The sequence below is a fragment of the Athene noctua genome, chromosome Z, assembly GCF_965140245.1.
Source record: "Athene noctua chromosome Z, bAthNoc1.hap1.1, whole genome shotgun sequence".
Taxonomy (NCBI): Eukaryota; Metazoa; Chordata; class Aves; order Strigiformes; family Strigidae; genus Athene; species Athene noctua.
Window position 1 is genome coordinate 82,881,353 of NC_134077.1, and position 71,754 is coordinate 82,953,106.

Here is a 71,754-nt window from a genome sequence, read left to right on the forward strand (position 1 = left end):
ACAAGGTCAGAATCAAACGGGAAATCATGAAGGACTGCAGCCATTGTCAGTCACCTACCAGGCAAAGAGATGAATGCACTCATGAACGCCACACGCTCCGGCCGGCCCAGCCCCGGGGACTGTCCCCAGCTTTTCCCAGGGGACAAAGGAAGCCCTCCCCACCACCCTGGCTGCGCACAAAAGCCTCGCACACCTCCGCCCACCCCACCCCAAGCACCTGCAAGATGCATCTCCCACTCTCCCGGCCAGCACCAGAGGCGCTGACGCTGCAGACCGCCACACCGGCAGGACAAAAAGCAGCTGCCCCGTGGCCCTGCACCCATGGCCACCACTCGGCCAATGGCCAGCATGCGGCCCACGGCCACCTGGGGCGCCAGGAGCCTCTCGAAGGAGGACCATCACCAAATCCAGGGCAAGCCAGGAAGGGGGAAAAAGCCAAAGCGGAAATGGCTGAGACAAACCCAGCTCTCGGAGCCTCTTCCCACGTCTCTTCCCCTCCTTTCCCTATTATTCCGGTCTCTGAGGTCACTCCCATTTGTCAATAGCTTTCTGGTACTGAGGTGCCTGAACCTGGAAGTGTTGATACAAATACAGCCTCACGAGTGCTGGAGAGGTGTGTGGACACTTCCTTCTATCCTGCCAGCTATGCACTTCACAGCTTCGCCCACGATGTCGTTAGTGTTGCTTCCTGAAGAGCGAGACAGGAAAACATCTGACTGTGGTCGAGCTCAAGGGTTCTCACCCCACGCTTGAGAAAATCCTGTGATCGAACTTAGGGGATAATTTCAGTCACTTTTCTACTTGAGACATGTCCTAGTGCTTCACCCAAGAAGGCCGTACAAAATGGACGGCATCTTCCGTTCCAGAACCACAGCTTCTTGACTGCTCCAAAAAGCACAGCTGTAGCTGTCTTGTCATGGCCAAGTGACTCACTATCAGACAGTGTGAAAAGACAGTAGCAAGGAGGAGGCAACTGTATACTTTTCAGAATAGTTAATGCACGTGGGAAAGAAAACTTCATTCCATCTGTGCCCCATCTGTCTCACTCTATGGAGCATCTTGAGGTTTTGGCCATCTCGGGCTCTGTCTGCCTGCAGGCTGTGGGCAGGCAAGCTGTTAAAATCCCAGGCAACAAGAGGAAGAAAGTGGTTGACTGAAGAAACTCCTTCGGTGTTTTGTGCTCCCTAAACCAATTTTTTTTCCTCAGGTCATGTCTGAGCTGTGGCCTGTCCTTCCACACTCAATCCTCCTAAAAAAAAAAAAAAAAAATAGTATGCCGGTCTCATACAGCAAGCATCTTCTACAATTTATGTTTATTTCCACGTGCCAAGAGAAGACAGAATGAATGACAGGCTCACTCACTGTCAGCTTTTCATGTGGTATTTCACAGTTAACATACACATCAAGCTTCTGTACACATAGCTGCTTGACATAAATGCCCAGAGGTTTATTTTTCAGCCTGCCTAATCCTCTTTCCGATCTTTTGGATTAGTGATATGCAGCACAGAATTCAGTACTTAAGGTTTTAAGTTGTCAAGAAACTGTGTTACTAAGTTGACGTCTGCCGAGAAAGGCAGCCCAGGTAACATTCTGAATGACTACTCTTAGAATCATGTATATAAACTAATAGCAACAGCAGCAACAACAGGAAAGCATGCAAGCTTGGAGGGGAAAAGTGAGCCTCGAATAAAGGATACTGCCAAGATTTAGCAATGACCTTGAAGATTCAATGCTGTAGGAGAACTGCATGACCAGAGCATGTAACGCCCTGCAACACCCTGTCCTTCTGCCAGACACTAAAGGAAGGAAAAGTCATCTCAGAAGACCCTGCTAATGGCTCTCCAGCCTTTTACACAGTCAATGCAATACAAAAATGTAGAAAATAGGGGAGCCTCTGCATAATTACTCATTCATAGGCATTCTGAGTTTGCTGCTCTGCGGCTAACCCTGGCGTCAATCTCAGAATGCTTTCTGGAGTATATATCTATAAGGATGCATACCTGTTTGCAATATCCCCAGTATAAATAGCTGGGCTATTCGTGACTCAGCTCAAGTCAAAACTTGACCCAACTGATCAGGAGCCTTCGGTGCTCACCATGTCTGCAGATCATCCTCTGACGTGGCTGTAACAGAAGACTGCCTCTCCTCCCAGATGGAGCAAGAAATCACCAGGGAAACAAAAGCCACAGGAGGAGTGCTCAAACACTTACACAGCAGCCAGAGCGCATCTGCTTGGGCAAGTTCCCTACCTCAGGGCAGGTACAGACACATCCATGGGCAGAACCCCCTGGTCAGGCAAGCTCCCTCCTGCAAGCCGCTCCTGGCATCAGGATGCTGTGGAGGGATTTGAGCCATTCACACCCCCCAGTGCCTCTGCTTCAACCAGCTGCCCTAAACTGAAGCAGACCCATTCTATGGGGAGTCACCCATACTCTCTTTTCTGCACTCATTTATAACCGTGCGGTCTACAGCTTTCAGTTCCTGTTGAAAAAGGAAAAGGAGATTCTGATTCTCAAGTCTCTTGACAGAATACGGTTTCCAGGTTTAAAAAGGGCTCGAGTGTATATAGCAGGATTTGGGGTTAGAAATCTTAACTCTGCATTCCTGACACACTCTGGTGAGCTGCCACAGCAGTGAGAAATGGGGCACCTTGTAACACAGCTGGCTAACGCCCTGCTGCTCTCCATCCGTGAAGCCCATTGCCACAGTGCAGGATAAGCACAGGCTCACCTCCCTGTTTCTGAAAGGACTTCCAAAGCCACCTGGGTCCAGAAACCAGGAACTTCTCTCTGCCACATCCCCCTCCTGTGATCTGAGAGCTGTTTGTAGGCACACTCACTGGTGTGGGCACCACATACCTGGAGACCGAGTCTGACTCTGGTCCTGAGCCGAGCAAAGGGGCCGCTACGTGGAGATAAAAGAAAGAAAAGGCCACAGCTTGGGTGCAAAGTCGAGGAAAGAGGGGAGAGGTGCTCGTTCGGGAACTCCAGAGGATAAGGGACATCTTCTTTTGTTGAAATTATGCATTGCATCTAATGGCAGATGCTGTTATTTATCTACAAGGTTCTAGCGAGGTGATATTAAGAAATCCCCATCAAGAGGTTTCCACCATGCAAAGAAAATGAGGGATTTTACCACAAAAATAAGAATCATACACTTGGTTCCTTTCTTCTAGGACACCTCTCTAGCAGAGGCTGGCAGCACCCTGTGTGCTGTGCTCACCCAGCAGCACTAACCTGTCCTTTCCTGGCAAACTCTGTTCATACCCCGGCTGCAAACAGTCCTGCGGGCAACAACAAGAGCAATGCATTTCAGCATCATTTGCTGCTCGGTGAAACAAAAGAAGCTGCTGAAGGAAAACAAACAAACTCACATGCATGTTTCTTCCACATTGCTACTGACTGTTTCCACATGGCAAGTCTAAGCAGCTCTGATTTGGCTGCCAGGAGATGTATTTGGACAGCCAAAAAAGTTACTCCAACCTTTTGGATGCTGCCCCCACAGTTTGAGTGCAAGAACATTTTATCCATCTAAACATTACTGGCATACGCAAAGGAGGTTGGTGTTGCTTCAGTCAGTATTTGTCCTTCTCCAGACCATCCCAAGATGGGGGTTTCTGTTGGTTTGCAGTACAGTACTTGCTACATTTGGAGGGCAGATGTGTCAAGCTAAGCACTTCAGACCCTTGCCCAAACCAGAACCGAGCAAGGTCGGGAGACTGGTGGACATCGCAGGAGTACAACATAATCCTACTGGTGGTCCTGCCAGAATGACTGATTACTAATACTTTCAAAAACCCCACAAACAACTGTTTATTTCAAGCCCTGAGAGATGGTAACTCACTGCTTCTGTTATTTCTGTGGCAACAAGATTTGGGGGAAGCATTTTCGATGAACAGGACAACTTTTGAGTCAGCAATACGCTGCAGGCAAAAAAGTATATGTGAGCATTTAGAGGAATCACTTGGGGGCTTTTTGTTTTAAAGTGCCAAGCTTAACATCCAGCAGGACGTTTCCTGCTCTGCTCTAACAAGAAATGGGGAAGATGACTCCAGACTGCTGCATCACAACAGCTGACTCAACTCTGCTGCACACGGAGCCTGACTGCTGTCACTCACATTGATCAGACTTCCAAAAGTGCAGGAGCCAGAAACTCGAGTAAATAAAACGACCATTCCACCCCAGGACCCACATTTAAATATACACATGCCCAGAATGCTCCTACACAATACACAGTGAAGACTGTCATCCACATACGGGAACGGTTTAGATGGACTACTGATGGCACCCTTCTATTATAACATTTTTCCAAATTAATGTCATAATACAGCTGTGGACATACAGGTGTAATCTACAACAAGATAGAAGCTATTGCTTCTCCTTCCCTCTTTATTTCTGTTGAAAACAAAAGGAAACTGCTTTTAACGTGGACTTAGCCTTTCGGAACACAAACACTTGCCAACTCCTCTGGACGGTGTTTTCCACTTCCTTTGGAGCTCAGCTGTCTAGAATTGGAAGTTATGCTTTCTTTGTTAAAAGAGCACTTTGTAAATAATTGATAAAACCAATAATGTCTGAATTGTTTTCCCTTGGCTCCTTACAGCCAAGAGAATCATACACAAATAATACATCTGTAGGCTTAAGTACAAGTCTCCGGTCAGAACATGGCAAATCCTCACGCTCCCCACCCCCCCACCCCCACCCCCACCCCCAATCCATATGTGTGCTCACAAATATGAAAGGAAACATTTTTGGACAACCCTACACAGCTCAAGCGATGCGTACTACGTTACTATGCCACAAAATTCACTTGTTTGGTACACAAATGCTCCCGAGCTTGCCGGGTAGACTCAATGTTCTCGGAGCAGATTACCTTGCTTTACCTTCACCGGAAGCCTAATAAGTGCCTATTTTTTAGGGTCTGAAGTGAAAGTTGGCCCTCAGTCTGTGACCTTGGCAACAGATGCTCATCTAACACTCCAGAGACATCAGGCTCAAAGCACCGACCCCACTGAACTGATGAGGGAAATTCCTGCCGGTTTCAATGCAGCCTGAACCTCACCCAACACAAGCCCTGCAGCTCAGGGCTGTCACACGGGCTCTGGCAGAGGAGCAACACTGATTGCCTCCAGCTCTTCCGTTTTGCTGGAGATTAGCACTAGGACCAAAGGGGCAACAAGAGCAACTGTGCAGCCTTTCTTCGGCCCCCCAAGTTCACAGCACTAACATGCTGGATTGTGCCAGCCAGCTTCACGCACGGGAGCTGAGGAGCCAGCAGCTGCTGGCTGCTGTCGCTGTTATGACAACCTCCAGCAGAAGGGAGATGAGCTACAGGCACCAACACCTTCTACCACGGCTGCTGAATCCAACACACTCCTCAGAGCGACAGAATGCATACCCTCCAGGTGGAAGAGAAGGCGGCAGCCACTCAGCCACTGAAACACAAAGACAAATGCTTGAAGGCTGTATATGCTTGGATCTGCCAAAACCAAAAGGGCCAGGATCAGAGAGAAGAAAGAAGCTGTAAGATCAATTTCTTTTTCTTCAGGAACCCCCAGTCTGCACAAAACACCACCTTCCCGCTTCTGTTCAGCCCTACCGAAATAAAAGCATGCTAATGCACTTCAGTGAACCTCCAGTGCCCTTCTGAGGCTTCTGGAAAAAAAAACCAAACATATTGCTAAGTCATGGATGACACACTTTGCTTTAGTCTGAAAGTCTACAAATAACTGGACGCAGACATCATAAAACTACCACCGAATCTGACACAACTGGCAGATGTCACACAAAACGGTCTCAGACGAGGAAGGGGCAGGGATCATCAGGGAAATTGGTTTTGCATGGACAGGAGTTACCTCCTGATACACACTACACAAACTTTCTCTAGACAGACTGGAGTTAAGACCGTTATAAATGATCGCATCCAAATTTAGTCATAAACAAAATTTCCAATTTATTAAATAAATAAATAAAGATAAGCAAAACCAGCGCTGCACAGACCGGGAGCCCCTGCTCTACCTGGCCCGCACCGACTGGTTTCCCTCCTCAGTATTTATCCTCTCTCTTCTCGTACATAGTTATAACCTTTAATACATATTCATAGGATTGCCGGGAAAAGGGTGGGTTTATGGAGATCTTTCTCGCGCATGCCCTCTTTGACTGCTGGGGTCTTTTCTGCCCCTCTCTGGTGGTCGTGGGATGAAGTAAACACTCTTCCTCGGCCTGCCCTTTTGGTGACCCCGAACTTCGCGCATGCGTCTTACAAACAACTTCTTTTTGGGCCCGGATAACCGTAAACAACACTTAACAGAACCAGTTGGACCGGCCCGTTAGAACACGGAGTCAGGATGGCTTTACAAATACCAAAGAGAGCTATTTACACATTGTGTCACCCTGCCCCCTCAAACCTGCAGTTATACAAAAACAGTTCAGTCAAAAAATACATATAAAAAGAGCAATATTTTAAACTTGTTTTACGCTGTGCAAAACCATATGCTGAGGTAGGTGAAAATGGACTAAAAAGTCCTAACATTATTTTATAACAACACGAATCATGTAAACTTGTTTCACAAGACCGTGGGTGCTAGGTGATCTCTAACTGTATTTCCTTTACCATCAAAAATTTTCCATGCAACTATAACTTTATTTCCAGTTCCTTCAAGGCACTTTCTTCTGAAGTTTTTGACAACTTTAAAACCATACTTCAAATAGAGTCAATAAAATGAGATTAAATCAGAAGATTTTAGTCTGTTGTGGTGACACACACCTTCAGGATCAAAGAACTCCCACTAGCACTAATGTAGAAAACCAAAGCAGTGCCAAACACCTGATTTACCTCTCATCTTGCACTAGCAATGCCTACATTTTCAGAAGTCTTTCTTCAACTCCATTTCCCTACACCAAAGCAGGATGCTAACTTACAGACAGTTTCACTCGGAACACAAATAACGAAGCGATTAAGAAGGGTGAGTGCAGAAGCCCACAGTACATGTATAAGGAGCAAGAGACTGCTGGGCTCTGCAGATGACAGTTTTGTACCATCCAGAATTTGCACACGCAAGTGTCCGAGAAAAAACTGTCTTCAGCTGGGGACACAGAAACAAAGGAGTTTTATGGCTCCAAGCAAGTAAACTTCACGCCTGCTCATAGAGGCAAAGGGAGGCACATTCCCAGGTGCATTCCAGGATAATCGTACAAAATTCTGCTGTTACAAGGAACTCCTCTGTCACAGGGCCACAGCCTGTCAAACGGCACAACTGTGGTCAGCCTTCAAGGCTACACCTACAGGGCTCAACAAAACAGGGCCACAGACAGGTTTCTGGCCCCGAGGCTAAGGGGCACAGGCTGCCCTGCCCGAGCTCCCGTGGGGCCCAGTGGCCCCCAGACGCACCCATGAAGGGATCCAACCCTGGGCCAGTGAATGACCACCAGTGAGAACAGCCCCTTGTGTGCCACCACCCGCCCCATCCAGACACTCGCACAGGCCAGCAGCACACCAGGGATTGGCTTGGAAGAACGGGTGAGCAGCATCCAAGCTCATTCCTTTAGCAGCACAGGTACAGTCTGAGAGGACCTGGGGACTTTGCCTGAGAAAGTGCAAAACCCTGAATGCTGAATTAGATACCACACACTGACGCTACTGTGGTGTAGAGGTCACATGGCAAAAAAAACCCACCCTCCAGACGGGACAGATAGCTTGGCCCATGCAAAACGTGAATCTGCCGCAGCCTTGCTTCTCCTCAAAGTATTTGAAACGGCCCAAAAGGGATATCAGAAACCAAAATCTGGAGGATTATATGCAGAGCACAGCAGAACAACATATGCTGACGCATGCAGTTGTATGTAGGAGTCAGGAAAAACCTAGGGGGGAAGCAAACTGAAGGAGGATTCAGATTTATGTTGCATTCGCGACAGTATAAGTGGTCTGTTGCAGCTCCATGCCGTTCACACTTACAGTTAATAATAACTAGCAAGTCCCCTCCAAGACCCACTGCAATAAGATGAGCGCTTAATAATAGCCCAGAACAATAATCTTTAATCATGCTTCATGTTGTAAAAATCCCAGTGTCAGGCTTTCATGTAATTGTTTTGCAGAGAAATCACTCTATAACTGTGGAGTTATAAAGTGGGTATGTCTATTCAGCGCCGGGCGCATGGGGGATCGCTCCACCACAAGCATGCGCGCCGTTTGCAGCTCCCGTCCGGCCTATATGTTACAGAATAGTGCATGTTCATAGAACGCCTGTACGTATACACAGTCTACCCCCGCCTCCCCTCGCTTCTCATGGTGATCAGGTCTCCTCCCCTTGCGCCTGCGTATTGAGCTCCTTTGGCCTTGTTCGGTGGTCGCAGATTTACGGGCGGGGTCGCATAGATGAAGCATCTCCTCTTCCTCGCTGATGCACTTTTCACCCTGTTGCTCTGCGCAGCCTCAGTTGTTTCCCTGGGCCCTGGCCAAACCACCAGGCCAGTTTGTGCTAGAATCTAGGATGATTTGTTGCTGGAACATACAACTTCAAGGACTATAAGAAACTTCTCTTTGGGCTGGGAGATAGTTGCCTAGCAACGTTATCAGCACCTGGTATGTCTTTTTCGAACAGTCCCATACGCCTCCCCTTGGTTTTGCGCAGGCCTTGCACCATCAGTCTAGGATTGTTTAGACTCCCCGTCTCAGTAATTACACCCTTGATAAGCTAATGGGAGTCACAGGTGTTAACAGCAACAAAAGCAGGTGGCAAGGGCAAGCAGACCAGAAAGAGCTCTACTTTTTTAGACTGGAGAGGCAGTTTAGAGGCAGAAACACAAATCATGAGAAGATGCAGACAGGGAAGCATGCCTGTAACCTTCCTTGTACAGTTTTACAAATTCCACCTGAACACTTTAAGGAAACCTGGGATTCCAATGCAGAAAAAAAACCTTCACCCCCAGCCTGTCACCCCCTAAAACTCACTCCCAAGGGGCAAAGCCCACGCAGGTACAGGCCACGGCGCTGGTGCACGGTCTGAGGGCAGCCAGTCTCGTCGCCCTCCCCCTCCCCAGCAGCCAAAAGAGAGATTCCCCTGAGCCCCTGACAAGAGGCCCAACACAAGAACCACTGCAGCAAGTCAGCCCCAAGGCCCCTTCAGCTCAGCACACCCCCTGCAGCAGTGGCAAAGCCTCCCAAAACGGGTAAACCCAGCAGAGCGGCACAGCTGCCGTTTTCTCAGAAGAGCTTCCCAACATCCAATGTGCTCTTCTTGCCTGCCAGAAACTAACCTGAAAACAGATCCCAGACCTGAAAGAAAACAGGATGGGCTGCCTTATTTACTCAGGAAGGAGACTTTTGCTTACAAAAATGCAGAGGTGCAAACATTTCTTTTGTATTTCCACCAGACACACACAGGCTACGGACCTGCTGGCCCTCCAAGACCTCAGACAAAATAAAGCTAGAATTTCCTGTCACAGGAACCCAATGTACATTAGTTTGGAGCTGCTGAAACTTGGACAGCAATACATGGCGCATCCCCAGCCAGGTCTGTTTGTGATCCTCGGGCCCCGAGGGGAAGTATTTTGAGTATCAACAACCCGTGAATGGAACTGCTGCACAGAAAAGGAGGGAAGTGCTATTTGCACATTTACTAGAGTGAAATACTCTGGTGTTTGTTGTTTTGGACAGCCAACTGGAAAAAAAAGATATACAACTGTCACAGCTACATTGGCAGGGATTTTGTTACTCCTTTCCTCTCTGTTTTTAAATTCTAGAAATAAATTCAAACATTTAATTAGACTCTGATGCCTCCAAACTTTGCCAATGGAGGGATGGAGCCTTGTGGTATTTGTGGCTTTTTAGAATGCACCAAGCAGTTAAACACAGATCCCAGGAAAAAAGGTAAATAAATCACCAAATATAAAATAAAGCACCCGCCACCTTTCCAGCTCGACATAAATTCCACACCGTCTTACACTGACAATAGTCACGGGGAGTGTTCTGGGTGGCTTCTGCAAGCTTGAACTCACCACCAAGAAAAAACGTTGTCTTTTATTTTACAAATGAGGCATTGGAATTACTGCTCATCAGCAATCCATAACATCCCCCACTGTCTATTGCTGCTATCTCCCCTATTAGCAAGAACCTCAAGAGCATTTCCAGTGCAGGCCAGGGGCACCGAGTCATCTATATCCAGATCTGCTGTAATCTCCCAGATTCCATAAAGGGTCACAGCCCCTGCTAGACGGAGCACCCGAATCAAACATGGGAGAACTGATTTCTGTGCCCCTCTGCCACAAACCTTGGCCAAGCTGCCTCAGTCCTGAGGCCCAGCACATGCGCATCTGCTGCTGCCCAGCTGCAGATGGCAGCTCCTTCAGGCCCAGTACTTCATGCCCTTTCAGCTGGGTGCTCTGCTTTCATCTCCTCCTCCATCAAACAGGCATCGTGACTTTTGCTTTCCCTGGAAAGTCTTCCGAGAGCTAGCTTGTGCCTGAAATGCAGATCTATTATTTTATATGGACTACAGAAAAAGGCATTTCCTCCCTTGAAACGCTACTCTGGGACCAAGGCGAGGGCCCAGCTGCAGCCCAGGACTGCCTGACAGGCTGCTCAGCCTGCTGTGCCGGGTCGCACGACCTGGTGTACGGCAACGCAAGCGATCCTTGCCCCCCACCCCAGCCTGTTTCCAAAAACTGTATCCCAAGAATTGGAGACAAGGAAAAAGATGCCCTGAACACGGAAAGAGCATCCTCAACTGCTGCTGGGCCTTGGGAACACTCTCCTCTGGACTATCTGGCCATCCCCAGGGAGGGCACGTCTGTGCCGCGTGGCCCGAGCCAGGCAGCCCCTGTGGTGTGAGACCGAGCACTGTGCTGGCTCTGCCAGCCTGCACCCCGACGGGTGCACCTGTAGTTGGGGAACACTGAAGGAAGGAACACTCTTTGTTGCAACACAGGTCCCAGGGTAATCAGTCCAGCCCAAATAATTAGCCAAGCACACTTGGTCCTGGAGTTCCTACTGCATACAGAGCCAGCTTAAGCCTCTCGAGGCTCGGAAGGCAGACTCCCCTTCGACAGCATTATCCCCAGGCTCCAACCTATCCAAGGAAGGTGACGCCAAAACTTTCAGTAGGTTTCATAATTCAGCTATTTTCAGATCTTTGTGCTAAACTAGAGATCTGCATTTTCCTAAATATGATTTCAAAAAAAGAACAAAGCACCTCTCTCCCCCTCCAAAAACAAACCCAAACCCAAACCAAAACCAAAAACCTTCTGCAATCCCACTGACACATCAGGGCTGATCTAAAGTGCTCTGCCCCAGCTCTAGAAGCAGGCTGAAAGATTGCTTACCAGTCCAGGCACAGCAAGAGCTGGCTGCTCCTCAAGGGACGGGGTTCTCAGGGCCAGCAGGGCCTGTCCAACCTCCCCAGTAAGGCAGCGGGGCAGCCCCAGAGCTGGCTACAAGTCCAGACCACCAGGCAAGCCCATGGTGGCAGCACAGGTCCGATACCGAGCCAGGAAACTCAATCAGGATCACGGCCAGTGATTGTAGCCAAGGTCAGACACAGTCCCACGGTAGCCAGGCAAGCCCACACTTGACAAGAGCCCATAAAAAGCCAACGTGCTGGGGCCTGTGGCCAGGAAGTCCAGTGCTCCCACAGCACTGCTCAGAGCGGGAGGGAGAGTCCCAGGCTGAGCTTAAACAGAGCTGCTGGGCTGCGGGCAGGGTGAGGGGGGACCCCGGTGATGTCTCCCTGAAATTTTCTACTCTGCTCATTCTGCTGAAACAAGAACTTGTAAATTGAACAATGACAGGGACAGTTACTGATTTAGGAATGTTGTGGTCAAAAGAAGCAACCTGGAGATAAGGGTGTGAGTTGCTCCAACTTTGCATAACTGATGCATGGCTTGCTAAGGACTGTACCCCTGAAAAGGAGCAAACGGGAACATCCTGACCCACAGGGGCTAGAGGCTGGATGATTGTCTGACAAGCCTGAACTCAGCGAAGAAGGGGGTGGCGGAGAGACCCTGACCACTGACTCCATTAAGACCAAGGAGGAGGACCCTGACCCCCCCCTTTTTGAGTTTGCACAAAAGAACGAGAAGACGCTGTCACTTTAAATCGAGGCGAGGCATGTTGTTAAGCCGTGCGGGACAAAGTGATAATAAACTACCCAATGGTCATGACAGTAAAGGTGTATGCCTGAAGTTTGAAGTGTTGAAATCCCCTGCAGTCCTTTGGTGTGGGGTGCTGACTCTGTGGAATTACCACCTAGCACCTTTCTATGCCAGACATGGAATAAATAAATAACCTCTGCTCTGTGCCTCCTGCGTACTGGCTAAACAACCCCACCTGAGGGACAACACCAGGAGAAGCTGATCAGGGTAATGAAGGCTGTCACTGCCCTCAGGGCTTTGGCACTGAAGGTTCCCCACAGAGGAGAAGGCGGCTTTTAAAAGGTGGAGTATTCCCCTGTAACGATGAGGCAGGCAACTCTACATAACAGGCACTGGATACTGTAAATAGAACTAAAAATCTAACGTATAACATGGAATCACCCTCGTACTAATCCCGAGGCCCTCGCTTGCACAGACAGTTCAAACTCCTTTCCAAATCCTGCAGACGTGTGAGAAGGACCCATATTCCCCCCACTTCACCATCAGTGACGCTCCCAAAGAAAGGACGGGCAGGGCAGCGTCCAAGTAAAGCTTAAGCAGGGAGTGTTTCTTCGCTGAGCTTTCCGAAGTATCTGGGAGAAATTTGCCTGTCAGTTTTGGGGACTCAGAAAATGCGGGATACCTTTAAAGCACAGATTAAACTTTGCTCAGAAAAGTACAACAAGAAGACCAGTTGCATTCGTTTTACAACACGTTCCTGCTCGCCCAGTACTGTATCTCCTTTATCCACTTGGAGCGAAGTCGATCTTTGCACTAAGCACAGGTGATTTCATAGAGAAGCATAAACTGACACACCTTTACGATCTGAAAATTTTACAGAAGTTCTAGTAATGTACCCAAAACTGAGGTGTTTCAGTGTCTGGGCTAGGCTCCCTCTCTTCAGTAAACACGTATCTTAATTCCAACACAGGACAAAACCCATCTATAAATTTCCTCTTGTCAAAACGAAACTGTTCCAATTCTACTGTTGGCTCCTATTTAAGACATTAAACCGTGCAAGTAAGAAGTAACTGTAACCAATCCCTCCCACCCTGCTACAAACCATGACCCCAGACGGTCCTTGGAGCAGACCACACCAGACCCTGTTTCATTCCAGCCACATCACTCTAGCACAAGCCCTGCAAAGCCATTTAAAATGCCATCAACAGGTTTATCAGCCATAAAAGCAGAATCCAAGAGCTCTTAAACCAGTCTGACAACTGACAAGGTCATGCTTCCATCACTGAGGACAGCACCATAACTAAAAACAAAAGAGTCTGTATTGTTCTTAAACCTGAGAGGCTGCAAGAAAGCAGGGAAGTTATGAGCATGGCTTCTGTAACATCACTATCGGTACGATTTCCCGCCTCCTGGTACGATGATCAAATACCATTTGGATTTCAGATGAGAAGTCATGTGATGGTTTTAAGCCCTGCCGGGACCGGAGACCACGTTGCCGTTGTCCCTCCTCCACCCTCAGCCGGTCAGGCTGGAAGTGAGGCACAAACCCGGGGTTAAAGTAAGAAGAAAGTTAATACAACAGTGTAATAAGCAATCTGAACAACAACAGTAGCAATGATAGCAACAATACACAGCAATAACAGTGAACAAGACAAAAGACATACAGAGAAATACCGCAGTGGTTACAGACAGCTCGCTCGCGATGCTCCCTGCCACCAAAGCCACAAAGGAAAAAGTTCCCGCGCTCCCGCGCCCGGACCTGACGTCAGCGTGGTATGACTAACCCGCCTGGAGATCCCTTCCCCCTCTGCTGGGGAAACTTAACCCTAACCAGGACAAGTCATCACCACACTACATTAGGTAGAGTATAAAATCTTATCATCAGATTCTCAACTGGTTTAAGGCAGTGGATTCTGCTGAAGTCAAGGGAACCAAACACACCACATGAAACAAATCTTTCAGTGTGCCTCAGACCTGAAAAAATAGCTAGAAAAATGTTCACAATCTTTAATACAAATTCTCAGCATTTCCCACAATCTCTCCACATTGAGCAACAGTAGGACCCTCACATCTACTTTCCATATATTTCTTACTTAACATTAGTTTTTAATTTAAAAAGGGGCAACTGATTAGTAAGATTTTCATAGCTATTCACAAAAATTAATAAGCAAATACATTGGTTCCCAGATGTAAATTACTTGTCTAATTTAAAGACTATCAAAGACTATTTGAAGACTCTCAAAGCGCTATAAAACGCAATCGACACCTTTACCTACTACTGTAGGAAACAGCAGACAAGCTTCAGGAGATGAGCGAGGGTGCAGAGGATAGGCTAGGGTAGACAAATAAAAAAACCTCATGAGTTCTACAGAAAAATGAGTAGCAGCCCACAGCATTGGCAGACAACAGACTTTATTCCCACTTCCTTCTCCCATTCTTTTTTCCTATTCTTTTTTTATGTAAAGGAAATAGTTTTCCATTGTGAAACACACTGTCAGAGATTTAGTGGAGGCCAGAAGTTTACGTGAGTTCAAGAGAGGATCAGCCAAATTGTAAGACATGTGCCAACAATACCACTAGAGAAAGGATCTGCATCATGTTGAAATGCAAACAGCTGTTTTGATAACGACACCTATTATTGACTAAATTTGTCTATTACCCTGTTGTAGAGTTACTCACATTGAGAAGAGTCAGTGCCGTGCAAGAAACACAACTTGCAACACTTTGTGCTTTGAGAGAACCATGGCCCCTGAGCTTACAGCCATGAAGTCTCACAGCTGACATGTTTCAGCTGAGCACCGACGAGTTCTGAGGTGGACTGCTGACCGGAGTCAATGCTCACAGCTGATGTAGGAGCATATGAGAAGCTTTACTTACTTGCCTTTAACTGATGCTCCAATACTAGTTTGATTACCCTTCATACAAAATCCTCCTTCAAATGCAGGTTTTGTTCTTTTCAGATTGAACACATGAGCAGAAGTCAAACCTGCACAACCACTGAACTCGGCACAAATTTTTCAATACACTTTAGCAGCATCAGAAATTGTCAAGTGTCTTTTAGAAAGCAAATGCTTTATTCTTTGAAACTTCTTTGGTTTGCAAATATTAGTAATGCTGCACCACAGACTCTCACTTAGTCACTCCTGTTCTTCCTGAGACTGTTATGCAACTTAGTATTTCAAAAAGTACCATCGTATCTGTGTATTTGAGCCAGGTTTTCCCCTTTGTAAAGTCTGACCATAGGCAAAAGCTGCAAGTACTACAAAACCAGGCCGCCTTGCTTGTTCTGGCCAAAGAGAATGAGATTAAGCGCTATTAAAAAATAAGACTATTGCCTACTTTTAAGTATCCATGAAGTTATGAACATGAACGGTATGATGGATTGCAGGCATCAATACCTGAACACAGACATGCAAAATGTCCATCAATTGAATTCCAGACTCTATGATTTAATTGCTGGGCAACTCCCCAAGGAAAAAACGTCTATTAAAAGCCAACAGTAAGCCAGAAATCTCTTTTCATTTCACATGGCAAAAATATACAGTGAATCCTGAAAAAAGGAATAGATATTAGACAGGGAAAGCCCGTACAACTCTAGGCCAGGCAACAAAACGTTGTAGTGCTGTGATTACTTTTAAAACTTATTTCATCAGAATAGTTAGACAAACACGGAAACATTTGCAACAGCAACACCTGGGTCAGTTTAAAATCTTGCTAACGCTGAAGTACAAGTCAGGAAAAAATAAGCATGTGGGGAGGGCACTCTATACACGTACATACACTCCACAATGCCAAACAGCACTCCTAAGGGTGTCTGCCAGTAAATTGAAATAGGAGCAGAAAGGAACCATGTCCATACTAAGGCAGCAAGCAATGTAGTAAACTAAAGATCACTGCAACCAGTGCCATGTTAAAAGAAAAGAAAAAACAACATAAAAACCCAACCCAAAAACCTGAAAGCAACCATCACTGTGCATGTCATAAGCATGAAGTGATTTTAACCTGACGACTACCCTGCTCTAATCTTTAAGCATCGTTAACTTTTCCACATTTTTAAAGCCTAAGGTGATTATTTTCAATGACCTACTTGTAGTGGCAGCCTAGGTGGCATTCTGGAGAACAGCACAGCGTCCACAGCTTCTACAGGACAGCGCAGGATGATTAAGCATTCCACTTCTAGGGGAAGAAAAACAAAAAACCACACCAGCACTCGTTTACTCAACTGAAAAGCTTATTACCTGCACGTCCAAAGCAACGGGCTACAGGAATACCGAATGCAAAGCAAACCAGAGCCATCTGGAATACGTTGTATTCTCAGCTGAAAGTTGAAAATCTTTCCTTTTATATTATAAACAGCGTTCGGATGCAGAGAAACGGTTTTTAGAGTGACGTCTGCAGAGCTCTGAGTCATGAATTAAAATGCCTTCCTAAAAGATAAGTCTTAGCCCTTCCTCTGGAGGGAGTGAAAAAAAAAAAAAACACCAAAAAACACCAGACAAGCCACCCAGAGAAGGAGGAAGTCAGGCAACACCAAGGGTTTTTTCCCAGCGAGAACACAATCCTGAGAGAACAAGATGCTTTTGCTGTCAGAATAGAAATCCAAACAGAAACAATTCACCTTTCCCTTTGAAAAGTTGCTTTGGAGTCAAGATCTACTTGTTTTCTCTCCCAAGCATGAAACCCCTCTTCAGTTTAAGACTGTCTGCAAAATACTGAGTGAAGTAGAAATTAGGTGCACACACTGGAACATGTACAGAATCTTACTCAAAAAAACCCCCAACACAATCGTACCACACTGGCTAGAAATCCTTTCAGTGTTCTGATGAAAAGGTGACTTGTACCTAGCAATTAAAGTGTTTGCGGCCAAAACCAACAAATGATGTTCCAATCAAATGTAAGTTTAATAATAAAATTTTCTTTTTAATTGATGTCTTAAAAAAAGCTGGAGAAGGAAACAGGGACAGAAATGAAAACCCATTCAGGGAGTCAATGGATAGACTGTCACCACGCAGTCTAAACGTGCCAGCTGCCGATCATCTATTCAGAACAAGCGAGTCAATAGCGGCACGCTCCCTGGCAGAGGGGAGGCCGTCCCTCTCCCCTTTAATAGGCTCAAGCAAGAAGCTCTCACAGTGTTTTGGGCTAAGACCCAGCTAGCAGAAGGCAGCTTTTCTGTCAGACAAAGCAAGGCAAAACCAGGATCTAGTACAGCAACCTCCTGTTAATCCTGACCCCCTTCTTCAAATCTCCTTTCTTCGTCTGGTGACGGGAAGGCAAAGCATGTCCTGTCCCTGTGAGCCCGCGCTGTCCCCTGCCTGTCCCTGTGGGAACAGCAGGCACCTGTGATTCCTCTCCAAAGCCATTTACACCGAGATCGGCTGAGCAGTGTATTGTGGAAGCATAAGCTGCAGCGGACATGATTTGGAATCAAGTTATTTTTTGCCCATCATGACAAAATAAAACCAGCAATTCCTGGCTTTACAGAAGTTGACCCAAAGAGTCGCTCCCAGCACCTCTCAGGTTTTTCTGTCACAGAGAACTGATGCAGCCAAAAGAGTGTCGACTCTAAGAGGACAATGCCGCACTCCACAGGCAGCACGGGCAGGCAGGCACGGGCAGCGCACGATGGCCGTGCCCGCAGCACCACTTGGTGGTGAAAGCGAGCGGAGTCACTGCTGACGCCAAGGACGAGTTTAACACCAGCCTTTTCTTCAGGCTGGCTTTTTGGCATTTTACCCTCTGAACATGAGTAGGTCTGGTCTGCCGGACCTCGCTTGCCAAATACCCTTAGAGTGCCTTTACCGTGAGAAAGCGTATCGGCCAGGCAGCTGAAGTCCAAGGGAGATGAACCTCAAGGCCAGCAGAACCAAAGGCTGCTGAGTACCAAACAGAAGCTTTCAGATTCTCCAGCGCTCTACCCCCTGGTTTCTGGAGACACAGCCTGAAGCAGTGTTTAAACAACCGGTCCAGCTTAGTACCTGCCTCTACTCCAAAGAACAGCAATCTCTGGGCTCACGACCTGTAGGTTATACAGACCTGGGCCATCAACAAAGGCAACAGATGGAGAAAAACTGAACACTGACAGCAGCTGAAACACAACTATTACTTTCCCATCAACCAGTTACAAAACTAACTTGTGCCCTTGCGTAACAGAACGCAGGAATTAACAAAAACAGAGCCTTTTATTCCCAACAGACTAGTGTGTCTTTACAAGAAAGTCACAACGATTCCAACTGACAAAGTCAGCGTTATCATTACCAATGCACCTTTCCCCAAGAGGAAATCCTTGTCTTTTACCACATGTCAATGGCAAGAGTGTGCAAACAAAACAAAGAAACCAACAACCCACACCCAAACCCACCCACACCCACACCCCAAGAGCTCTACTTACATTATAAATATAAATATATATATATATTATACATATATATATATGAGACACATCTTCATAGATGACAACTGCATCAATTTATACTTCAGGTCCTTCTCCTCCTGGAACCAGCTGAAAAGAATAAGACAGTTTTGTGTTAGTGCCATAGACTTCAGTTTTACAAACCCACATGTGACAGTTCTCGCTTTACAACTTTGTAGCAGATGGAGACTTTGTGGTAGATCACAAAAGTGGTTTTTAGATTCAGTATTATCTTCCTCTCCCAACAGAGGAAGTCAGTTACCGTCAGAGAAGCGCAGGCCAAAAAGAATATCACAAAGAATGTTTAGCAAAACACAAAGGAGTTCCTAGGTAACACACATCCTGGTTTTTGTCCTTGCTATTCACCTCAAGGAGATGAGTCTGCCTAGAAACATTACAGCTCGTTTTTAGAAAGACAAAGAACACGCTCCCTTTCAGGAACAATTTCTCCAACTGCCAGTTCTTCCCCAGACTGTCGCTACACTGGGAAGTTGGTCTCCTCTTTCCAACTTCTACTGCTAAGCAGAGCCCAAAAACTAAGAGCGAGCCTGAACCCCTCTACAGGCAGCAGGGAGTAAGTCAGCATAGCATTTCCCTGTGAAGAAAGTACAGAACTGAACAACAGAAAAGGAAATACAAAAGGCAAAACAACAATAAAGGAAAAAAGAGGAGGCTAAACATTCCTTTTACTGATATATGCTTAATAATTAGCTGAGCACTTCTAAAGACAAAGAGCGCTGCTGCTTTTGGCACCAAAGTAAGGAAAAGTCTAAAGCACAGTCCTCCTGATGTGGGAAGACGTGTCCCCAAAAGAGACCCAAGATCTAATGCAGAAACGCCTCTACGCCTTGCTGAAAATTTGCACACTAAGAATCACCAGCTTCTGCTTCAAGAGAACACACCAGCAGCTTCACTGCACGCTAGTCATTTCAGCCCATACGAGAAGTCAGAACAGGCACTATCCTTTTAGGATGCAGCACAGCCATTTCTAAGCCTTTTTTCGGCTTTGGTTAAGTCAAGACGGCATGTGCTCAGACATACGGCGAGGAGGTGTGAGGCAGCTAAGACAGCAACATGGAAATGATTCCTCCTTCACACAGAGACAGCTCTGACTCAAGTCAGTCCTCCTCTTCTCTTCCCACAAAATGCGGAATGCCCTTCTGTGGGAAGGACAGACTTTGCAGCCATCCATGCAGACAAGCAAAGAACTACCGTGGGTCTGCTTTTGCGGTCTTCAGGAAGTTGCAGAAGGCAGCTTAGAGATGCATAATCACAGCATTTCATGACTCTTTCAGTACTGACCTACAGACATCAGCACACAACAAACGACAAGTCACGGTGCTTCTGATGTGGTATAATCCAACAGACCTCCACATTTCTCTCCCGAGCATGTAAAGGTACAGCTCTCCGGGCACCTCCCGCTATCACAACTGCCAAATGACTCGACGAGCTTCTAAGCATCCAAACCGCTGCAAGCACATTTATACGCACAATAATGGATGAAATGCAGATGTACTCCACCTCTATACTTACGCACGCAAGCACTCACGAGTTAAAAGCCACTCTATGAGCTGGCCTACAGAGCGGGAAACAAAGGCAGGGATTCCCTTGCGCATCAGAAAACAGAAAAACACTCACCAAAAGAAAATTAGGGCCATGCGCTTCTTGTTTTATTTTCTTTACACTGTAACACGTCCCAAGTAAGGCAACAACATCACGTGTCCAGCATCATTCATACGCACATGTGCCCTGGAAGCTACTTGAAAGTACCTTATGTAATGGAAGCGTCTGGAAAGCGCAGCTTGAGCGACCTGAACTCAGTTACTGATCCGCCGCAGCACCCGCTCCCCGCAGCCGCCGCACCGCGCCGCCGCTGCCGGGCCGCTCACGGCCGGGGACGGGCCGGCGCCAGCCCGCGCCCTGCGCCCGCCTTCGCTCCGCGCCCAAAGCGGCCCGGAGACGCCTCCCCGGGCCGGGCACCGGGACGCCCCGGCGCCTCTCGGCTGCCGCGGGCAGGCACCGCGCCGGGGACGGGCCCGGGCGCGGCTCCCGAGCAGCGGGAGGCCCCACGGCCTCAGGCACACGCGCGACCGACGGGCCGCGAGGGCCGCGCCGCCCCTCGGCCCCGGGCACTCGAGGGCTCCTCCCTCGCCGGCCGGGAACGCCGGACACGGCGGCCCGACGCGGCTGCGAAGCCGGGATCGCGCTCCCCCCCCGCGCGGACACCGGGAGAGCGCGGGAGCGTCGCGGCGGCGCCGCTTACCGCGGGGCAGGAGCGCAGAGCGGCTGGGGGCGGCGGCGCCGCCATGACGGATCCAGACCTGAGCAGTCGCTGACCGCCTCCCGCAGAGGGGAAGGGCCGCCCCGCAGCCCCGACGGGCGGATGGCAGAGCTGTCGCTCCTCCGCCCGGCCCGGCCCGGCCCCGCTCCGCTGCCGCCCTCGCCCCGGGCTCTGCCCCCGTTTGCCCACAGGTGCCGGGACCGCGCCGGAGTCGCGACACCCGCGTCTCCTGTGGGTCGCGCCTCTTGCTGCGCCCAGGTGCAGCCCGAGAGGGAAAAGCCTTTTCTCCCTCCCTCCGTCCGGCCGCGCCGCCTGGGGCTGCCGCCGGGACAGCCGGTACCGAACAGCCCGGCGACCGCGGGGTGTCTGCCCGCCCTTCCAAGAAGACTTTAGGTGTGCCGTGGGAGGCGGAGGGTGGAGAAGGTGGGACTGGGGGAAGGGGCCGGGGGGCTGCGGCCCAGCAGAAGAACTGCGGGAACAGCGTCACAGTCCTTGGAACCCCCAACAGCCGGGCTTCCCCCGGAGGGAGCTCTGACTGGAGCGGGCTGCAGCCTCGGGAATACAGAAAGAACGGGAGGAGGGAGGTCAGGAGGCAGACACGGAGATTTCCAGTTTTGCGTCCCGCGCAGATGATCTTCAGGCAAATCCTTGTCTCCGTTTCCAGCGAAAAGTATGCTGTGTCGAGCATGAAGCGAAAGATGGGGTGCGGAAGCAGGGACTGCGGAACTGGAGGCGGGATCAAAGGAATAAGGGAACTTGGTGCAGAATTCAGAAAGAACTGACCCGTGAAACTGAAGCCCTCCCTCAGAGCAAGACCTTTCGACTTCTACTACTGAAGTGGCGGATTTGGTACAGAGCTACAGAAAGCATTTCCTGAAGGACTGGCGGCAAGGAACAGCAAACACTGCCCGTCATCATCTGTAGTTGCTCCTACGTCTGTCCGTTTATGTAAACCACACAATCTTTACTTGGCAGGAGCTTCTATATGCTTCTCGGGCTCTATGGGACAGAAGTGAATTGAGTCCTGTGGAGGAGAGTTTTTCTTGCCTGGAGCAAATTCTGGAATTGCATTCACCGTGACCCCACAAAAAGCCCTGCTAACCATCATTATTTCTTTGCTTCTGAGCCTTTTATGACTTGCAAGCCATAGAAGAGGGAACAGAGGGAACCGACCTGAGCGTCAGAGAAATTCTTCAGCTCAGTCATGAAAGCATTTGCGCAGAAATCGATGCTAGCCAAGCCTGGCACAGGGCAGGAACAACTTGCGGGCGAGAGAGTTACGGGCACAAGGCTGGTTGCTGAGGAGGCAGATGCGCCCTTTGCTACTGCACTGCCTGGCCCGGCACAAGAATCCCCGTCCTCTCTTGATGCTACGAGGTTTTGAGGCTCTTACATCTGAGTGACGTCAGGCCCTGCGTCGCCACCAGTCAGGCCGTACATAATCTCACTTCACCTGGGGCAAGGCCCAGCTTTTCTGCACTCGGTGTCCTGAGCAGTTCTGGAGATCACCTCTGAGCTTGTGCAGCGAGTGACCGTTGTCTTGCCTATCCTCTCAAGGGCTTGACTGTCTTCCAGACTGCCCCTGGCGTAAACATAGGCACTTCCAACTGTGCTGTGGAAAAGTAAAAATAGTGGATAGCGGGGAAAGTGCTGTGTGTGTCCCGGACTGCTCGCGTTGCTGGTCCCTTTTGAATGCTTGGGATCCTTGCTCTGTAAAATAACGGCAGGTGATCTCATGAGGCTAGTAAAAATCTAACCCAAAGACAAGAAAAACAATCCTCTAAAGACGTGCTCTGCACAGCAGCATTGACAAACCAGCACGAGACAAAGGGAAAAAGAAACGAGGAAATAGCAGAGAGCTGACACCTTCCCCCACGACACCAGTAACAGTTTCAAAGTCGGCGTTGCCTTCTGCACTAGACAAGCCATGAAAGCAGAGGGCTGGAAGGACACAGGACAAAGGGGCACGCTGGCATCTGCTGTCACCGTGGCAGCGCAGGCGCAGCAAGCTGTCACCAGCCACACGTGCCCAGCCAGCTCAGGTTCCCTTCTCTCAACCACAGTCAGCAAGGGTTCTCTTTGCAGACTGTTTGCCTTTGAGTCACTGGGGAGGAAGGAAAAAGCCCTCAGCAGTAGAAGAGTTCCTCCGTAACTGGTGTTGTGCTCTCAACAGCTTTTACCCTGCTGGAGGTCCACGGGAATCGACTGATGGATCAGGGAGAAGTACCTACACTCCTGTCCTGGTTTGGGCCCAGAGGGCAACTGAGCGCCATGCAGGCCCTCGCTCCCTCACTCCTTCCCCCTCAGGGATGGGGAGGAGAAGAAGATAAAACAAAAGGCTCAGGGATCGAGACAAGGACAGGGAGGGATGGCCCACCCGTTATGGTCATGGGAAAAGACAGACTGGATTGGGGAAGAAAAAGAACATCCGTTTAATTTCACCACTACCACCACTAGTTTACCAAGCAAAGAGAGAAGGCCAGTAAGAAATACAACCACATCTTAAAAACACCTCCTCCCCACCCCTCCCTTCTTCCTGGGTTCAGCTTTGCTCCCGATTTCTCCTCCGTCTTCCGCCCCCTGCGGTGTGGGTTGGGGGAGCAGGGGATGGGGGTTGCGGTCAGTTCATCACCCCTTGTTTCTGCTGCTCCTTCCTCCTCAGGAGAGGACTCCTCACACTCTTACGCTGCTCCAGCGTGGGGTCCCTCCCCACGGAGAGAGTCCTCCACAAACTTCTCCAACACGGGTCCTGCCCACAGGGCTGCAGCTCTTCACAAACTGCTCCAGCGTGGGTCCCTGCGATGGGCTCCACTCCTCCCAGTGACTGACTGCTGCAGCGCCAGCTGCCCTCAGAGTCCCGGCCTTCTTCGGTCACAGCCCCTGCTCCGACGTGGGGTCCTCTAGGGGCTGCAGGAGGGCATCTGCTCCACCACTGACGGCCATGGGCTGCAGGGCACAGGCTGCCCTCTCCCCACGGGCTGAGGGGAGTCTCTGCCCCAGCAGACCTCCCCCTCCCCCTCCTTTAGCTGCTGCGACCTCGGTGTTTGCAGAGGTGTTTCCCTCACTGCCCTCCTCCTCGCAGGTTCCCCTTCTTCAACACCTTATCACAGAGGCGCAGCCACCGTCGGTAATTGCCTCGGCCCTGGCCAGAGGCAGGCCTGACTTGGAGCCGGGGGAGCTTCGAGAAGCTTCTCACAGCAGCCACCCCTGTAGCCCCTCTGCCGCTACCAAGCCCCGCCACACACAAACCCACCAGCAGAGCCTTCACCCTGAGCACTGCCCTGAAGAGCCCGTGGCCAAGATCCAGTCAGTCCCATCTCAGTGTCTGGACTCAGAGCTGACCTGCAGCTCTCGTCTGTGCAAGGCCGGGGTGGCTCCGGCTTCACCTTCACCCGCCCCTTGGGCCGCTGAGGCCAGAACGAGCCGGGGACAGCCGTCCCCCAGGGGCCTTCCCACCCTCAGAGCCAAAGCCCTGCTCCAGGCCCCAAGGACCTCGGTGGCCCTACAGCGGACGCCTGCCGTCGCCCCTGCGCAGCAGCCCGGGGGACGCCAGGCCCTCTGCTGCCCTCTGCCCCTCTCTGCTCCTGTCGGCTGTGGGGACGGTGCCACTCGCAGCAGCCGAGCGCTTGGAGGGGCATGGAGACTCCCCGGCCCTGCCGGGACACGGTGGCCATTGGCCCGTTGAGGGGAGCCCAGGCCTGGGCTGAGGAGGGGGCTGGAGCCCCGGGCACAGCAGGGGAGCTGGAGGCCGTCCCGGTGCCCGAGGGGCGGCCCTGCTCTCTGGCAAGAAAATGGTGCCCGGAACGGGGCCTCCAGGGCCTCAGGGGCCCCCTGGGCCTCAGGGGCCAATCCCAGCAGCCGCCATTACACAACCCCTGCGGCTGGCCCACAGCTCGGTTGGCAGTTGAGCTTGGCAGTAGGCAAGACTAGTAGAGGAGCCCACAGACAGTGGTGTGAGCATGAAGAGGTTCTCTGTGACATTGTCCACGCTGACCCCCATAGGCCTCAGGAGGTGCCACAGACACCCTCCAGCTAACATGGCCCAAGGAAACGGATCACATCCACCCCATAGCCCCTCTGCCACCAAACTGACCCCAGAGGCCTTGGGGCCGAGCACAGCTGGGAGGGAATTTAAGCTGAGCACCAAGAAAAAGGGGAGAAAGCAGCAGGGGAGGGATAAAAACGCCAGACACATTGTTAATAAAACTTAGGACTCTTTCATTTTCATGTCTTTATTGTCTGGGAGAGCTACATTTCTGAGTCCCGAGCAGAGCCCTCTTGTCCCGGTGGTGGTCCTCAGATGCCTTCTGCTGGCCTGGCCCTTCTTCCACCAGCTACCCCTGGGGCCTTCTTCCATCATCACCGGCGCAGTGGCTTCTTGGTGCATGAGGAAGAGTCCCTGGGCCTACTACTGGCCTTTCTCTTCAGAACACGCCGAGACCGAAATGACCTGCTCCTTGCCGACCTGGGAGCAGATAGACGTGGTGCAGTCTGCCCTGGCTCCCTCTGCAGTTCTTGCTCCCCTGGGATGGGAGTGGGGGGGTAGCTGGGCCCTCCCTGAAGAGCAGCTGTCGAGCTGCCCAGCAATTTGTCTGCATCTGTTGCGGGAGCGGTGTCAGAGGGCCCTGGTCTGGGCTCAGGAGTCCAACCTCGTGAGGTAACAGCACTAGTGTTGGTGATAGGGTTGATCTCTTGGCCCCCTTGGAGACAGCAGGACGGCTGCTGGCCATGGGGTTCTGCTCGTGTCCCCCTCTGGAGCCACCCCTGCTGGTGCTGGCCACAGGGCTCCAGTCCCATCCGCCTCGAGGGGCACCCCAGCAGGTGCTGGCCATGGGGGTCTACTCCCATCCCTATTGGGAAGCGCCCCAGGTGGTGCTGGCAATGAGGCTGCACTCCCATCCCCCTCCGGATGCACCCCACCTGGTGCTTGGCGATGCGGCTCCAGTCCGATCCCCCCTGGGAGGAACCCCAGCAGGTGGGGGTCCTGGGGATCTGCTCCTGTTCCCATCGGGAGGCACCCCACCTGGTGGTGGCCACAGGGCTCGGGCTGCCATCCCTCTCTGGAGGCATCCAACCTGGTGCTGGTCAGGGGGTTCCGCTCCCATCCGCACTGGGAAGCACCCCAGCTGGTGCTGGCCACAGGGGTCTGCTCCCATCGCCCTCGAGATGCACCACAGATGGTGCTGGCCACAGGGGTCCGCTCCCATCCGCACTGGCAAGCACCCCAGCCGGTGCTGCTCATGGGGCTCCGCACCTGTTCCCTTCTGGAGAAACCCCAGCTGGTGCGGGCTAGGGGGCTCTGCTCCCGTCCCCCTTGGGAGACACCCAAGCTGGTGCTGGCCACAGGGGTCTGCTCCCATCGCCCTCGAGGTGCACCCCAGATGGTGCTGGCCACAGGGGTCTGCTCCCATCCCCACTGGGAAGCACCCCAGCTGGTGCTGCTCATGGGGCTCCGCACCTGTTCCCTTCTGGAGAAACCCCAGCTGGTGCGGGCTAGGGGGCTCCGCTCCCGTCCCCCTTGGGAGACACCCCAGCTGGTGCTGGCCACAGGGGTCTGCTCCCATCGCCCTCGAGGTGCACCCCAGATGGTGCTGGCCACAGGGGTCTGCTCCCATCCCCATTGGGAAGTACGCAAGATGGGGCTGGTTACGGGGCTCCGCTTCCGTCCCCCTCGGTAGGCACCCCATCTCGACGATCTTGCTGCTGGCACGCTGTATGGGGGCTCGTTTTGGGCACTGCCCACCAACGGCACAGATGGTTGTCTTATCGGGAACACTTTACATTCCTCTCCCGGCAGCGAGTACAGGATGGAGGTCAACCTCCTCTTGCAGAGGGGGCACTCAGGCTTGATGTCTGCCCACCACTGGATACATCTCAAGCAGAAGCGGTGGAGACACGGCATGGTATAGGCTGCGTTGCCCAAGGTATACTGACATATTGGGCAGCGGTTCTCCAAGGCTGAGGCCGTGCTCAGCATGTGCTGCGGTGGGCTGAGGAGACCTGGTGGGGATGGACTCCTCCTCCTCTCCGAGGAGGCTGGCTGTCCCACTAGAAGAGGAAGAGGCAGAGAGGCCACGGTCACTGGCTGGCCCAGGAAGGGGTGGGAGAGAAGCCCAGGTCCCTCCAGAAGGAAACCCGCCCAGCTCCCCAGGGTCAAGTTTCCCCGTACAACTCACCTGTGCTGCGCAGAGGGCACCTCCTGGGTGCCCCGGCTGCCTGAGCCAGGCAGGGCCAGGGACAAGCCTGCAGTGGCTGCGGGGATGGGCACTGAGAGCTGCAGCCCCCAGTTCCCAGGGCACAAGCCCAGCACTGAGCCATAAGCTTGCTCCAATGCTCCAAGCCTCGCCAAAATGCTCAGCTGGAGTGAAGGCGCGAGCTGTCTCGCGGGGCTGGGTGCCCGAATATAAGCAGCGAGGGCCGTGACGTCACAGAGCAGAGCCGTGTGACGTCACAGAGCAGGGCCGCGTGACGTCACAGAGCAGGGCCGCGTGACGTCACAATGGGCTGTCCCCGCCCGCGGCGCTCGACCCAGCAGCCCTGTGGCCCCGGCACACGCCTCGGGGCTTACCGCCATGCCACTGCCCGCTCCATCCCCCACGTCTTCTGTTGTGTGCTTGGCATCGGTGCTTCAAGCCAGCCACAGAGGCCTTGGCCGTGGCTTCCTGGGGCACCATCAGGTCGCTCTGGCCGGAGGTGGCGCATTCTCCAGGCACACACAGAGGACTCCTGGGCAGCCCTGCACAAGAAGAAGGACCCCAGAACACAGCGCTCTCGACGTGGCCTCGCCAGTGCAGAATCCCTTGGAGGAGCAGCTCCCTCCACCCGTGGCAGGACTTTGCCGTAGGCAGCCCAGGGTGCCATTAGACTTCTTGGCAGCAAGGGCACATTGCCAGCTCCCGTTCAACGTTGTGTCCACTGGGACCTCCCTGTCCTCTTCTGGAAAGCTGCTTTCCCGACCGCTGGCCCCCAGCATGTCCTGATTCACGGAGCTGTTCCTTCCCAGCCACAGGACTCTGCACTTGTTGTTCTTGAAGTGTGTGAGGTTCCTGTCAGCCCATTTCTCCAGCCTTCCAGAGATGAAGGAAGGGAAGGGAAGCTAGAAAAGTACGTGACATACCCATTTCCAGTGAAGTGTTCATGCTGTATCTATGAAGAGGCAAAATAGCATTGCTGCTGCTTTGTAAACTTCCCAAGCTACCTGGCTGGGGAATAGGGGAGCCATCTATCCCTCCTGAGGTCCTTGCAGGCATGAGCTGAAGGAGAGTGAAATGCAGGCTTGGGCCACAGGGTCCTGCAGAACCACGTTTGGCCTTTTCCCAGAATAACACAGCAAAGACTTCTCATGCTAGTTTGGGTGTCGAAACAGTACTCCCCATCCACGGCATGCAGGTCTGTGTGCTCTTGGAAGCAGCTCTCATATTTGTATTTTTCCCCGCAGATAGCACACGTGGACCTAAAATGGTCTGCAGAAAGAAGAAAACAGGCCACTTCAGGAACTCTGAGGTAAAAGGCAAGCCCTCCAGACAATGCTGCCCAGTCAGGCACCCCCATGCAATTACATCCACCCCACATGCGCTGTCAAATCTCTAAGGCACACAGACAACCACTGCTTCATCTTGCCCCCTGCAGGCCCCATCCTATGTGGCTTGGGGCATATTCTGATTTGTTATTTCCTATTCAGGCAGCTCCGCTCTCCACCACAGCCTCCGTAAGACCTCACAGCAGTGTAGACGCAGAGCAGCAGGCCCTGCGGAAAACTCCTTTGGAAGTTCAGGGCTACGGTAGGCAAGTACTGGTCAGGACGGGGACAAACTGGCAGAACTCAACACAGAGGCAACCTCTGAGCTCTCAGAGGTCTAAGTCTTAGTATGCCAACTACAACACGGACTGGGTGTGCCTACAGCGCTCAGAGCACACGTGGTTCTCACTGCTGCTGCTCACTGACTACTGACTGCATCCGAGATCCCTGACGGGCACGTTATAGCAGACAATACCAAAGAGAACTAACAATCCAAAACAGGCAGGACAGTAAGGTGCTCGATGAACAGGAGGGCTGATGGAGCCTGGTTCTGTCCACGTTTGTACCCTAGACAGCCTCCCTTCATCCCAGCGACAACAGACCCCCTTCACCACAGCTGTGTGGGGAAGACAGACAGATGCAAAAAGCTCAAGATGCTTATGAATTCGTTTTGGTCTGACTGGCAACAACGATCATCTTTGGATGAGCTCTGGCGTCCCTGTAAGACGAAAATGTCACTGGTCAGCTGGCTGGGGTTTCTCCATCTTCTGATGTCTGACATACACCTCGGGGCACAGACGGCCGTCCATAAGTAGTCACCCCCCTGCAGCTTGCAGCGTTATACTCGGCAGCCAACCACAGTAGCCGATGGGTTGGGTGCTACTAGCCCACTGCAAACAAGCTAAAACACATCAGCTCGTGTAGCCACAAGGGATCTTGAAACTAGTGCGTTTTACTTCACAACCGGAGCAAGCTGGGAGTGTACCCGTCAGCTACCGTGGCTCCACAGATGAGCTGCCGTTCAGGAAGCTCCCCCCCAGCAGCTCCGTTGTTTGTACTCATGTATCCACACGAGGAGCAAAGGCAAGGCCCTGGATTTACCTCTGCCACAGCGTGTTCAACACACCAGAGTATGCACTTTAAGTAAGCCGTTATTGTACTTCTCAATAGTTTCGTTTTTAAAATAAACAACTATTGTAAGCTACTACGCACTGGTACAGCCTCACCACTCACTCGGGTTCACTACTGCATCCCATCAGCTCCTGGGCTTCCAGCACTAAGCAAAGAAGCACTTTCTGCCCTTTATTCTGCTTGGCAGAATGAAAGTAGAAGCTGTACTGATCCAGAAGAGAAAAATGCCAGATGTGAAAGGTGTTAAACAGCTGGGCACTGGAACCGTGCCCCTGTGCTACCAAAAATCCTGGAAGCGTAATCAGAGCACAGCAACGCTCGGCTAAATCTAAGGGATTTGTAGGAGTCTAGGCTGAACAAGCGAGACAGAGCCCGGGCGCATGTACCGGGATGAAAAGGATTCACTGCTTCAGACAGTGCACTGCTTAAGGAAGAGGGGGAGGAGACGCACAACACGACTGCGAGAGCATTCTAGCGATAAAAGCACTGGTGGGTCACGTGTAACTAGGCTTCATTCTATAATCTTGCGCAGCCTCCTTCTGGGGTCATACCACAGCGCCGAGGGTCTCAATCTACCCTGGACCCTTTCTGACAGCAAGCGGAACCTAGCGACTGCTAGTGAATATCTGTCTCTCTAGCTGGTGCAAAAATGAAACACGGTCAATTGTTAGCAAAGAAAATTCATCGCATGTCATCAGTAATCAGTCCCACATCGCTGGGTGTCCCCAAGACAAGCAACCAACCTCCTTGTTGAAGTGCAAGGAGCCATGTGGTAGGCAAACTGAAGACCAAATACCAAACACTTTCAATACCTCCATTTGGAGGAAGAAAACTATGATGGCCTTAGTCTGCAACAAAAGTGCTCGATAGGTAAGGAGACTTGTCAGAACAGAATACAGTGAATACTAGAGGCACACCTGTTGCACACCTCAAAGAGCTCTACCCAGCATGACAGAAACCCTGACTGGAAACAGTTACATACATCATCCAGACGACATCCCTGCAACGCTGACAGCACATCCCGTTAAGGCTGCAGAACGATGGGGTCTCCACACAGCGGGCTGTGGGAGCTTCTTCTCACACTCCTCCGGGATGAAGAACAATTCTCACCTGACACAGGATTCAGGCTGACCTTTCAAATGCATGAAGCCACAAAGGCGACTTGATAGAGGAGCTCTCACGGCCACCAGGCACTTTGCAGATGCTCCTGAATCCTGAGCGATCCTACTCTTACAGAGCACTGCAGCAAGAGCTGTCTAGTAGGCACAGCCTCCAAATCTGGAAGGGCACAGCTGCCGAACGTACACCGATTGCAATTGCTGAATTGCACAGATTGCAACAGCCTCCTGAATTATTCCTAAAATCCGTCAGTGTTCCAGGTCCCGGTCGAGAGAAAAAAGCAGCAAAATTAAGGAAGAAGAGAGGGCAGTCTGGCCAGCACTAGTTGTCCTGCTCCACAGTCAGGGTGGCACCTTAATTTATGACTGTAGCCTTGAAGAAGAGCTGGAAGATTGGTGAGAGAGAAAATCACCCAGCACCAGACAGCTGGATAATTGCCCAAGAAGCAAAAACAGAAAGGTAAAGGTGGTAGGGGGAGATCATGACTGCCGACTCAATCGGACAAAAGGGTTGACGCACCCCATTCCCCCTCAGAGCACGTGCAGAACCTGCCTCCACCTTTTCCTCATCTCTCATGCAAATGAGTTTGTGGAATACCTGCCTGTCTTGGTCTCGTATGTAAATTGGCCGATGAGATGAACTTCAAATGCGACAGAAAACTTTGCTGGGTGTGCACCCACCAACCCAGCTTACCGGACCTGCCATGGTGATCCAGATTCTGGTCTCCTTTTCCCTTCCTCTTCCCCTCCCCTTCTCCCTCCCCCTTCCCTTCCCATTCCATTTTCATGTTTCTATTCCCTTTCAAATGCACACAGGCACATCCATATGCACAGGACATCCTCTTTGGGGGTCCTGCCTGGAGTCTCCTTATGCCACTATTATTAGTGCAATGAGTTGTTATGTTATCTAAATCAGATCTGGGCATGTACACTCCTTTTCTTGCCCTCCAATGGGTTGGCGTTTTGCCAATTATTAGGCCTAGCATAAAGGACACAGCCAGCATAAAGATGAACCAATAACCAAATTGTATTTGATACAAAAGGGTCAGTACAGGGGTGAGCGCTGGGGGCACAAACAAGTCAGCCAGATTATACATAATGGACATCAATCCCACTGACCCCAACAACGACACCGCACGACCAGCAATGGGTGGGATAACTGGTGAGATGCAGTCTCCCATAGAAGGGACGGGAGACAACCGAGCCAACAGGCCAAGGACGTAAGACCAAGGAAGCCACACAAGGAATCTCTACACAGCCCGCGTTTACAAAAGCCAGACCTGACTGGAGCCCAGTCCCAGGGAGGTGGGAGGTCCTTCCCCTACAGGGAACTCTGCACAGGGCATCCACCTCACAGACAGACACTGCCCCTCCCTGCAAGGGGTCCCAGCTTTTATCCCTCAGTGGGACACCTGACCTTGGGTTACTCAGTGCGGGACACCTGGGGGTCCTTTACCCAACGGTAGTAGATTCTTCTACTCACAGTGCACCTTGGAAGAACATCCTTGTCCAAGAAACAGCTTTGTATGGAGTGTAGTGCTTAAAAGTTCATATTGTTTATGAATGATGAATTAGTTATTTACAGTAATTTTTAATCAGATATGCTCCCTTTGCAAGTCAATGTCCCTCTGCTCCACTTTCCTATAGTTACTCCTCTCTCAAATTCTGCATTGGTTTGAAAATCCAAGTCCAAAACTGCGTGCAGACTGCACACAATACCTAGTAGCTACAGGGTCAACCTCTGCCCTCGTTTAGCGTGGGCTTCATCGATCTCTAATGTAATAGTCGTTACATTAGAGTCTGGGTTGTTTTGTATCTACACTCATGCTTTCTTAGCCGTGTTGACCCTTGCACAGGCACGCAGAAAATAATGCAGGTAGAACTTCTTGCTGAACTTTGCAACTATGGCTCTCAGCACGTACAAGCCAAGATGTAAAAATATGAGTAGTGATTTCGGGGGTTTCAATGGGACGTCATTAAGCGGCCTGACTGACGGTCGACAAAAGGGATTAATTTATATGGTGACCTGCTGTATCGAGGGGTGTCAGTCAGTGACCTTACAAGTCCTTTCCACTCTTACGTACTGGATCTGGACCCTGAGAAACTGCCTTCAGAGTGATAATTGCCAAAAAGCACTGGCAGTTGTTTTAATTCCTCTTCAGAGGGAGTAGGGGTGTGGAGTGGCAGTGTAACACCTTTTACATGGTCACCTTCAAAAGTGGAATTGCTAGTTAAATCGCCTTTTTTTTTTTTTTTTTTTTCCCCCCCTCTGGAACTGTTATGAAGCTGTGTGTATCTTTCTTTAAAATAAGAAGTGTGATGCTGCCATACTGACGTGTCAGACATCCAGAATGCCATGCTGGCAGGCCATCATTTTTGGTTTTTTTGGTAACTTGAATGCTATGAAGGCTGAGAAGGTAAAAAGGAACTTTCCTTCCCTACCCGTTGCTGACAAAAGGCTGAGGCTCCCATGTGTGTGAAGTCCTTACATGGCAGCAAATGATTGCTAATAGGATACTCAGCCTGTCATCCCTGGATCACTGGTTCAAGCACAGGTCAGGTCAGTAGCAGTAAAGTCGCTACTCTCTGGCTATTGGTGTCATCTGGCTTGTGAGATGAACCGAAGTGCATGTCGGAATGTTGAACCCAGGCAACCATAGGATTGCTGTTTCCATGTGGCAGATTGTAAATGCTATAAACTTAATGGTAGTATCCTAAGGAAATGAAAATACCAGCAGGTCTTCCACATGTCTGCGGATAATAGCGGCTGATGTGAGCTGTCCTCAGTGTCCACAGAGTGACGTCTGTGACTTCAAGCCCTGGAAGAGGCATTTGCTGCCTTTAAACCATGTATGAGAGTTCTTACCCTGTCTGAGATGATCAGTACTTTTGGTTTTATTATGCTGGCGATATGATGCTGGCCTATCAAATTTCTGGGTGTTAAAGGAAGATTTTCTGGGATTCATTGCCGTCTGTATCATCAGGGTGGAGATACTCAGTTTCTTTGCTTCATAGAGCACAAGAGCTTACTGCTGCAGACTGCATCTGTTGAGATTCACTCCTTTATCAAAACACAGGATTGTAATACAGGCTGGGAAAGAAGCCTGGAGTAAAGTGAGGTCACTGATTATTTCTGTTACGCTGCAGCAAGGGAAGGGACCATTATGGAAAGAGTGTCATTTGGGGAACTCGTAATGAATTAATATTTTCTTTAGAAATGCCATGCTTTCAGTATAAGAAAAAGTTCTTGCTTCTGTGTCTATATGAAGGTAGTATTGTAAATTAAAAAATAAAAACTCACCAACCAAAAAATCCAAAAGAAAGGAAACACCTTAATAGTAAACTGCAGTGGCAATGAATTTTATGTGTGTAATACCTCTGGAGGGACCAGGGTTCACATCAAATCTTTACAGAGCCAGAATATCAGGGCTGTCTATAGGAGACGCAAACACTTCAGTGGGCCTCTCAAACTCACCACCTTTGCTTTGCCCTGTGAGTGAAACCTCAAGAAACTGAAGAAACCTGTGATCCGTAGGCCAGCTGCTTATCCAAACGCCAGCACACACACAGGCCTTGCTGAGCAGACCCTTTGCTTGTGCTGCGCTCTCAAGCGTCTAAGGTGCTGCCTGCACTTCCTCATCAGTGAATATCCCCAACATACTGTCGCGGTGTCTGATGGCTGCTGGTGGAATCAAAGGAGGCCCCTCTTCTAAGCTCAGAGAAGATCGTGGTACGGGCAAAAATGCGTGAAGAGGAAAGGCCAGTGGTGGATTTGGACACGGTTGCGACAAATACGCAGCACAGCGCGTACACAGTTGGAAAAGCAAAAAAGGCTTCAACGCCCTCTGCTATCACCTCACTAGTTCCTAGGCACTGAAGGCTGCACCCACTCCCACAGGGCAGAATAGCAGAGCCCTTCAGCGGATGGGCTCAGGTGAGCCAAGCAGAGAACAGCTAGAAATAACACTGCCAAGTGGTGAGACCTGGCTGTAAATTCAAACGCCATTTTGACTCATGAAGCTCCAACAGCTAAAGACAAACCTAAAGCAAAATCAACATGACTGTAGGCTAAGCACTCGTATCCTGGGGCTATTTTTCCGCCTGATGAGAGAGAATGAGCTGATCAAAACCACACACTTCGTAGAGAGCAGCCAGTTTAGTGCTGCTTCGGCAAGCCTACAGTTCGTTCCCAGTAGCTAACCTGGTTTAGAAGCTGGTAACACTATCACTAACCTTCGCTTCGACCTGAAGCGAAACCTGTCCACCTCCTGGTGATACTGCACCCGCCCTACGAGCCAGTGCAAGTTTACCTCTAGTGTTCTGGTGGTGCTGTCCTGGTGATGAGCTGTGACTCATTTCCCATTAAGAGGCACAAGCCTTGTTCCAGACTTCCCTGGGAAAGCAGCAGAGCAGAGGCACTGTTGTGCTGGCTCAGCATACAGTGGCCAGTTGAAGTCCTACCAGGCGGCTGCAGGGAAGCCAGGAGCCCACTGCAACTGGCCGTAGGAGGAGCCAAGAGCCAGCAGCAGCGAGCCGGCCGAGAAAGAGCAGAGCAACACCACCGTGCCAGGGTCACGCCCGCCAAGGCTAGCCGAGTGCTTCAGCAGCAACAGCCTGGACCAACTCCAAATAGGAATGGTTTCTGCATTCACATTTCCGAGTAGCTTGTTAGGTTACCAATACCAACACTCTGGAGGATTATGTCCCTTCAGTAAATTGATGAGTTCAAAGATAAAGGAAAAAACCAAAACCATAAACAACCACAAAAAACCCCCTTCAACCACTATTAGTTTAAATCCATCCATCTGAAATCTGTCTTCAGCAAGCCCACCTTCTGCTGTTCACTGCTATCTCTTCCCATATACCTGCCCACATAACGCAGTAGATCAGTAAATCCTGAGAACGTTTACTATAAAATGCAGCTTTCCAGTACTGAATTTCATGTTCATTTTAGCTGATATTCTTCAGGGCCTACGTGCATACATACAAATTATTGCTGACAAAAATCTCTCCCTAGTGAAGTAGGGTGCATTACACAGATAAGATCCGCCACGCTTGTAAGCGAAATCCAAAGTTTGAAGAAAGTAATTTTGATAACTATTTCTTTGTCCTGGGGATAATAGTTGAATCTCACACCAATATTTCCTCTGCAGCAGTTTCACCTTCCAGTCAGGTTTTGTATGCTGATGCACACAGGTTCAGGTACAGTAGTTGGTACATAACTCTAGCAGGAACCCCCTTAGCTGCAGGACGAGGCTGTGAGACAAGACACACACCAATAGGGTTAACAGTCAAGCTCCGATGTTTATTAGAAAAACAAGTCCTTATATATTCTTGTGACAGCAAATCCATGTGTTGCTCTGGCGCATGCTCATTTCAAAAACTCGTTCCTCTCAGCACTTTCAACAAGCGCTACTAAGCGTGCACAACTGGTAGGTAAATTTCTGCTTTGTTATTCTACAGATTCCTTTCTTATCTGTTTCTTCCCTAATGAGAAAAAAACTTTCGCTTTTCGTCGTCGTTAATCTAGACGCCGTTAGTCTTCTAACACAAGCGCATCATTAATTTAGACATCGTTAATCTTCTAACTTGAATGCTGATTCAATTAGCACAGACTCGCAGCGAAAGAAGAAAAATCACATCAGCCTGGGTTAGACCCTTTTAATTGCCTCAGAACTACTCTATGAAAACACAGTTTAAGGAAGCGAGAGGCATCTGATCTGTATAAGGTACAGGATTTTCCTTGGGGATCCTGAAAGAAACCACCTCATCCTCCTCTCTCCTCACAACGTGTTCTTTCTTCTTCCCTTGGGTCAGTATTTCTGACCACAGAGCTACACGATCAGACACTTGAACTGACTTACCGAGCCAAAAACTGACACAGCAAAGATTAACTTCAAAAGAGTAGCCTAAACAACTCACAGGAACTGTGCACTGAACAGAAAGCTCGTTAGTCCCCTTTGAATAGCCAACAAGAGTCGGTAAGGGGAGGAAAAATCGGACAAGATTGCCACCTTCTACTGAAAAGAGACAGGCACTTACAAGTAAATATCCCCTGTGGCGTACAGGGGCAGCAGCTGAAAAGGGGTAAGAAACGACAGCAAAGTCCCTAGAGAGTACACAGACAACTGCTTTTAGCCAGGAATAAGCATTTAGACCGTTGGATTTCAGAAGTTTATCAAACACATGCTCTCCCAGAAGAGTTTTCTGAAGCACATCACCCTAACATTAACGCTACAGACAAGGTTAAAATACAGGATGCACCGACTGGTACCGAAAAAGCCGGTCGAGGAAGAACTGCACGTTCGGTGGAGAGATCCCCCGTGCACCCAGCACTGCAATAAAGAATGCTGCTTTCCAGTACTCTGATTCTGAGTCTTAGAGAGTTCTTCCTTGACCGGCTTTTTCCATCCGCTTTTGGCGACCCGCAAGGGACTCTGCTTCTGAAGCCTGACAGATCCTGGCATCATGGAACCTCAGCTGGCACCAGGGATTTCTCGGAGAGGTGCTGCTCCGCTTGTAGTATAGGGCAGAGGTGATTAAAATTGACACGGGATGAAACAGAGGAAGATTTAAAGATGTTGACTGTGCCAGGATTGTGAGTAACAGACAGGAGAGATGAAGGGATGCAGAAAAAAGATGAAAGAGACAGTGAAGAAGAGGCAGTAGTGGGAGGGGAGGCGGGGAGTTCTATGCCTATTGCAGAAAGGACTCGGAGCAGACAAAAACCAGGTTTGCACGGTCCCGTTTTTGTACAAGTCCCGTCTTCAGTTGCTGACAGACATTGGGTCAGAAGAAGGAACGGGACAGCTAGCCTCTTTATTTATGGGGCAGGCATCAGACAACATCGGGCAGAAGTTACAGAAACTGCAGGGAGCAGAATCTGGGGATTTAGGAAAAATGCTGAGTGCTGCTTGGATGGTATATGGAAACAGGGAAGAGGAGAAAAAGAGGACAACGCTAAATTAGTAGCAGATTTAAAGGGTATTTGCAAAGACAGAGGAAATGTCCAGTTTGGAGGAAATATGAGAGGTGGCATGCGGGGTAAAGGAAAAAGACACAGACTGCCAAAAGGACTGCCAGAAGGAGTGCTTACTGTAAAAAGGATGGTCCTTAGAAGAGAGAGTGTCCAGTTGTAGCAGGAAATAAGGAGGTGGCGCCCATTGTGGCACTAGAGGACTGAAGGGGAGCGGAGCACGCTTCCCCAGCAGAGCCTCTGGTTACAATCAAGCTGGGAAATGAGGAGATGGAGCGCTCGGTGGAGACAGGGGTGACCTTCTCTGTTTTAAATACAGAGAGGCAGAATGAGGATCAAATATGGTAACATTTGTTGGTGCAACAGGGAAGGCAGAACAGAGACCATTTTTTACACCACTAAGATTTAAAAGTAGAAAACAATGGGTAACTCATGAATTCCTTTACCTACCAGGAGCTCCAAAACCTCTGATAGGTCGAGACCTATTAGAAAAATTAGAAGTCCAAATTCAATTTGAGGATGGGGATGTAGACGTATTCATACCAGAATCTAAATATATCCAGGCTTCAATATTTTTGTTACAGGAGGACAAATGGGATCAAGAAGAAATACCAAAAGAGACAGAAGAAGCAGTAATCCCTCTTGTTTGGGCCAGAGAGGAACCAGGGAGACCCCCGAAGGCTGAACCTGTAAAAATAACACCAGATTCGTCACTGGTAAGATTGAAAGAGTATCCCTTGAAAATTGAGGCTAGGTTGGAATTGTTACCTCTCATGCAAAAATTCTTAAAATATGGTTTATTAAGAGAATGTGAGTCTACATATAATACCCCCCTTCTGCCAGTAAAGAAATCAGATGGAAAGACCTGTAGGATGGTTCAGGACCTAAGAGCCATCAATCAAATAGTACAGGATATTCATCCAGTCGTAGCAAATCCCTATACTCTGCTCACCACACTGACAGATAAACAAGGATGGCTTACTGTACTAGATTTAAAAGATGCCTTTTTCTGCATTCCCGTGGCCCCAGAAAGCCAAGACTGATTTGCCTTTGAAGGGGAAAACCCCGAAACAGGGAGAAAGACTCAGTATACTTGGACTGTACTTCCACAAGGATTTAAGAACAGCCCGACGATTTTTGGAAACCAGCCGGCTAAAGAACTTGAAATTTGGTGACTGGAAAATCAAGAGGGTATTGTTCTTCAGTATGTGGATGATACTCTATCAGCAGGGAACACCAAGGAGGAATGTTTGCAGTTGACAATCAGCCTTTTGAATTTCTTGGGGATGAGAGGTTACCGGGTATTGCAGGCAAAAGCCACAATTGCCCAAGAGAATATAACGTATTTGGGTTTTGAAATTTTTCAAAGACATCAACAGCTGTCAGCCAGGAGGAAAGAAGCCATCTGTCAGCTACCGGCACCCAAAGCCCTTGGGGAACTGCAAACTTTTCTTGGAATGACTGGTTGGTGCCGTTTATGGATCGATCATTATGGACTGATGGTAAAACCACGGTATGAAATATTGGCAGCTTCTGCTGACTCTTGTTTCACATGGCCTGAGGATGGGAGGAAGTCCTTCAAGGAGCTAAAACAGTCACTGTTAAAGGCACCAGCACTGGCATTGCCAAATCTTGAAAAGCCTTTTGAACTGTTTGTCCGTGAGAAGGAAGGAATAACCCTGGGGGTGCTGGCACAATTTCTTGGGTCCTTACGCCGGGCTGGGCGGTTGCATCTTCTCTAAACAATTGGACACTGCAAGTCAAGGGTGGCCAGGATGCCTGAGGGCAGTGGCAGCAGCAGTGATGTTAATCCAAAAGGCCTGGAAGTTCACCCTAGGGCAGCAAATAACAGTCTATGTACCTCACATGGTAATCACAGTTTTGGAACAAAAGGGAGATCATTGGCTGTCTCTGAGCCAAATGCTCAAATATCAGGCCGTCTTATTAGATCAGGATGACACTAAATTAAAGACAACGGCCATACCGAATCCTGCAACTTTCTTGTCTGATGAGCAAAATGAGAGGGAGGCCTTAGAGCACGACTGTCTACGAACAATTGAGGAAGTGTGTGCCAGCAGGACAGATTTAAAGGTACACCTTTCCTAAACCCTGATTCGGAACTATATAACAGATGGAAGCAGTTTTGTTATGAATGGACAACGTGCGTCTGGATACGTGGTGACTTCTGTGACTGATGATGTGGAAGCCAAATCATCGTCACCGAATGCATCCGCTCAAAAGGCTGAATTAATTGCCTTGGCTAATTGAGCGTTAGAATTCAGCAGAGAGAAGGTGGTGAACATTTGTCCTGACTCATAATACGTGTTTGGAGTAGTTCATGCCCATGGGGCTATCTGGAAAGAGTGAGGACTTTTAACCTCACCGGGAGCTACAATCAAACACAAGGAAGAAGCCTTAGAGGTTCTTGAAAGCGTGCTCTTGCCTACTGAAGTTGCTGAGATGTATTGTAAGGCCCACCAAGCAGGAGACGGTGAACAACAGCGGAGGAAGAGATTGGCTGATGAGGCTGCTAAACGGGCTGCACAAAAAGGCGTCCTAACAGAGGTTCAGGCGTTAGTTCCAGAACGTCAGTTAAATTTACCTGAAGAGCCGAACTATGACAAAGAAGATGTAAAATAAATTGTCTATAAATGTCTGTCCACAGAAGCCAGGATGCCAGCAGGAAGGTCCCACAGCTTCCATGAGCTCTGAGGCTGCCACTCTTCCAGCCACGGCCTCCAGGGACCCAGCCCTGCTGAGCAAACGCAACGCACGGAGCTGACCCCTGCTTTCCTCCCGTGACTGCCCTGCGCTCCAGCATGTGAGCACGGCTCCACCGTACAGCTGCAGAAGGCAGACTGACGAGCTGTGGCCAGTACAGGATGTGCCAAAGCCATGGACAATGGCACGTGGGGCTGAGAGCAGGAGCAGCCTCCTCTGTCGAGGGCTTGCAGCTGCATGCCCTTGGCCACACGTACCAGGTGCCACAACTGCCCTTGCCTGGCCCAGAACAGCAAGAGAACTCAGAGACAGCAAGGACAGGAAGCCTGACAGAGGGTGTCGCTGGGGCTGACATGGCCCCTGTGGACAGTGCTGCACCTGTGCTGCACGGCGCTTTGTGCGGGAGGGCTGACACTACTTGGGGCTGCTTGGTTTATTGGGCTGGCACAGCCCTGCTCGCCTGCCGCGGCTGTAACCAGATCGGCTCTGCGACACCCAAACGCACATACTGCCTGTAGTAGTTACGTTCTCTGCCGTACGTTTGTGGGGAAGGACCCGGTGGCGAAGGGCTGCGGAGAGCAGGGTGACAGTGAACTTCCCGAAGAGGCTGTGGTGCCACACGGGGTTTTTTTCCTGCTAGCCATTAGCAGGCTGTGCTCAGAGCCGGGCACTGCTGCTTCCACGGGGCCTGCACACCCTCATCCCACAAGCAGAGCATTCAGCGGGGGTCTGTCGGGGGCGCCCGATCCCAGCTTCTGCTTCCCCTCCTGCTTGGAAACCCCCATGTTGTGTCCCCCCACCAAGAGGCACCTGGAACCAGGGACTCTGTGACATCAGCCGCGTTGTCAAGGGCACCGTGGGCAACGTGAGCCCTGCGGGCACTCTGTCAGCTGCTGCACTGGTGGCAGGGAGCCCTCGGCTCTGGCAGCTGGCACATGCGGCTGGCAACCATGCGTTTGCTCCCACTCCTCATCCTGCTGGCCCTGTGCCGGCCTGCGCACGGCGCCTGGGACACCTGTGGGTAAGTGACTCTGGGAGGGAGCTCGGGCAACCCGATGGGTTCCCTGGATGGTGCCCACTTGTCCCCCGTGGCCACACCACGACTTCCCCAGCCCCACGTGGGAGCCTCGGTTCCTTGCAGCACCCGGGCTGCCGGCACAAGTCGTCTGCAGGGCTAAAGCAGAAACGGGGGCGGATGCCTGCCCACCCCACGGGGCTCCCTGGCCTCGCTGTCCGTGCAGAGCCTGGTGGGGAGGGCAGAGGGCTGACCTTCAGCCGGGACAGCAGCGACCCATCGAGCAGGACGCTAACGAGTTTCTGGTTACAGAGGGACCTGCGGGCTCCGGCCCATGGCTTCCGGCTACGGCACCTCGCGCGTGGTGGGTGGCACAGACGCCCAGCCAGGGGCCTGGCCCTGGATCGTCAGCATCCAGGTTCCCTGGGCAGCAGGCACGGGGCATATATGCGGAGGGTCCCTCATCAGTCCACAGTGGGTCCTCACAGCAGCCCACTGCTTCACCAAGGCCAGGTAAGGAGGGCCAGGAACGGGGATATCCCCTGGCACTCGCAGGTGCCCCGTCCGCAGCACCACGCGCTACTGCCGTCCCCTTTCCGTGTGGTACACCCAGTGCCTGGGCACTGCAGAGCCCGGCTGAGAGGCAGCTCAGGAGAGGGCTGGGCTGCTGCCACGGCTTCCTAGTAGCCACCATCTCGACGTGCCTTCAGCCCAAGGCATGCTAGGGCACTTGCAGCCTCCGTAGCGCTGCTTTCCTCTCTCCCGTGTGAAGCAGAGGGCAGGGAACTGCTGGGCTGCTGCAGTGTGTGGCTGGAGTCCCTCTGAGCCCTCTCCCCATCTGCCTTCCAGGCACATCACCATGTGGCGCGTAGTGATCGGGGCCACCCAGCTGACTCAGCTGGGCCCGGAGGCCCAAGTGCGCAATATTAAGCGGCTGCTGGTTCACGAACACTACAGCAGCGTCTCGGAGAGCAACGACATTGCGCTGCTGGAATTGGACCGGCCTGTCCAGTGCAGCGACTCTGTACAGCTTGCCTGTGTGCCCGACGCCTCGCTGCGAGTGTCACAGCTGACAACCTGCTACATCAGCGGTTGGGGGTCCACGACCGCAAGATGTGAGTTCCCAAAGGCTGCTTGTGTTCTGAGTGCAAGCTGGGCACTCTGGGGAGATGGGTTGGGCTTCCTGACAGCAGAGGCAAGAGCCAGAGTCTGGCTGCGGGGACGTGTGCCCATAGAGAGGGGCCTGGCCCGGGGCCCAAGGCGAGACAGAAGGGAAACGCCCCTACAGTGTCTCTCACAAGGCAAAGCCAAGCCCCGGGGAAGGGATTCACTCAGACAGGGCAGGAGACCTGGCAATGAGCTGCTGGGCGTTAATTCCTTTCTGTGCTCACAGCTGGAGGATCAACTGATGTCCTGCAGGAGGCCAAGGTCCGCCTCATCAATGTCAAGCTCTGCAACAGCAGCCGCTGGTACGGAGGAGCCGTCCACCCCCACAACCTGTGCGCCGGCTATCCGCAGGGCGGCATCGACACCTGCCAGGTAGGAGCCTGCGACAAGGCGGCGCCCGGCGGCGCAGGCAGCCCCAGCACAGCCGCCCAAACACACCCCGGCGCAGGCTTGGCCTGGCAAGCCACCCTCCCACCGCTGAGTCCCCACCGCTGGCGCGGCTCACCTCCCCTTCCCCAGCTGCAGGTCCTTGCCCCGGGCCCCACTTGTCCCGGAGGCCCGGGACTCTGCCCAGAAAGCCCATCGCGCGCTCCTGGCAGCCCGCAGGTCCCGATCCCAATCCCGAAACATCCCTCTTGCACACATCCAGCATCACTGTGCAGAGAGGAGAGAGAGCCCTACCCCACAGGCGTACTACCCTCTCCCTGACAAGGGGCCCCAGCACCTGAGCAGAGCCTCTCTGTGCAGCGGATACAGCCCTGGCAGGTGCCGTGAGAGAGAAGGGGCCAGGCCTAGTGCTGCCAGCGGTCACCTTAATCCTCCCTCTCTCCTCCGCTGCAGGGTGACAGCGGTGGGCCTCTTGTGTGCAAAGATAACAACGCTGACTACTTCTGGCTTGTTGGAGTGACCAGCTGGGGGAGAGGCTGTGCAAGAGCAAAACAGCCTGGAGTCTACACCTCCACTCAGCACTTTTACGATTGGATCTTGGTACAGATGGGACTGCGCCCAGCAGCAACGGCTGCTCCAACGCCACGGCCAGTCGTCACCTCGACCCCCTTTCAGAGGCCAAGGCCAAAACCGACGCAAGCGGGCAGCTTTACGCCCTGTCCTTTTGCACGCCAGAAGCTGCTGGAATTCTTTAATCTGCTGCAGGAGCTCCTGCAGGTCCTAAGGGGGCAAAAGGCTCCAGCAGCAGCATGAGCAGGACCCAGTTACCCAGTTCAAGCTGCAGCGCACCACCGCCATCTCCTGCTGGGGCACTGCCTGCTGAGCCAAAGGCAGCCTCAGTGCCAAAGGCCTGCTCGCTCCTGCCCACGCCCACAAACGCTGGAGCTGAGCCTTCAGGTTCTTGAAATAAAGTTGCCGGCTTTCACAGTTAACCATGCCTCAGTCCAATTCAGTCTCCTGTGCAAGGCAAGGATTCCATGCCTGCCACCTGCAAAAAGGAGGCTGCAGGCAGACAAGTCGGGCACAAAGGGAAAGAGTCAGAAGGGCTGGTCAGAGGGGAGGGGGAGGGTGCGGTGGGAGAAGGGGGCGAGAGGTCTTGGGGACAGGAGTTGGAAGCGCAAAGTGTCTTATGCCAGCTACTGCTGGGATCCCTCTGTGTGTGTGTGTGTGTGTGTTTATGTGTGTGTCTGTGTTTGTGTGTGTGTGAGCGCAACTTGAAACTGGACTCTGTTGTGACACAGGAGACACGGATGTGGAAAGACCCAAAGAAGTCTTGCACCGATCACAGAATCGTCTAGGTTGGAAAAGACCTTGAAGATCATCCAGTCCAACCTTTAACCTCAACTGACCGTTCCCAACTCCACCAGATCCCTCAGCGCTATGTCGACCCGACTCTTAAGCCCCTCCAGGGATGGGGACTCCACCGCCTCCCTGGTCAGCCCGTGCCAACGCCCAGCAACCCCTTCTGGAAAGAAACGCTTCCTGACATCTAGTCTAAACGTTCCCTGGTGCAACGTGAGGCCATTCCCTCTTGTCCTATCGCTTGTTACTTGGTTAAAGAGACTCATCCCCCCTCTCTGCACCCTCCTTTCAGGCAGCTGTAGAGGGCGATGAGGTCTCCCCTCAGCCTCCTCTTCTCCAGACTAAACCCCCCCAGTTCCCTCAGCCGCTCCCCATCAGACCTGTGCTCCAGACCCTGCACCAGCTCCGTTGCCCTTCTCTGGACACGCTCGAGTCATTCAATGGCCTTTTTGGAGTGAGGGGCCCAAAACTGAACCCCAGAATCGAGGTGCGGCCTCACCAGTGCCAAGCCCAGGGGTCAGATCCCTTCCCTGTCCCTGCTGGCCACGCTAGTGCTGACACAAGCCAGGATGCCATTGGCCTTCTTGGCCCCCTGGGCACACTGCTGGCTCCTGTTCAGCCGGCTGTCAATCAACACCCCCAGGTCCCTCTCTGACTGGCAGCTCTCCAGCCACTCCTCCCCAAGCCTGTAGCGCTGCTGGGGGTTGTTGTGGCCAGAATGACTGGGTGAGGAGCTTGACATCCAGGCACAGATATTACACGGACTTAATTTCCATGCTGTTATTTGAGGCATCTCGGCACATGCTGTGCTTGTGAATCTAGGGAGTGAAGGGGAGTTTATGTTTCTCTAGTACAAATCTAACCCTGATCATCTGGAAAGGCAGAAAAGGACTGGCCTGTGCTCATGTTTATGTAAGTGGTTTGACAAGTACATGGGCTCTGGTAAAGGCATTGCTCTAAGTCCATCTGTTTTGCCGTTCACATTAATTGTGTAAGTCTGTGTGTGTGTCTGTGTACTTGGCTCTTCCGAATGCAGCATCAGTGTCTTGAACCAGAAGCCTTCTCGGGACGCTTAAGGTCTCGCCCTTCAGAACAACAACAATCCGGGCACAGGGAGAGGCCAGGTGACAGTTTAGGTGCCGACCCTGGCACCGCAGGGGCTCAGTGCAGGGAAAGAGCTGAGACAACGTTTGGACTTAATCCCCTGCCACCCAACAACCAGAGTGTACCTCTGGGCTCATTCTCCAAGGCAGCAGGAGTTTTGCCTCAGGAGCACGGTGGACTGTGATGTCAGTGAGCGATGGACTGTGACATCACGTCCCTCACTGCTCACAGGCGGGTGCCAGCACAGCCCAGCCCAGTCTGGCTCGTGCCTCCTGCCGAGCATGCCTGCGAGGTCTGGAGGGTCGAGCGAGGCTGCTCCCGGTGCTGGGTGGTGCTTTGGGTGGTGCCGTCAGCAGCTCTCGGTGCCTGTCCCAGAGCCTTTCCCTGGGTTTCCCCAGCCCTGCCTGGCTCAGGCAGCCGGGCACCACCGCGCACACTTGTGGCAGAGGAGGTGAGCTGTGAGGGGAAGCGTCCCTCCGGGGCGGCTGTGGGGCTGGTGAAGGGGCTCAGGGAGCCAGAAAGTGTCCTTCGCCGGGGGCCTGAGCATTTCTTCCTCCCGAGGACAGCAAGTGACCAGGGTCTCTCTCACTTTTGCAGCACGTGACGCCCTTTGGCAGCTGCAGCATCAGCGACTGGGAGCAGCTCCTCATCCTCAGCTCTCCCCAACCTGCTGCAGCGTGTGAACATGGAAACGGAGACAGAGCAGATCTGCCCCATCTGCCGCGACGCCCCATGTGATGTTGCTTACACGATGCCATGTCACCACCAGTTCTGCCTGGGCTGCATCATGCGATGGTTAGATCTGAAGGGAGAGTGCCCGCTCTGCAGAGAACCAATAAAGATTGTCCATCTGCCTGTACAGGGAGCGAATTACTGTATAGGGTGTTTCATCGTTCACCCAGAAGAGTTGCCAGACACCAGCAGCCGGGCAGGCACAGCTCCCCGCAGGCCGGCCGAAAACAGCCCCCGTGAGCCTGTGGTGCACCCCCCGTCATCTCCACAGTGGACACTGTCCCCAGATGAGCAGGGGACTACAGGGCCAGGGGCACAGTCAGTGGGTGGAATCCTGCCCGAAGTCTGGGCAGAGCTTTTCCAAGCAGAAGGTCATCTCCTCAGTCCCTTGCTGCTCTGGCGGCGTCAGGAACCGCGGTCAATATGTGGGTCTAACTGGTGGCAGGCATACTGTGCAGAGGTCAGCATCCTGCACACCCTGTGCGTCAGCGGCCCAGCTGCAGAGGCCTTGGTGCAGGTGCTGCAGCCTGACCTTTTGGAAGATGCAGAACCTCTGGTCTATGGCATCATCAATACGATTGAGGACCAGTGCAGCCAGCAGGCCTGGAGGCTGCTGATTCCTGATGCTGTGCAGGAGGACAACAACAGCTCTGCGCCTGGCTCCAGCCCCACCAGATCCAGCTCTACCAGCCCCACCAGCTCCCGGTGGGGGACTCCCACCCCCCACCCACTCTCCTCCACCAGCCCTGAAAGCCCCGACGGGGAGGAGGAAGCCAGCACCTGGGAGGCCGCCCTCTGCGGGGATCCCGGCCGCCCCCCCTCAGCTCCTGTCCCGGCAGAGCAGGAGCAGCCCCGGGAGGAGCCGGGGCAGGCGGCGGGGGCAGGTCCCTCTGCCCAGGGCTGCAGCCGCAGCCCCTCCACTCACAGCTGCGGCAGGGACGGCTCCGCTGGGGGGTCCCGGCACCCCCCGAAGAGGAGGGCCCCCGGCCCCCAGGACTCTCCCCAGCCCTGCAAGAGGCCGCCCCACCGGCAGCACTAGCACGGCTGCAGCAACTCTTTATTCAGTCAATCAATCAATAAATTGCTCTTTCTCTGACACCATCTCTGGGTGCTGCTTTCTCCCCCTTCTCCCAGTGCCCTTCCCTCTCCCCCGTGCCCCACCGGGGTGGCCCCCGCCTGCTGGGGGGCACGGCCATGGGCCCCCGGAGCCCCAGGCCCGTGTCTGCGGTGCCTCCTCCCGCAGAAAATCCTGCTGCAGCCGCCCACCCGCCACACAGCAGATGCCGAGGGCAGAGCGGGCAGGAGGGGAAGCTGCTTTTGCCCCAGGTCCGATGGGAACCCGACTGGGCAATCCAAGGGCCAGGCCAGCTGTAACCTTGCCCCCTCCAGCACTTGTCTCTGCACCCCACGGAGGGTGACACAGCAGGAACCTCTCCAAGGTGGGGAGATGTTTGTCCTGCGGGAGGTGTCTGTGCCTGTGCCGGGGCGTTCGCGTATGCCTGCGCAGGGCTCGGTTTCGGCCGTCTCTGGAGGCAGCGAAGAAGCCTGCTGTGGAAGGCAGTGACCTGCCAAGGAACAGGCTGGATAACCACCGAGCTCCCCCGTTTCTCATGCTGCTCGTGCCCAACAGCTGCTGACAGCAGCAGTGCTGCAGCGCTCGCATCTGGCCTGCTAGCTGCTGGAGGAGCGAGTGTCACAGCCCTTTTCCCCGCACACATGGCCTGTGGATTTGTGACGCTGTCATCGGGCAGAACTTCCACAGGAGGGTGCAGAGAGCTGACCTTTCTGCTGCTGGTTTCAGTGGCTGGCGTGTTCCATGGCAGGAGGAATCAGGGCAGTGGGCTCCTCGGTAGATGCCCGGTTGTTTCTCTCCCAGAAGACAGCGTTGGGAACATGCTCAGGACCTCAGACTCCTGCCTCCTCTGGCCGTGCCTTGGCATTCAGAGGAGCCCAGCTACTTCCACAGGAAGCGTGAGCATGGACAGAGACACACGTATGCAAAATGGGGCTGTTAACAGATCTCCTCCCAGTGTTGTCTGAAAAGCAGATTCATCACCCAGTGTGCAATAGGTCAATAATCATACACTCGGGAGGAACATTCCTCGCTTATTTTAGGGTTGAGCAAGCCTTGATGCTCGGTGGTTTCTCACATATCAAGCACGCCAACAGGACTTTTCACACTATATTTATCCACAAAACTTGCAGAGTTAGTGATTTTTACATGTACATCCTCTGTGCGATGATTGCTTAGTAATTTCCATACAATTATAATACTGCTGACACAACACTTCTCCTACTACGGATGCGCAGGGCAAGGGTCTTCACCTAGGCAACAGTCTTCTTGACCTGTAGGCCTGATTTTTATTATTATGAGGGTAGTTCAGCGAAGGATACATGGACCTTGAGTTTGCTTGCCAAATCAGCAGTGCACCCTCTTCAAGGTCTAATGGCTCTGGGATGTCATTGCTCAAAAGCAGCTTTCGACTTGTTCTTCTGATTAGGGATGGCTTCATCTTGAAGACAGACAAAGAACATCTTTCTTGACCTAAGCATCATATTGGTGCATTGTTCTAAAAGCTGTTCAACAATCAGACAGAAGGACAAAAGAAGATTGTTAAGTTCATGACTTAACAAAGTGATTCAGGGGAGAAAAAAAATAAAGCACACAGCCAAACAAAACCCAAATTCCTAACTGGCAACAGTGAAAAGGAAAAGGTGGTCCAGTATTTCAGAGGGTATTCCCTGGCTTCTAGGTTCAATGTGAAAACCCCCACACCCTAGTTACTAGATGTAGCCCCGAACCTTTCTCTATTTTTTAAACACTACTTTTTAAATTAAAACAACTCCCGCAGAACCTTACAAGATTCTGCTTTCACCTAGCTACTGAAATGTACTAAAAATCCTTCTCTTTTAGCAAACAGCACTTATCAAATTGCGGATGCAAAGACAATATGAATAATTTCTAACAGTTTCTCAAAAATAAAACATCAAAGACTGTCTATATGTTTCCCCTGTTGCATGTAATACCAAAAGACCAACGAGAAAGAATACATTTACTTGAAGTATATTCCACTTGCGGAACGATCTTTTCTTCAATTTAGAACTGATAAATATTCACCATCAGGAAAAACACTAAAACTGCAGTTTCAAAGTGGTGAAAATTGCTATTCAAAGTTATAGCACAAGGTAGGAAAGAAAAAAAGTATGGATGGCAAGAATATTTAGAAATGAAAGTTATAGGCTTTTGAAATGAATTATGTTCCTTAGGCATGATTTTTAAAGGAGAAAGGAGACATTTTTGGGAAAAAAATCTCAGTCTGAGATCAGATACCACAGTTACCATGTTTCTTTCCAATCGTTAATTTTTAAACCCATTTTTGGTTCAAAAACTGAACTGTAAAATCCATTATTTGCCCTATGGTGTCTGGAACAGACTCCAGCAGTACCGTAGAAAACTGGGAAACAATCATGCTGCCAGACACAAGGTAAGTGTATTTCTTCTTATGTTTCAGTATCCTTAAAGCACACCTAAGTGTGCCTTCTCATTCTTTGCCAGAGAGTACTATGTAAATGTCTGTGCAGCCATAACAAGATGAGAGTTCTGATTAAGCTCCCAGGACCTCAAAGCAGCATGTATAAATGGGCCTCGCTATCCTCTTACAGAGCAAATCCAGAGCCACTCCTTGTTGGCCAGCTCAGCGTCACAGGGGCTCTTCAAGACTGTACAGGTGACTACAAAAAATCCCAGGCGTCCTCAGTCTTGGAGGGGATCTTCAGCAGCCCATAGGGGGCCTGTGGCATTAGAGAATGTACCTTCGCAGACCTGTTGGAGTCCGCTGTGCGACATTCTCAGTTGATGTCTGGGAAGTTAGAATCACCCATGAGGACAAGGGCCGTTGATCTAGAGACAGGGCAGCGCTGATCGCATTCTTCTTTAAATGCCTTTCAACAGCACCCAGTCTGATCTCCGCCTTTTCTCTCCCCTTTCTTGAAGCGGAATGCCAGAATAGCTGAATGTGGTGGGTTTTGGCCGGTGCTCCCTGCTATGCCATTGAACCCAAGTGTACACTTGTTAGAGACAAGACCCTGTAACTGTGATAAAGCCTCTTGCATTTACATGCAAGTAATGCACCACTCCAGACCAAATCCCGTACGGCCTCTTCTCCTGGGGGCTCTCGGACCAGCTGGCTTAGGCAGCCCTCACTTACTGCGCCCAGAGATGTTCTCTCTGCACTTCCTTCTTCAGAAGTCCTTGACCCAGTGGTAGGAATCCCCCTATTACTACCTGTCCACAGTTTGCAGCTTGGCGAATCCTCCTTCCCAGTTCTCGATCACTCTCTCTCTCCTTCCTGATCAAGGAGGTCAATGGTGCAACCTGACACAGACTTTGTTACTGTCGGCTCGTCATTTCCACCCACATGTCCTCTGATGCTTGTCTTTTCGGTAATGCTTTGATGTTGTTGCTGCTTTCAGAGTCCTTCACGCCTTTCTGCCCCCTGAACACCTTATCACATCCTTGCTACGGGACTGGCAAACAGGCACAATGAATCCCATCGATCCTCCACATCCCAGCTCTCTGAGGTGCCCACTGTATCAAGGTGTTCCTTGCAGGCAACCATTTCAGCCCCCAAACTTCTTCCTCAGGCTTCATGCATAGGCGTGCCAGCGCCTGTAATTTTGCCCCTCTTTTCCTTATGCATTGCAGTTGTTCTTCTTATTTCCCTCCTGGTATTTCCTGAGGTGCACTGAACCCCAGCTGTACCCGCTTTTTCGATCATGGCAGTCTGAGCTGGGTGCTCTTGTGTGCCTGCTGGCTTTCCCCCACCTTTACTTTAAATATTCCTCCAGGAGCCTTTGAATTCTCAGGGCCAGAAGCCTCCGCTCCTCATGATTAAAGTGAAGCCCTCCCTTCTTGCTCAGGCTCCTCTTGTCCCGAAAGGCTTCCTAGTGCTTCACGGATCTGAGTCCTTCCTCTCTGCATCGCGTTCGGGCACTAAGACTCTGGATTGCTGTGTACGCCCAGCTTCACATGTGGAATTGAGAGTGTTTCGAGGAATGCAAGGTTTGATCCTCAGCCACCTGCCTGACAGCCAGAACTTGGCCTCTTCCATTTACCTGTACTAATGGTCTGAAGATGGACCAAAAGAACAAGTTCTGACCCTGGCGCCTCACATCTAGACCCTGCATGATGCACAGTTCAAACCAAAACTCCAGCAAACCACATGCCAGTTTATGCATGTTTTAGGCTCTCCATGAAAACGCTGAGGCTGATGAACCTTGCGTTGTGATACACGGTGAAATACATTTAAGTCTGATCTATGTGCTTCAGTAAGCTAGCATGCCATAAATGTGTGACATGTTTTCATCTGCAGCTCGCACTTTAAAACTGGCTCATGAAAGCAGCAGACTAAGTTTCAGTGAACTGTCAGTCTACTGAAAATTAAGAAAAAAAAAAAAAAATCCATTCCTTGTGTTTTTCTAGTCCCTAGCTCTTCTTTTAACCAGTTTCTGCCCTACAGCGATGCATTTCAGATTTCTTTCTAACCATTTTTGTACTACAGAGGGAGAATTCTTCAAAATTACCCTAATTCTAGATAAGCTTCCAGCAGAACAGCTTCTGCTTTTTGTTGTTCTTCTCTTCAGACTAACATTTATAGGGTAATACAACAGCGGAAAACCAATATGGATTCTTCATGACCGTAAAGTAGGGATAATGGCAAGCACTTAGTAGATACCAAGTGAAAAAATGGACCATTTGCATTTCCAGTCCCTCGTTTTACAGGTCTCTGTGCACCACGGTTACCCATACAGGAGTTAGGAAAAGCAGCGTATTAATACCTTCGCCCGAATCCAAGCAGGGGGATGTACTCGGCTCGGCAGTTTCTTCTTTTCTGAGGTCTTTCTCCTCCGTGCTCACACTCACAGTGTCCTGCATTTTGCCTTCACCCTTCTCCTTACGCTCTTCTACCTTCTCGGGCGCTTGGTGCAGCTTCTTGCCTGTGGACTTAGGAGGCTTCACCCGCACCCCGGCAGGCTCTGGGATCCCCAAAGAAGCTGGCATGTGTGAACAAATTATATTAAGCAACTTGAGACCTCCTCAAACATCTGCCTCTAAGTCATGTTAGGGCCGGATCCTGTCAGAAGCGGGTGGGAGTTGGAGAGGCTACATGTCGGACTTTTTGTTATTAATACTAGCAGTGGAGAATTTTGGTTACAAGTCATCCCTCCCAGAACATGTTTCTGAAGATGTGAAGAAGAAAAAATGATTCAGAAGACAGCACCCTGCCAAAAGGAAGAATATTTTAGGAAGATCGTTCCGACTCTATCCAGATTATGTGCCAATTTAAGTTGCTAAGAGAAAACGAGAACCAGTTGTTTAAAGTTCAAATCCTGTCTGGCCTTCACTAGGCTAGGTGTCAAGCACCCTAATCTCTGCGTCTCAATCCATCACCTTGATGCAACTTCCCCATGAGAGATCTTCACAGCCCCACCCAAGCAGTTGGACTTGGGAAGAGAAACATCAGGGCCGGAGCTCTCTCCTGGCAACCTGTGTGTGTGGTCAAGTGTTTGAGCACAAGCAGAGTATGAGATACCCCTAAGCTGTGTGGCTTCAAGTCTCTCAGGCTGAGTAGGTGTCATAAAATCAAACCAAATTAAAAAAAAAAATCAAAATTCATCAAATCAAATCAAGTTCAAACCAAAACCTTTTCTCAAACTTTTCTGACTTTTATCTTCAAGGCAGCCCCACAGGCTGAGTTCAGGGTGTGGATTCCAAAAATCTGATAGTGCCTCAACTCGCACTTGCAATTTGGCCGTCATGGCTTTACCACAGTGCAAATTTACAGCAGTCCCACCTCGACTGTGTTGAGACAGAAATCCCAAATTCAGGAGTACATGGGACAGGCTGGAAACAAGTATTTATTTTTGAAAATCCAAGAAAATCCAAATCTTTCAACACTTTTTCTCCTAGATGTTGTAAGTAGTTTCCATATCTGAACTGCATAAAAGCAGTCCAAAATTTACGTGTAGGAAATGAAACCCTTTTAAAGGTTAGCTGCTGATTGGGAAAACTTGAGCAACCTATAACCAAAACCTAACGCAAGCAGCATGGCTTCCTGACATTTCCAGTATCCTCTAATTCATTCTGCATAATTTATAAGCTCTCAATTTATTTTTCAAAGATCTGAAAGCTCAATGTTTCATTGATACATTCCCCATGAAACATGCCTCCACATATCTCGAGCTTTTTGATGGGGACCTCTAAAAGGTTAGTCAAACTATAGGCACTGGAGGGAAGACCATGCTTCTAACAATCCCTACTCCTGCTTTCTGGGGAAAGCCTCGCCTGCCCTTTCTTTTTGGCCGTCAGCCCAAATGCACGCTCTGTCCTCCCATGGACCTCCTGGATGGACCTTCAGGGAGGGAGCGGACATACCATGGCCCTTCATAAATTACAAGGAGCAGCTTTTTTACCAACAGCTTTTAAGGTAACTTTGGGCACCCACAATGCAGTCACACTCAAAAAGATCATCAGCTATCTTCTGGCAACACTCATGATGACAAGAAGCGTGCCCAGCCAGTCAGAGAAGCAGAGTATACGAGAGATACTGAGGAAACAACTCCCACCCATCAGACAAGGTCAGAATCAAACGGGAAATCATGAAGGACTGCAGCCATTGTCAGTCACCTACCAGGCAAAGAGATGAATGCACTCATGAACGCCACACGCTCCGGCCGGCCCAGCCCCGGGGACTGTCCCCAGCTTTTCCCAGGGGACAAAGGAAGCCCTCCCCACCACCCTGGCTGCGCACAAAAGCCTCGCACACCTCCGCCCACCCCACCCCAAGCACCTGCAAGATGCATCTCCCACTCTCCCGGCCAGCACCAGAGGCGCTGACGCTGCAGACCGCCACACCGGCAGGACAAAAAGCAGCTGCCCCGTGGCCCTGCACCCATGGCCACCACTCGGCCAATGGCCAGCATGCGGCCCACGGCCACCTGGGGCGCCAGGAGCCTCTCGAAGGAGGACCATCACCAAATCCAGGGCAAGCCAGGAAGGGGGAAAAAGCCAAAGCGGAAATGGCTGAGACAAACCCAGCTCTCGGAGCCTCTTCCCACGTCTCTTCCCCTCCTTTCCCTATTATTCCGGTCTCTGAGGTCACTCCCATTTGTCAATAGCTTTCTGGTACTGAGGTGCCTGAACCTGGAAGTGTTGATACAAATACAGCCTCACGAGTGCTGGAGAGGTGTGTGGACACTTCCTTCTATCCTGCCAGCTATGCACTTCACAGCTTCGCCCACGATGTCGTTAGTGTTGCTTCCTGAAGAGCGAGACAGGAAAACATCTGACTGTGGTCGAGCTCAAGGGTTCTCACCCCACGCTTGAGAAAATCCTGTGATCGAACTTAGGGGATAATTTCAGTCACTTTTCTACTTGAGACATGTCCTAGTGCTTCACCCAAGAAGGCCGTACAAAATGGACGGCATCTTCCGTTCCAGAACCACAGCTTCTTGACTGCTCCAAAAAGCACAGCTGTAGCTGTCTTGTCATGGCCAAGTGACTCACTATCAGACAGTGTGAAAAGACAGTAGCAAGGAGGAGGCAACTGTATACTTTTCAGAATAGTTAATGCACGTGGGAAAGAAAACTTCATTCCATCTGTGCCCCATCTGTCTCACTCTATGGAGCATCTTGAGGTTTTGGCCATCTCGGGCTCTGTCTGCCTGCAGGCTGTGGGCAGGCAAGCTGTTAAAATCCCAGGCAACAAGAGGAAGAAAGTGGTTGACTGAAGAAACTCCTTCGGTGTTTTGTGCTCCCTAAACCAATTTTTTTTCCTCAGGTCATGTCTGAGCTGTGGCCTGTCCTTCCACACTCAATCCTCCTAAAAAAAAAAAAAAAAAATAGTATGCCGGTCTCATACAGCAAGCATCTTCTACAATTTATGTTTATTTCCACGTGCCAAGAGAAGACAGAATGAATGACAGGCTCACTCACTGTCAGCTTTTCATGTGGTATTTCACAGTTAACATACACATCAAGCTTCTGTACACATAGCTGCTTGACATAAATGCCCAGAGGTTTATTTTTCAGCCTGCCTAATCCTCTTTCCGATCTTTTGGATTAGTGATATGCAGCACAGAATTCAGTACTTAAGGTTTTAAGTTGTCAAGAAACTGTGTTACTAAGTTGACGTCTGCCGAGAAAGGCAGCCCAGGTAACATTCTGAATGACTACTCTTAGAATCATGTATATAAACTAATAGCAACAGCAGCAACAACAGGAAAGCATGCAAGCTTGGAGGGGAAAAGTGAGCCTCGAATAAAGGATACTGCCAAGATTTAGCAATGACCTTGAAGATTCAATGCTGTAGGAGAACTGCATGACCAGAGCATGTAACGCCCTGCAACACCCTGTCCTTCTGCCAGACACTAAAGGAAGGAAAAGTCATCTCAGAAGACCCTGCTAATGGCTCTCCAGCCTTTTACACAGTCAATGCAATATAAAAATGTAGAAAATAGGGGAGCCTCTGCATAATTACTCATTCATAGGCATTCTGAGTTTGCTGCTCTGCGGCTAACCCTGGCGTCAATCTCAGAATGCTTTCTGGAGTATATATCTATAAGGATGCATACCTGTTTGCAATATCCCCAGTATAAATAGCTGGGCTATTCGTGACTCAGCTCAAGTCAAAACTTGACCCAACTGATCAGGAGCCTTCGGTGCTCACCATGTCTGCAGATCATCCTCTGACGTGGCTGTAACAGAAGACTGCCTCTCCTCCCAGATGGAGCAAGAAATCACCAGGGAAACAAAAGCCACAGGAGGAGTGCTCAAACACTTACACAGCAGCCAGAGCGCATCTGCTTGGGCAAGTTCCCTACCTCAGGGCAGGTACAGACACATCCATGGGCAGAACCCCCTGGTCAGGCAAGCTCCCTCCTGCAAGCCGCTCCTGGCATCAGGATGCTGTGGAGGGATTTGAGCCATTCACACCCCCCAGTGCCTCTGCTTCAACCAGCTGCCCTAAACTGAAGCAGACCCATTCTATGGGGAGTCACCCATACTCTCTTTTCTGCACTCATTTATAACCGTGCGGTCTACAGCTTTCAGTTCCTGTTGAAAAAGGAAAAGGAGATTCTGATTCTCAAGTCTCTTGACAGAATACGGTTTCCAGGTTTAAAAAGGGCTCGAGTGTATATAGCAGGATTTGGGGTTAGAAATCTTAACTCTGCATTCCTGACACACTCTGGTGAGCTGCCACAGCAGTGAGAAATGGGGCACCTTGTAACACAGCTGGCTAACGCCCTGCTGCTCTCCATCCGTGAAGCCCATTGCCACAGTGCAGGATAAGCACAGGCTCACCTCCCTGTTTCTGAAAGGACTTCCAAAGCCACCTGGGTCCAGAAACCAGGAACTTCTCTCTGCCACATCCCCCTCCTGTGATCTGAGAGCTGTTTGTAGGCACACTCACTGGTGTGGGCACCACATACCTGGAGACCGAGTCTGACTCTGGTCCTGAGCCGAGCAAAGGGGCCGCTACGTGGAGATAAAAGAAAGAAAAGGCCACAGCTTGGGTGCAAAGTCGAGGAAAGAGGGGAGAGGTGCTCGTTCGGGAACTCCAGAGGATAAGGGACATCTTCTTTTGTTGAAATTATGCATTGCATCTAATGGCAGATGCTGTTATTTATCTACAAGGTTCTAGCGAGGTGATATTAAGAAATCCCCATCAAGAGGTTTCCACCATGCAAAGAAAATGAGGGATTTTACCACAAAAATAAGAATCATACACTTGGTTCCTTTCTTCTAGGACACCTCTCTAGCAGAGGCTGGCAGCACCCTGTGTGCTGTGCTCACCCAGCAGCACTAACCTGTCCTTTCCTGGCAAACTCTGTTCATACCCCGGCTGCAAACAGTCCTGCGGGCAACAACAAGAGCAATGCATTTCAGCATCATTTGCTGCTCGGTGAAACAAAAGAAGCTGCTGAAGGAAAACAAACAAACTCACATGCATGTTTCTTCCACATTGCTACTGACTGTTTCCACATGGCAAGTCTAAGCAGCTCTGATTTGGCTGCCAGGAGATGTATTTGGACAGCCAAAAAAGTTACTCCAACCTTTTGGATGCTGCCCCCACAGTTTGAGTGCAAGAACATTTTATCCATCTAAACATTACTGGCATACGCAAAGGAGGTTGGTGTTGCTTCAGTCAGTATTTGTCCTTCTCCAGACCATCCCAAGATGGGGGTTTCTGTTGGTTTGCAGTACAGTACTTGCTACATTTGGAGGGCAGATGTGTCAAGCTAAGCACTTCAGACCCTTGCCCAAACCAGAACCGAGCAAGGTCGGGAGACTGGTGGACATCGCAGGAGTACAACATAATCCTACTGGTGGTCCTGCCAGAATGACTGATTACTAATACTTTCAAAAACCCCACAAACAACTGTTTATTTCAAGCCCTGAGAGATGGTAACTCACTGCTTCTGTTATTTCTGTGGCAACAAGATTTGGGGGAAGCATTTTCGATGAACAGGACAACTTTTGAGTCAGCAATACGCTGCAGGCAAAAAAGTATATGTGAGCATTTAGAGGAATCACTTGGGGGCTTTTTGTTTTAAAGTGCCAAGCTTAACATCCAGCAGGACGTTTCCTGCTCTGCTCTAACAAGAAATGGGGAAGATGACTCCAGACTGCTGCATCACAACAGCTGACTCAACTCTGCTGCACACGGAGCCTGACTGCTGTCACTCACATTGATCAGACTTCCAAAAGTGCAGGAGCCAGAAACTCGAGTAAATAAAACGACCATTCCACCCCAGGACCCACATTTAAATATACACATGCCCAGAATGCTCCTACACAATACACAGTGAAGACTGTCATCCACATACGGGAACGGTTTAGATGGACTACTGATGGCACCCTTCTATTATAACATTTTTCCAAATTAATGTCATAATACAGCTGTGGACATACAGGTGTAATCTACAACAAGATAGAAGCTATTGCTTCTCCTTCCCTCTTTATTTCTGTTGAAAACAAAAGGAAACTGCTTTTAACGTGGACTTAGCCTTTCGGAACACAAACACTTGCCAACTCCTCTGGACGGTGTTTTCCACTTCCTTTGGAGCTCAGCTGTCTAGAATTGGAAGTTATGCTTTCTTTGTTAAAAGAGCACTTTGTAAATAATTGATAAAACCAATAATGTCTGAATTGTTTTCCCTTGGCTCCTTACAGCCAAGAGAATCATACACAAATAATACATCTGTAGGCTTAAGTACAAGTCTCCGGTCAGAACATGGCAAATCCTCACGCTCCCCACCCCCCCACCCCCACCCCCACCCCCAATCCATATGTGTGCTCACAAATATGAAAGGAAACATTTTTGGACAACCCTACACAGCTCAAGCGATGCGTACTACGTTACTATGCCACAAAATTCACTTGTTTGGTACACAAATGCTCCCGAGCTTGCCGGGTAGACTCAATGTTCTCGGAGCAGATTACCTTGCTTTACCTTCACCGGAAGCCTAATAAGTGCCTATTTTTTAGGGTCTGAAGTGAAAGTTGGCCCTCAGTCTGTGACCTTGGCAACAGATGCTCATCTAACACTCCAGAGACATCAGGCTCAAAGCACCGACCCCACTGAACTGATGAGGGAAATTCCTGCCGGTTTCAATGCAGCCTGAACCTCACCCAACACAAGCCCTGCAGCTCAGGGCTGTCACACGGGCTCTGGCAGAGGAGCAACACTGATTGCCTCCAGCTCTTCCGTTTTGCTGGAGATTAGCACTAGGACCAAAGGGGCAACAAGAGCAACTGTGCAGCCTTTCTTCGGCCCCCCAAGTTCACAGCACTAACATGCTGGATTGTGCCAGCCAGCTTCACGCACGGGAGCTGAGGAGCCAGCAGCTGCTGGCTGCTGTCGCTGTTATGACAACCTCCAGCAGAAGGGAGATGAGCTACAGGCACCAACACCTTCTACCACGGCTGCTGAATCCAACACACTCCTCAGAGCGACAGAATGCATACCCTCCAGGTGGAAGAGAAGGCGGCAGCCACTCAGCCACTGAAACACAAAGACAAATGCTTGAAGGCTGTATATGCTTGGATCTGCCAAAACCAAAAGGGCCAGGATCAGAGAGAAGAAAGAAGCTGTAAGATCAATTTCTTTTTCTTCAGGAACCCCCAGTCTGCACAAAACACCACCTTCCCGCTTCTGTTCAGCCCTACCGAAATAAAAGCATGCTAATGCACTTCAGTGAACCTCCAGTGCCCTTCTGAGGCTTCTGGAAAAAAAAACCAAACATATTGCTAAGTCATGGATGACACACTTTGCTTTAGTCTGAAAGTCTACAAATAACTGGACGCAGACATCATAAAACTACCACCGAATCTGACACAACTGGCAGATGTCACACAAAACGGTCTCAGACGAGGAAGGGGCAGGGATCATCAGGGAAATTGGTTTTGCATGGACAGGAGTTACCTCCTGATACACACTACACAAACTTTCTCTAGACAGACTGGAGTTAAGACCGTTATAAATGATCGCATCCAAATTTAGTCATAAACAAAATTTCCAATTTATTAAATAAATAAATAAAGATAAGCAAAACCAGCGCTGCACAGACCGGGAGCCCCTGCTCTACCTGGCCCGCACCGACTGGTTTCCCTCCTCAGTATTTATCCTCTCTCTTCTCGTACATAGTTATAACCTTTAATACATATTCATAGGATTGCCGGGAAAAGGGTGGGTTTATGGAGATCTTTCTCGCGCATGCCCTCTTTGACTGCTGGGGTCTTTTCTGCCCCTCTCTGGTGGTCGTGGGATGAAGTAAACACTCTTCCTCGGCCTGCCCTTTTGGTGACCCCGAACTTCGCGCATGCGTCTTACAAACAACTTCTTTTTGGGCCCGGATAACCGTAAACAACACTTAACAGAACCAGTTGGACCGGCCCGTTAGAACACGGAGTCAGGATGGCTTTACAAATACCAAAGAGAGCTATTTACACATTGTGTCACCCTGCCCCCTCAAACCTGCAGTTATACAAAAACAGTTCAGTCAAAAAATACATATAAAAAGAGCAATATTTTAAACTTGTTTTACGCTGTGCAAAACCATATGCTGAGGTAGGTGAAAATGGACTAAAAAGTCCTAACATTATTTTATAACAACACGAATCATGTAAACTTGTTTCACAAGACCGTGGGTGCTAGGTGATCTCTAACTGTATTTCCTTTACCATCAAAAATTTTCCATGCAACTATAACTTTATTTCCAGTTCCTTCAAGGCACTTTCTTCTGAAGTTTTTGACAACTTTAAAACCATACTTCAAATAGAGTCAATAAAATGAGATTAAATCAGAAGATTTTAGTCTGTTGTGGTGACACACACCTTCAGGATCAAAGAACTCCCACTAGCACTAATGTAGAAAACCAAAGCAGTGCCAAACACCTGATTTACCTCTCATCTTGCACTAGCAATGCCTACATTTTCAGAAGTCTTTCTTCAACTCCATTTCCCTACACCAAAGCAGGATGCTAACTTACAGACAGTTTCACTCGGAACACAAATAACGAAGCGATTAAGAAGGGTGAGTGCAGAAGCCCACAGTACATGTATAAGGAGCAAGAGACTGCTGGGCTCTGCAGATGACAGTTTTGTACCATCCAGAATTTGCACACGCAAGTGTCCGAGAAAAAACTGTCTTCAGCTGGGGACACAGAAACAAAGGAGTTTTATGGCTCCAAGCAAGTAAACTTCACGCCTGCTCATAGAGGCAAAGGGAGGCACATTCCCAGGTGCATTCCAGGATAATCGTACAAAATTCTGCTGTTACAAGGAACTCCTCTGTCACAGGGCCACAGCCTGTCAAACGGCACAACTGTGGTCAGCCTTCAAGGCTACACCTACAGGGCTCAACAAAACAGGGCCACAGACAGGTTTCTGGCCCCGAGGCTAAGGGGCACAGGCTGCCCTGCCCGAGCTCCCGTGGGGCCCAGTGGCCCCCAGACGCACCCATGAAGGGATCCAACCCTGGGCCAGTGAATGACCACCAGTGAGAACAGCCCCTTGTGTGCCACCACCCGCCCCATCCAGACACTCGCACAGGCCAGCAGCACACCAGGGATTGGCTTGGAAGAACGGGTGAGCAGCATCCAAGCTCATTCCTTTAGCAGCACAGGTACAGTCTGAGAGGACCTGGGGACTTTGCCTGAGAAAGTGCAAAACCCTGAATGCTGAATTAGATACCACACACTGACGCTACTGTGGTGTAGAGGTCACATGGCAAAAAAAACCCACCCTCCAGACGGGACAGATAGCTTGGCCCATGCAAAACGTGAATCTGCCGCAGCCTTGCTTCTCCTCAAAGTATTTGAAACGGCCCAAAAGGGATATCAGAAACCAAAATCTGGAGGATTATATGCAGAGCACAGCAGAACAACATATGCTGACGCATGCAGTTGTATGTAGGAGTCAGGAAAAACCTAGGGGGGAAGCAAACTGAAGGAGGATTCAGATTTATGTTGCATTCGCGACAGTATAAGTGGTCTGTTGCAGCTCCATGCCGTTCACACTTACAGTTAATAATAACTAGCAAGTCCCCTCCAAGACCCACTGCAATAAGATGAGCGCTTAATAATAGCCCAGAACAATAATCTTTAATCATGCTTCATGTTGTAAAAATCCCAGTGTCAGGCTTTCATGTAATTGTTTTGCAGAGAAATCACTCTATAACTGTGGAGTTATAAAGTGGGTATGTCTATTCAGCGCCGGGCGCATGGGGGATCGCTCCACCACAAGCATGCGCGCCGTTTGCAGCTCCCGTCCGGCCTATATGTTACAGAATAGTGCATGTTCATAGAACGCCTGTACGTATACACAGTCTACCCCCGCCTCCCCTCGCTTCTCATGGTGATCAGGTCTCCTCCCCTTGCGCCTGCGTATTGAGCTCCTTTGGCCTTGTTCGGTGGTCGCAGATTTACGGGCGGGGTCGCATAGATGAAGCATCTCCTCTTCCTCGCTGATGCACTTTTCACCCTGTTGCTCTGCGCAGCCTCAGTTGTTTCCCTGGGCCCTGGCCAAACCACCAGGCCAGTTTGTGCTAGAATCTAGGATGATTTGTTGCTGGAACATACAACTTCAAGGACTATAAGAAACTTCTCTTTGGGCTGGGAGATAGTTGCCTAGCAACGTTATCAGCACCTGGTATGTCTTTTTCGAACAGTCCCATACGCCTCCCCTTGGTTTTGCGCAGGCCTTGCACCATCAGTCTAGGATTGTTTAGACTCCCCGTCTCAGTAATTACACCCTTGATAAGCTAATGGGAGTCACAGGTGTTAACAGCAACAAAAGCAGGTGGCAAGGGCAAGCAGACCAGAAAGAGCTCTACTTTTTTAGACTGGAGAGGCAGTTTAGAGGCAGAAACACAAATCATGAGAAGATGCAGACAGGGAAGCATGCCTGTAACCTTCCTTGTACAGTTTTACAAATTCCACCTGAACACTTTAAGGAAACCTGGGATTCCAATGCAGAAAAAAAACCTTCACCCCCAGCCTGTCACCCCCTAAAACTCACTCCCAAGGGGCAAAGCCCACGCAGGTACAGGCCACGGCGCTGGTGCACGGTCTGAGGGCAGCCAGTCTCGTCGCCCTCCCCCTCCCCAGCAGCCAAAAGAGAGATTCCCCTGAGCCCCTGACAAGAGGCCCAACACAAGAACCACTGCAGCAAGTCAGCCCCAAGGCCCCTTCAGCTCAGCACACCCCCTGCAGCAGTGGCAAAGCCTCCCAAAACGGGTAAACCCAGCAGAGCGGCACAGCTGCCGTTTTCTCAGAAGAGCTTCCCAACATCCAATGTGCTCTTCTTGCCTGCCAGAAACTAACCTGAAAACAGATCCCAGACCTGAAAGAAAACAGGATGGGCTGCCTTATTTACTCAGGAAGGAGACTTTTGCTTACAAAAATGCAGAGGTGCAAACATTTCTTTTGTATTTCCACCAGACACACACAGGCTACGGACCTGCTGGCCCTCCAAGACCTCAGACAAAATAAAGCTAGAATTTCCTGTCACAGGAACCCAATGTACATTAGTTTGGAGCTGCTGAAACTTGGACAGCAATACATGGCGCATCCCCAGCCAGGTCTGTTTGTGATCCTCGGGCCCCGAGGGGAAGTATTTTGAGTATCAACAACCCGTGAATGGAACTGCTGCACAGAAAAGGAGGGAAGTGCTATTTGCACATTTACTAGAGTGAAATACTCTGGTGTTTGTTGTTTTGGACAGCCAACTGGAAAAAAAAGATATACAACTGTCACAGCTACATTGGCAGGGATTTTGTTACTCCTTTCCTCTCTGTTTTTAAATTCTAGAAATAAATTCAAACATTTAATTAGACTCTGATGCCTCCAAACTTTGCCAATGGAGGGATGGAGCCTTGTGGTATTTGTGGCTTTTTAGAATGCACCAAGCAGTTAAACACAGATCCCAGGAAAAAAGGTAAATAAATCACCAAATATAAAATAAAGCACCCGCCACCTTTCCAGCTCGACATAAATTCCACACCGTCTTACACTGACAATAGTCACGGGGAGTGTTCTGGGTGGCTTCTGCAAGCTTGAACTCACCACCAAGAAAAAACGTTGTCTTTTATTTTACAAATGAGGCATTGGAATTACTGCTCATCAGCAATCCATAACATCCCCCACTGTCTATTGCTGCTATCTCCCCTATTAGCAAGAACCTCAAGAGCATTTCCAGTGCAGGCCAGGGGCACCGAGTCATCTATATCCAGATCTGCTGTAATCTCCCAGATTCCATAAAGGGTCACAGCCCCTGCTAGACGGAGCACCCGAATCAAACATGGGAGAACTGATTTCTGTGCCCCTCTGCCACAAACCTTGGCCAAGCTGCCTCAGTCCTGAGGCCCAGCACATGCGCATCTGCTGCTGCCCAGCTGCAGATGGCAGCTCCTTCAGGCCCAGTACTTCATGCCCTTTCAGCTGGGTGCTCTGCTTTCATCTCCTCCTCCATCAAACAGGCATCGTGACTTTTGCTTTCCCTGGAAAGTCTTCCGAGAGCTAGCTTGTGCCTGAAATGCAGATCTATTATTTTATATGGACTACAGAAAAAGGCATTTCCTCCCTTGAAACGCTACTCTGGGACCAAGGCGAGGGCCCAGCTGCAGCCCAGGACTGCCTGACAGGCTGCTCAGCCTGCTGTGCCGGGTCGCACGACCTGGTGTACGGCAACGCAAGCGATCCTTGCCCCCCACCCCAGCCTGTTTCCAAAAACTGTATCCCAAGAATTGGAGACAAGGAAAAAGATGCCCTGAACACGGAAAGAGCATCCTCAACTGCTGCTGGGCCTTGGGAACACTCTCCTCTGGACTATCTGGCCATCCCCAGGGAGGGCACGTCTGTGCCGCGTGGCCCGAGCCAGGCAGCCCCTGTGGTGTGAGACCGAGCACTGTGCTGGCTCTGCCAGCCTGCACCCCGACGGGTGCACCTGTAGTTGGGGAACACTGAAGGAAGGAACACTCTTTGTTGCAACACAGGTCCCAGGGTAATCAGTCCAGCCCAAATAATTAGCCAAGCACACTTGGTCCTGGAGTTCCTACTGCATACAGAGCCAGCTTAAGCCTCTCGAGGCTCGGAAGGCAGACTCCCCTTCGACAGCATTATCCCCAGGCTCCAACCTATCCAAGGAAGGTGACGCCAAAACTTTCAGTAGGTTTCATAATTCAGCTATTTTCAGATCTTTGTGCTAAACTAGAGATCTGCATTTTCCTAAATATGATTTCAAAAAAAGAACAAAGCACCTCTCTCCCCCTCCAAAAACAAACCCAAACCCAAACCAAAACCAAAAACCTTCTGCAATCCCACTGACACATCAGGGCTGATCTAAAGTGCTCTGCCCCAGCTCTAGAAGCAGGCTGAAAGATTGCTTACCAGTCCAGGCACAGCAAGAGCTGGCTGCTCCTCAAGGGACGGGGTTCTCAGGGCCAGCAGGGCCTGTCCAACCTCCCCAGTAAGGCAGCGGGGCAGCCCCAGAGCTGGCTACAAGTCCAGACCACCAGGCAAGCCCATGGTGGCAGCACAGGTCCGATACCGAGCCAGGAAACTCAATCAGGATCACGGCCAGTGATTGTAGCCAAGGTCAGACACAGTCCCACGGTAGCCAGGCAAGCCCACACTTGACAAGAGCCCATAAAAAGCCAACATGCTGGGGCCTGTGGCCAGGAAGTCCAGCGCTCCCACAGCACTGCTCAGAGTGGGAGGGAGAGTCCCAGGCTGAGCTTAAACGGAGCTGCTGGGCTGCGGGCAGGGTGAGGGGGGACCCCGGTGATGTCTCCCTGAAATTTTCTACTCTGCTCATTCTGCTGAAACAAGAACTTATAAATAGAACAATGACAGGGACAGTTACTGATTTAGGAATGTTGTGGTCAAAAGAAGCAACCTGGAGATAAGGGTGTGATTTGCTCCAACTTTGCATAACTGATGCATGGCTTGCTAAGGACTGTACCCCTGAAAAGGAGCAAACGGGAACATCCTGACCCACAGGGGCTAGAGGCTGGATGATTGTCTGACAAGCCTGAACTCAGCGAAGAAGGGGGTGGCGGAGAGACCCTGACCACTGACTCCATTAAGACCAAGGAGGAGGACCCTGACCCCCCCCTTTTTGAGTTTGCACAAAAGAACGAGAAGACGCTGTCACTTTAAATCGAGGCGAGGCATGTTGTTAAGCCGTGCGGGACAAAGTGATAATAAACTACCCAATGGTCATGACAGTAAAGGTGTATGCCTGAAGTTTGAAGTGTTGAAATCCCCTGCAGTCCTTTGGTGTGGGGTGCTGACTCTGTGGAATTACCACCTAGCACCTTTCTATGCCAGACATGGAATAAATAAATAACCTCTGCTCTGTGCCTCCTGCGTACTGGCTAAACAACCCCACCTGAGGGACAACACCAGGAGAAGCTGATCAGGGTAATGAAGGCTGTCACTGCCCTCAGGGCTTTGGCACTGAAGGTTCCCCACAGAGGAGAAGAAGGCTTTTAAAAGGTGGAGTATTCCCCTGTAACGATGAGGCAGGCAACTCTACATAACAGGCACTGGATACTGTAAATAGAACTAAAAATCTAACGTATAACATGGAATCACCCTCGTACTAATCCCGAGGCCCTCGCTTGCACAGACAGTTCAAACTCCTTTCCAAATCCTGCAGACGTGTGAGAAGGACCCATATTCCCCCCACTTCACCATCAGTGACGCTCCCAAAGAAAGGACGGGCAGGGCAGCGTCCAAGTAAAGCTTAAGCAGGGAGTGTTTCTTCGCTGAGCTTTCCGAAGTATCTGGGAGAAATTTGCCTGTCAGTTTTGGGGACTCAGAAAATGCGGGATACCTTTAAAGCACAGATTAAACTTTGCTCAGAAAAGTACAACAAGAAGACCAGTTGCATTCGTTTTACAACACGTTCCTGCTCGCCCAGTACTGTATCTCCTTTATCCACTTGGAGCGAAGTCGATCTTTGCACTAAGCACAGGTGATTTCATAGAGAAGCATAAACTGACACACCTTTACGATCTGAAAATTTTACAGAAGTTCTAGTAATGTACCCAAAACTGAGGTGTTTCAGTGTCTGGGCTAGGCTCCCTCTCTTCAGTAAACACGTATCTTAATTCCAACACAGGACAAAACCCATCTATAAATTTCCTCTTGTCAAAACGAAATTGTTCCAATTCTACTGTTGGCTCCTATTTAAGACATTAAACTGTGCAAGTAAGAAGTAACTGTAACCAATCCCTCCCACCCTGCTACAAACCATGACCCCAGACGGTCCTTGGAGCAGACCACACCAGACCCTGTTTCATTCCAGCCACATCACTCTAGCACAAGCCCTGCAAAGCCATTTAAAATGCCATCAACAGGTTTATCAGCCATAAAAGCAGAATCCAAGAGCTCTTAAACCAGTCTGACAACTGACAAGGTCATGCTTCCATCACTGAGGACAGCACCATAACTAAAAACAAAAGAGTCTGTATTGTTCTTAAACCTGAGAGGCTGCAAGAAAGCAGGGAAGTTATGAGCATGGCTTCTGTAACATCACTATCGGTACGATTTCCCGCCTCCTGGTACGATGATCAAATACCATTTGGATTTCAGATGAGAAGTCATGTGATGGTTTTAAGCCCTGCCGGGACCGGAGACCACGTTGCCGTTGTCCCTCCTCCACCCTCAGCCGGTCAGGCTGGAAGTGAGGCACAAACCCGGGGTTAAAGTAAGAAGAAAGTTAATACAACAGTGTAATAAGCAATCTGAACAACAACAGTAGCAATGATAGCAACAATACACAGCAATAACAGTGAACAAGACAAAAGACATACAGAGAAATACCGCAGTGGTTACAGACAGCTCGCTCGCGATGCTCCCTGCCACCAAAGCCACAAAGGAAAAAGTTCCCGCGCTCCCGCGCCCGGACCTGACGTCAGCGTGGTATGACTAACCCGCCTGGAGATCCCTTCCCCCTCTGCTGGGGAAACTTAACCCTAACCAGGACAAGTCATCACCACACTACATTAGGTAGAGTATAAAATCTTATCATCAGATTCTCAACTGGTTTAAGGCAGTGGATTCTGCTGAAGTCAAGGGAACCAAACACACCACATGAAACAAATCTTTCAGTGTGCCTCAGACCTGAAAAAATAGCTAGAAAAATGTTCACAATCTTTAATACAAATTCTCAGCATTTCCCACAATCTCTCCACATTGAGCAACAGTAGGACCCTCACATCTACTTTCCATATATTTCTTACTTAACATTAGTTTTTAATTTAAAAAGGGGCAACTGATTAGTAAGATTTTCATAGCTATTCACAAAAATTAATAAGCAAATACATTGGTTCCCAGATGTAAATTACTTGTCTAATTTAAAGACTATTTGAAGACTCTCAAAGCGCTATAAAACGCAATCGACACCTTTACCTACTACTGTAGGAAACAGCAGACAAGCTTCAGGAGATGAGCGAGGGTGCAGAGGATAGGCTAGGGTAGACAAATAAAAAAACCTCATGAGTTCTACAGAAAAATGAGTAGCAGCCCACAGCATTGGCAGACAACAGACTTTATTCCCACTTCCTTCTCCCATTCTTTTTTCCTATTCTTTTTTTATGTAAAGGAAATAGTTTTCCATTGTGAAACACACTGTCAGAGATTTAGTGGAGGCCAGAAGTTTACGTGAGTTCAAGAGAGGATCAGCCAAATTGTAAGACATGTGCCAACAATACCACTAGAGAAAGGATCTGCATCATGTTGAAATGCAAACAGCTGTTTTGATAACGACACCTATTATTGACTAAATTTGTCTATTACCCTGTTGTAGAGTTACTCACATTGAGAAGAGTCAGTGCCGTGCAAGAAACACAACTTGCAACACTTTGTGCTTTGAGAGAACCATGGCCCCTGAGCTTACAGCCATGAAGTCTCACAGCTGACATGTTTCAGCTGAGCACCGACGAGTTCTGAGGTGGACTGCTGACCGGAGTCAATGCTCACAGCTGATGTAGGAGCATATGAGAAGCTTTACTTACTTGCCTTTAACTGATGCTCCAATACTAGTTTGATTACCCTTCATACAAAATCCTCCTTCAAATGCAGGTTTTGTTCTTTTCAGATTGAACACATGAGCAGAAGTCAAACCTGCACAACCACTGAACTCGGCACAAATTTTTCAATACACTTTAGCAGCATCAGAAATTGTCAAGTGTCTTTTAGAAAGCAAATGCTTTATTCTTTGAAACTTCTTTGGTTTGCAAATATTAGTAATGCTGCACCACAGACTCTCACTTAGTCACTCCTGTTCTTCCTGAGACTGTTATGCAACTTAGTATTTCAAAAAGTACCATCGTATCTGTGTATTTGAGCCAGGTTTTCCCCTTTGTAAAGTCTGACCATAGGCAAAAGCTGCAAGTACTACAAAACCAGGCCGCCTTGCTTGTTCTGGCCAAAGAGAATGAGATTAAGCGCTATTAAAAAATAAGACTATTGCCTACTTTTAAGTATCCATGAAGTTATGAACATGAACGGTATGATGGATTGCAGGCATCAATACCTGAACACAGACATGCAAAATGTCCATCAATTGAATTCCAGACTCTATGATTTAATTGCTGGGCAACTCCCCAAGGAAAAAACGTCTATTAAAAGCCAACAGTAAGCCAGAAATCTCTTTTCATTTCACATGGCAAAAATATACAGTGAATCCTGAAAAAAGGAATAGATATTAGACAGGGAAAGCCCGTACAACTCTAGGCCAGGCAACAAAACGTTGTAGTGCTGTGATTACTTTTAAAACTTATTTCATCAGAATAGTTAGACAAACACGGAAACATTTGCAACAGCAACACCTGGGTCAGTTTAAAATCTTGCTAACGCTGAAGTACAAGTCAGGAAAAAATAAGCATGTGGGGAGGGCACTCTATACACGTACATACACTCCACAATGCCAAACAGCACTCCTAAGGGTGTCTGCCAGTAAATTGAAATAGGAGCAGAAAGGAACCATGTCCATACTAAGGCAGCAAGCAATGTAGTAAACTAAAGATCACTGCAACCAGTGCCATGTTAAAAGAAAAGAAAAAACAACATAAAAACCCAACCCAAAAACCTGAAAGGAACAATCACTGTGCATGTCATAAGCATGAAGTGATTTTAACCTGACGACTACCCTGCTCTAATCTTTAAGCATCGTTAACTTTTCCACATTTTTAAAGCCTAAGGTGATTATTTTCAATGACCTACTTGTAGTGGCAGCCTAGGTGGCATTCTGGAGAACAGCACAGCGTCCACAGCTTCTACAGGACAGCGCAGGATGATTAAGCATTCCACTTCTAGGGGAAGAAAAACAAAAAACCACACCAGCACTCGTTTACTCAACTGAAAAGCTTATTACCTGCACGTCCAAAGCAACGGGCTACAGGAATACCGAATGCAAAGCAAACCAGAGCCATCTGGAATACGTTGTATTCTCAGCTGAAAGTTGAAAATCTTTCCTTTTATATTATAAACAGCGTTCGGATGCAGAGAAACGGTTTTTAGAGTGACGTCTGCAGAGCTCTGAGTCATGAATTAAAATGCCTTCCTAAAAGATAAGTCTTAGCCCTTCCTCTGGAGGGAGTGAAAAAAAAAAAAAACACCAAAAAACACCAGACAAGCCACCCAGAGAAGGAGGAAGTCAGGCAACACCAAGGGTTTTTTCCCAGCGAGAACACAATCCTGAGAGAACAAGATGCTTTTGCTGTCAGAATAGAAATCCAAACAGAAACAATTCACCTTTCCCTTTGAAAAGTTGCTTTGGAGTCAAGATCTACTTGTTTTCTCTCCCAAGCATGAAACCCCTCTTCAGTTTAAGACTGTCTGCAAAATACTGAGTGAAGTAGAAATTAGGTGCACACACTGGAACATGTACAGAATCTTACTCAAAAAAACCCCCAACACAATCGTACCACACTGGCTAGAAATCCTTTCAGTGTTCTGATGAAAAGGTGACTTGTACCTAGCAATTAAAGTGTTTGCGGCCAAAACCAACAAATGATGTTCCAATCAAATGTAAGTTTAATAATAAAATTTTCTTTTTAATTGATGTCTTAAAAAAAGCTGGAGAAGGAAACAGGGACAGAAATGAAAACCCATTCAGGGAGTCAATGGATAGACTGTCACCACGCAGTCTAAACGTGCCAGCTGCCGATCATCTATTCAGAACAAGCGAGTCAATAGCGGCACGCTCCCTGGCAGAGGGGAGGCCGTCCCTCTCCCCTTTAATAGGCTCAAGCAAGAAGCTCTCACAGTGTTTTGGGCTAAGACCCAGCTAGCAGAAGGCAGCTTTTCTGTCAGACAAAGCAAGGCAAAACCAGGATCTAGTACAGCAACCTCCTGTTAATCCTGACCCCCTTCTTCAAATCTCCTTTCTTCGTCTGGTGACGGGAAGGCAAAGCATGTCCTGTCCCTGTGAGCCCGCGCTGTCCCCTGCCTGTCCCTGTGGGAACAGCAGGCACCTGTGATTCCTCTCCAAAGCCATTTACACCGAGATCGGCTGAGCAGTGTATTGTGGAAGCATAAGCTGCAGCGGACATGATTTGGAATCAAGTTATTTTTTGCCCATCATGACAAAATAAAACCAGCAATTCCTGGCTTTACAGAAGTTGACCCAAAGAGTCGCTCCCAGCACCTCTCAGGTTTTTCTGTCACAGAGAACTGATGCAGCCAAAAGAGTGTCGACTCTAAGAGGACAATGCCGCACTCCACAGGCAGCACGGGCAGGCAGGCACGGGCAGCGCACGATGGCCGTGCCCGCAGCACCACTTGGTGGTGAAAGCGAGCGGAGTCACTGCTGACGCCAAGGACGAGTTTAACACCAGCCTTTTCTTCAGGCTGGCTTTTTGGCATTTTACCCTCTGAACATGAGTAGGTCTGGTCTGCCGGACCTCGCTTGCCAAACACCCTTAGAGTGCCTTTACCGTGAGAAAGCGTATCGGCCAGGCAGCTGAAGTCCAAGGGAGATGAACCTCAAGGCCAGCAGAACCAAAGGCTGCTGAGTACCAAACAGAAGCTTTCAGATTCTCCAGCGCTCTACCCCCTGGTTTCTGGAGACACAGCCTGAAGCAGTGTTTAAACAACCGGTCCAGCTTAGTACCTGCCTCTACTCCAAAGAACAGCAATCTCTGGGCTCACGACCTGTAGGTTATACAG

At 50.0% G+C, this 71,754-nt stretch overlaps 1 protein-coding gene across 1 annotated transcript; it reads left to right on the top strand.

Moving 5' to 3' along the window:
* The first annotated feature begins 41,194 nt into the window (after positions 1-41,194).
* On the top strand, positions 41,195-43,626 carry LOC141973698 (acrosin-like). The gene is made up of 5 exons (XM_074932539.1): positions 41,195-41,265; positions 41,572-41,772; positions 42,109-42,374; positions 42,653-42,798; positions 43,267-43,626. Exons 1-5 carry the CDS (start codon positions 41,195-41,197, stop codon positions 43,624-43,626), a joined length of 1,044 nt encoding a protein of 347 aa, XP_074788640.1.
* Positions 43,627-71,754: the final 28,128 nt, after the last annotated feature.

What these genes read in the sequence shown, in the direction of transcription:
- LOC141973698 (XM_074932539.1), top strand. Translation starts at nt 41,195, where the DNA reads ATGCGTTTGCTCCCACTCCTCATCCTGCTGGCCCTGTGCCGGCCTGCG. An exon ending in CACTGCTTCACCAAGGCCAG is followed by an intron (nt 41,773 to 42,108) that starts GTAAGGAGGGCC and finishes TCTGCCTTCCAG; the next exon opens with GCACATCACCATGTGGCGCG. An exon ending in GCGGCATCGACACCTGCCAG is followed by an intron (nt 42,799 to 43,266) that starts GTAGGAGCCTGC and finishes CCTCCGCTGCAG; the next exon opens with GGTGACAGCGGTGGGCCTCT.